General features: G+C 36.5%; 2 protein-coding genes and 1 pseudogene across 2 annotated transcripts; all 3 read left to right on the plus strand.

Moving 5' to 3' along the window:
- The first annotated feature begins 423 nt into the window (after positions 1-423).
- Positions 424-27170, plus strand: LOC148762364 (protein NUCLEAR FUSION DEFECTIVE 4-like; annotated as a pseudogene).
- A 10873-nt stretch (positions 27171-38043) lies between these two features.
- Positions 38044-40272, plus strand: LOC18598049 (protein NUCLEAR FUSION DEFECTIVE 4-like). Its single transcript, XM_018122405.2, has one exon. The coding sequence runs from the start codon at positions 38184-38186 to the stop codon at positions 40017-40019; it is 1836 nt and encodes a 611-aa protein (XP_017977894.2). The 5' UTR covers positions 38044-38183; the 3' UTR covers positions 40020-40272.
- A 5770-nt stretch (positions 40273-46042) lies between these two features.
- LOC18598051 (Protein phosphatase 2A regulatory B subunit family protein) lies at positions 46043-49630 on the plus strand. The gene is made up of 2 exons (XM_018122044.2): positions 46043-47657; positions 48993-49630. Exons 1-2 carry the CDS (start codon positions 46491-46493, stop codon positions 49314-49316), a joined length of 1491 nt encoding a protein of 496 aa, XP_017977533.1. The 5' UTR covers positions 46043-46490; the 3' UTR covers positions 49317-49630.
- The last annotated feature ends 7533 nt before the right edge of the window (positions 49631-57163 follow it).

Consider the following 57163-nt stretch of genomic DNA (forward strand, 5'->3'; position numbering starts at 1 on the left):
CCACTAGACTAAGTGGAGTTGAAAGCTAAATGCCATTGCAAATCCACTAATGGCCTCAATGATGGATTTCCGGGTGCCATGAACTTTCTGAGGCCCGAGTCATTGTTGGCTTTAGTCGGCACTAACTATCAATCGACACACCAGAGTGGGGCTCCAAAGGGGCCAAAATATAATCATAACTCTGACGGTGAAAGTGACTTGGTAAGAAATGGTAAATCCTGAACATGAGTCAATAAAAGTTGGCTCATTCTTGGGTAAAAAGAGTGTCAACAAATAGTAATAATACTGTCATGGTAGTTGGAGATACATAAAAATTTGTGTGGCCTATGGTTTCCCCGCGTTATATAATTGAAGTATACTGGGTCTTCATCTGATTATTGTACTGATATTGTATATTGTATCCCCTTATCTTTTCCTTCTTAGAAACGGCACCCTCCATTCTTAGCCACAGTATTGTTAGTCAACTCTGCTATCCTACGTGAAATTTATTATCCTCTAAAGTTTAAATCGCCTTAACCTCATAAAAAAGCCATAAATATGTGCTTTTCTAATCTTCCAAACTAGTAGCTACCCTGCCTAAACTGTGTTTTAGCAGTGCGAAATCGTTAGCAAAACGTGAAAACAAGACAAAAAAAAAAAGATGATGGTGGCAGATCATGTCAGTGGCGGTGGTTGTGGCTGGAGAGAGATGCAGCGCTACGGGTTGAACCTGATTATTGGACGTTGGTTCATGGTCTTTGCTTCACTGCTTATCATGTCCGTGTCTGGTGCAGCATATATGTTTGGTCTATATTCAAATGTTATTAAAACATCTATGGGAATGATCAAACTACTCTCAATCTGCTAAGCTTTTCCAAGGACTTGGGTGCAAACGTTGGGGTCCTATCAGGGCCCATCAACGTGGTAAGGGGCAGAGGGTAATGTAACTAGGAGGGGGGGACGGGAAGTGGGGGTGGTGGGGCGCTAATTTTTTAAATTTTTATTATATATATATATATATATATATATTAATGGTCTCTTTAAAATTTTTAGAAGTTTTTATTTATTATATTTTTTTAATGGACCCTTTTAAAATTTATGAAATTATTTATTTACTATATATTTTTCATGGTTTTCTCAAAATAATATTTTATTTTAATATTAATATAAATTAAAAATAATAAAATGACTTCATAAACCTTATTTAACTTTACCTTAATTTAAGTTTATTTACGTCTCTTTCTCCCTCTTTCTTTTTCTCTTTTTATTTTTCTTTGATCTTTTCTCTATAACTCACAATTAAAATACATTTTATTTCTTAAAAGACATTTATGAGCTTATGAGATTGGATAAAAAATGATAGAAACCACTCACTATCATTGTGTAAAATTAAGAGAAGGTAAATGTTTCTTTTATCTTCTTCTTTTTATTTATATTATTTAACTATTTATATATTTAACCATTATATAAAATTGTATATATCGTATTTAATTATTTATGTTTTATACATTATAATTTTATATTTAATATTTTAAATTTAAATAAAAATAAAATAAGAATATTGGATGTTGTTTACACATTGACTAGGATCTATTCTTAGGTTTTTTTATATTAGTAGTTTGATGTGCTTGTCCTTTTTTTTGTTGTTGGGTGTTTTTGTTCTCTTTGAGCAGCCATTATAAGTTTTCGAGTGGTTTAGAAGTCTTTGGTCAATTAGAGGTTGAATAAAAACACTTTGAAAAAAAAAAAAATAGTTTGATTAAAGTATGAGTAAGTTCTGAATAATTTTCCTACACATGAACAGTCAAACCTCAATAATTCAAATAATGAAAAAGAGTAATATGAATTAAGACGTCCTAAACTCAATTTTGAAGAAATGGATGCTTTTCAAGTAAAATCTGATACTTATAAAACTACAATAAATATTTTTTTTCTTATTTCTTTTGATTTACATGTTATATAAAAGTATTGTATATTATGAATCTTTTGATTATTTCTTAAGTTCAACATATTAGATTTAAAATATTTTAATCTTTATACCTTTTTCATCTTTGGCCTCCCCAATAAAAATTGGCTAGCTCCGCCTGGTAACACCGCCGTCGATGGTTCTTTTGATTGGGTCAATCATCAATTTCTTTGGCTATTTATTATATGGCTTGCTATCACCGGTCGCACTGCCAAACCCCATGTGTGGTAAATGTGCGTATACATCTGCTCAGGTGCAAATTCACATGCCTTTGCCAACACCAAGGCTCTTGTCACTTGTGTCAAAAACTTCCCTGAAAGCAAGGGAAGTGTTTTAGGCTTGCTGAAGTCTTATGTTGGTATGAGTGGCGTAATCCTGACACAATTATACCATGCTTTCTATGGAGACAACTCAATATTTTTTATCTTGTTGATTGCATGGCTTCCTGCTGCTGTTTCCTTTGTCTTTCTTCCGACGATTCAGATTATAAAGATTGCTCGCCACAAGAACGAACTCAGAGTTTTCTATAATATCCTTTTTATTTCTCTTGCCCTTGCTGGTTTCCTTATGGTCTTAATTATCATACAAAATAGGCTAAGTTTTAATAGCATTGAGTATGTAGGAAGTGCTTCTGTTGTTACTATATTACTGTTTTTCCCACTAACTGTCGTTATCAGAGAGGACTTCAAAATTTGGAGAAGAAAGAAACAAGCCTTAGATGATGTTTCTTAAATGAAAGTAGTAACAGAAAATCCAGCAGTTGTTGAATTAGCACCACAAACAGTGACAGTAAAGTCACTGTAGCCATAACTTGTTGGAGATCCAAAAGTTCCTGATTAGAATCATGTTGCTTGCATGGAAAATATTAGACTACATAACATTGAATAAGCTTGAAACAATGGTGAAGAACCCTATGGTACATTGAAGAAGACTCAAGCAGAAAAAAGAAATAGGGAATTTGGGAATGAAAGAACAGAGCTGTATGCACCGTTTTTGAAGAAAGCAAGAAGAAAACCTTGAAATAAAATGAAACGTTGCGTTTTAGCTAATAAGTTTTAAATTTCTGTTATGTTAGTTAATCGTTGTAATTAGTAGATGCTTTTTTTTTGTTTTAACTTTTTTTTTTTGAAAAGCATAGTTGAACTTTCATAACTACCAAGAATGAAACATTCCTAACAGGGGTATAAACAGCAACAAAATCGAAACCCAAGAGTAGTGGAAGCAAACCCAAACTGGAAACTCCACTACTCCCTCACAAGACTTCCCCACACTTACAACAAAAATCAAAAGAAAAAACCCCCAACTCAATGCACATTCTTTGAGCCTCAACCAGTATTCCTTAACATCTTAATCTCAAAATTCTATACATTTGAAAATCCATTCAAAACCTTCTTGAACCAAATCAACAAAGCGCAAAATTGAAGACACATTAAACTAAATAAAGGGGACAATAATATGGAACTTTCCACACCTATAACATTACTTCTTACTGCAAGTTCTCATCCGGAATCCACAAAAATCAACACTAACTAGAACCAAACAAATTAAAATATTTGAATAATATCAGACTGAAGTTGCACACCTTGCTTAGCCAGATTATCAACTCTTTCATTCGTTTCTCGCATGATGTGTCTAATCGTCCAGCCATTTAATTCCTCTTTCATCCTTTCCATTTGGATCAACCACTTCCTCATTTTCCACGGAGCTGTGTCTGGTTGCTTAGTCCATTTAACCGCATTGCTTGAATCACTTTCAATGCATAATGAATAGTCATTTTTCCACCTAGAAGTAGAGAATATCACAAACGCTTCTCTTACAGCTAAGATCTCCACAAGGTTAGCGTCAGCTAATCTTATTGGCTTAGAGAATGTCACTTTCACCACACCATTCGAATATTTGAGAATGCCTCCAATTCCAATTGGACCCGAGCTTCCTCTCGCTGCTCCATCCATGTTGAATTTCATTTGGCTTGGTTTCGGCATTTCCCACTTAATTTGTTTCCTCCCCAGCATTGATTTTCCATGCAAACTTTGAATTGGAGGCTGTCTGTAGATATCTAACATAAACGAAAAGTCCCTTGGCCATTTGGCATAGGCTCAAGCTGCCACCCTAACCTTGACCAATTCGAGAAATTGTTCAGCGTCCCATTCTTTACCATTAAACTTGCATTCATTCCTAAATTTCCAAATCGACCAAACTATAACAAAGTAAGCCATCTTCCATATTCTGTTATCAAAGTCCCCAAGATGGAACCTATTCCATGCTTCAAAAAAGTCTTTATTCGTTCTTGGAGAGGTCCACATAACACCCCAACTCTTACATCAACCCATCCATATTTTCCACGTCTCCATACATTCAACAAAAAAATGGTTACACGTTTCTCGACCCAAATTACATAAGACACAAAGCAAAATACTATTCAATTGAATCCCTCTTTTGACTAACTCTTCCTTCACCCCTATCTTACCCAAAAACATTTGCCACACAAAAACCTCTACTCTCAAGGGGGCTAATTTCGCCCACACAGATTTCCAAATCCCCTCCATAATCTCCATGGAAGATAAAGCATACTTACAAAAAGATTTATATGTGTATTTTCCACTAGGCTCCCTTTTCCAAATCAACTCATCTTTGAAATCCTTGCTAACCTGCTGTTCTTGGAGCATACCTTGCAGTTGCGCCGGCTGATCAATCTCTAAGTCAAATAATTGTATCTTAGTCTCCACTTTCCACTCCCAAAACCCATCCACCCAATTTCAAAATTTAGCAACCTTACCATACGTATTCTCGGCTAATGCAAATAACCTTGGGAAGGAAATTGCAAGAGTGACTCCTTCAAGCCAATCATCCTGCCAAAATCGTAAATTCTCACCGTTGCCTGTAATGAAACTGAAATTTGACTGGACCTGCAAAAAATACTTGTTAGAAGGGGAAAAAGGACTAATAATTCTTTTCCACAAAGTAGACACTTTTCTATTAACACTCGTGTTTGGCATGAGATCCGAAGGATCGTTTCTAGTTTTCTCAACTGGAACCTCTCTCCATAAACCGTTATTCTCTCTCTCATACCTCCATAACCATTTATTAAGTAGAGCTTGATTTTTCACTTCCTAATCGATCATACCAATTCCTCCACACTCCTTGCAATTGCACACTTGATCCCATCGAACATAATGAATTTGCTTTTTACCCTCCTTACCCTCCCATAGAAATCTCTTTTGTACTATTTCCAGTTCATTCTTCACTTGAACGGGAATTTGGAACATCAACATATAAAAAATAGGAAGATTGGCTAAAACAAATCTCAATAAGGTGACTCTCTCCCCTGAAGAAAGCATCTTAGCTTTCCATCCAGCCAGTTTTGCCTTCACTCTATCCAACACTGGCCCCTAAAGTTTAGAAGAGTTGTGATTCGCCCCCAAAGGTAACCCAAGGTAAGTAACAAGGATTTTCCCAACTTGACAGATAATTCTCCTTGCCCATCTTGCAACCCTTTCTTGCTCTACCCCAATTTCGATCAATTGACTTTTATGAAAATTAATTTTCAATCCCGACTCACCTTGAAAGCATCTCAACATTCTCCTTAGTTCTCTGAGATTCTCTAAGTTAGGATCACAAAAGAAAATAGTATCATCTGCATATTGTAAATGAGAAATTATGAACCCATTATTTCCTATCTCAACTCCTTTGCACAATCTCAAAATTTCTGCTTTCTTTATCATTCTACTCATAGCTTCAACCACAATGTTAAACAAGAATGGAAACAAAGGACATCCTTGTCTTAGCCCCTTTTCCATACCAAATTGTCCCGTAGGTGATCCATTAACTAAAACAGATACTCTAGCCGTGATGCTACACTCCCTCACCCATTCAATCCATTTTTCCATAAATCCCATTTTTCGCATAATCAACTCCATAAACTCCCAACATACATTGTCGTACACTTTTTCAAAGTCTATTTTGAGAATCACCCCACCTACACTCCTTTTCCTTATCCAATCAACTACCTCATTTGCAATTAAAGCACAATATATCAACTGTCTCCCTCTAATGAAGGCACACTGATTTTTTCCTACCACTTCCCCAATAACATTCCTCAATCGATTTGTCAAAATCTTTAAAGCAATTTTATACAGGCTACCCACCAAACTAATAAGTCTGAATTCTCCAAGAGTGGATGGATTCTGAACTTTAGGAACCAAAGTAATAAATGAGGTATTAACCCCCTCCCTAAAATTTCTTTGTCGTGAAACTCCCTCATAAAGGACATAATGTCATCTTTAACCACATTCCAATGAAGCTTAAAAAATCAAAATTAAAACCGTTCGGACTCGACGCTTTATTCACGTCACACCCTTGTATTGTTGTCCATACTTCTTCCTCCTCAAATTGTTTTTTCAACGCTATAATCGAATCTTTTTCCAGTCTACTAAACTGCCAATCAACATCCCTTAACCTAAGATCCAGTTTTTCTTGATATAAATTTTGGAAGTGAGCCATCACCTTATTTCTTATACTTTTTTTTTCATCCTGCTCTTAGTTTGAATTTTCTCAATGTAATTGATCCTTCTTCTAGCCGAAGCCATCGCATGGAAGTTTCTAGTATTCCGATCTCCATCGTTTACCCATTTCACTCTTGATTTTTGCAACCATTCCATCTATTCTTTTAGATAATTTGCCCATAATTTAGTTTTTTTTTTCCACCAACACTTCACACAACTTCTGGTCACCCACATTTTCTTGCCCTTGAGTTTGAATCATTCTTATCTCTTCTTCTAACCTCTAAATATACTGCTGTGTATTTTCTAACTCGTTAAATCTCCACTGCTTGATATGACCCTTTAATTCTCTTAGTTTGTCCCAAATTCCTTCAAACCCTCTCAAACCTTGCTGATTCCTTCCTCATACATTGACGACTAAATCCTTGAAACCCTTCTCCTCCATCCAATAGTTGAAAATCTTGAATGGTTTGGCCCTCATTCCACCCTACTAGTTTTCAATACCACAGGGTTATGATCCGAGAGGGAATTGGAGAGACATTCCTGAACAAAACCTTGCACATGATCCAGCCATTCAACATCCAGTAAAAATTGATCCAATCGACTGAACACCCACCCTTCTCGAAACCCACACTAAATGTACTTGTCTCCATGCAAAGGCAAATCAACAAGAGCTAAATTATCAATGAATTCCTTGAATACCAAAGTTGATATTCTCATATCCCCCCTACTTGTTTTTTCAAACTCATTCTTGACCGTATTAAAGTCTTCACCTAAGCACCAAATGACATCTTTCCCATTAATAAACTCTGTTAGTTCATCCCACAATCTTTTTCTAGCTTGTTCATCATTTGGTGCATACACATTCATAAAACCACATGCTCTGTCCAACCTTCTAACTTTACCAATAAGTGCAATATAATTTTTATTGCATTGAGCCTCTACAACCTCAAAGAACTCCTCTCGCCAAATACAAATCAGACCCCCTAATCTACCTTCAGCAAGAGCAGACTTCCCACAGATTTTATCTTTTCCCCATAATCGCTCATAAATGTCTCTACTTTCTTCTTTTAACTTAGTTTCTTGAATAAAAAGCATATCCGGTCTATTTTTACTCACTAGTCTCCTCATTGCCCTTTTCTTCTCATTTTTCCCCAATCTTCTAACATTCTAAGAGATAAATAACATGACAAAGCAAAAACACACTTACTTGGCTCTTGCCTTGCAATTCAACATCTATCATTCCACTTCCTATTTTCCATTGCCTCTATCTCTGTGAAGGCCTTGATCACTTTTTCTCTACTCTTTTTAAATTGCATTCCCAATATTTTACTATCATCCCAAGTTCTTCGAATCTCTTTGCTTATTTTATTACTATCATTATTAGTGTCACTATCCGAGCCCTCTTCCTCATCATCTCTTTCCATTTAATCATTCTTGTTAACCATGATATTTCTATCCATTTTTATGGTTCGTTGTCTTCTTCTGATCAACCCTTGTCCTGTGTAATTTTTTGCTTCTTCTTCACTTTGCTCACAATTAATTGACTATCCCATACCTTCGTCTAAATTTCTATTCTCACTTTCCTTTCTAAGATTTTTCCTTTGACTCTATCTTTTGGTCGTTTTCTCTTGACCGTTTTTTTGTTTTCTTCCTCGATGACACCCCTTACCTAACTCTGAAACAGTTACCTCAGACTCATCTATTTCATTTCCTACTCCATCCCCACTATTGTCAACTTCTCTTTCACTATCCATACTTTTTCTTTCTGGCACACAGTATAACCCAGCCTATGCTTTTACCTTGCCTTTACCTTATCCACCTACCTGGTATGACATGCTCTATGTAGCACTATTGTCACTTGGAATTCTTCCACTTTGCTTCCTTTTACTGTTGACCTTTTGACTCTTCACCTTCCTGAGTCTTCCTTCAACCTCATCAATCTCCGTTGAGCTTCTTCTTGGTTTCTATCTTAGACCTATCGTAACGTGAGGGTCCGGGAACCCGTCCGCCAGACGCGGGCAAAAAATTAAAAATCTCAAGGTGTGGGAGTCGCCACCAATCTTTTTTATCTAGGTGTGATTGGTCACCTATTAACCCGGTTCTTAATCGACGAAGTCCTAAATTAATTTTAGGTCCGTCGAAAGAACGAGAACTGGTTCACGTTTTTTAAAGACGGGTTCGGGAGTGCGGTTACGCACGGAGAAGGATTAGCACCTCCGCGACGCCCGTTCTACGAACGGTACCATTTAATCTTAAGTTATCTTAATATAGCCTTTTCTTAGTTTAATCCCTATTTTATTAATTAAAAATTTTTGAATTGTCAGACTGAGTTTTTCACTTGGTCTTACGTGTGCATATGATGCAAGCGTAGAATGATGTCGTGACTTGTTTATTTTAAATGATGGAGTCGGTAATCTTTTATCGGAAAATTATTCGAAGACTATCCCAACGCTTTGGTGAAGTCTCGAAATTCTCCTCACCTAGAGATATCCCCGGAAGAACTCGTCTCTACGAGCTCCTCGGGGAAATCCCATCATCGGGGTTCCCGCGCCATTTGCAAAATATGAGTGGCATGCAATGACAGTATAAAATGATGGTATCTATATGCACGCGTTTATTGATTGTTAAAAAAAATTTTGGTTATTATTTTATTATTTATTATTTTATATATACTTTATTTTTTGGTTATTTAAATCCATGTTTGTTGTTGGTCAATTTTTTTACTTGTTTACAAAGCTTATCTAAATAATTAATTAATTAACTTTTAAATGATTAATTTAACTTTGTTTAGTAATATTTATTTGAATTAACAAAATCTTTCTACATATATTATTTTCTAATAATGACTATTTGACTTAATGGGTTTTGGAGTTTAGAGTTCGGATTTATCCCGACGCTTCGGTGAAAATCCGCCTCGAACTTCGTACCCGAAAAACATCCACCCGAAAGAGGCAACTCTTTGCCCCTTTTTGGTGGTAATACTCAAATATTTATTATATTATTTTTTTATTTTTATTTTTATTTCATTTTATTATCATTATATTTTATTTTATTTTATTTTATATATTTTTTTATTTTTATTTTTTTATTTTTTTATCTAAAAATATAATATAATATATATATGTATATTGAATTATTATTATTATTATTTATTTTATTTTATTTTTATTTTTTAATATTAAATATAAATATTTGTTCTTAAAAAATAATAAATGCATTTAAATTAAAATGGGCTAGACCCAAGTAAAAAAAGTTATACCTTGTTGGGCTGCAATCGGCCCAACCCGGCGGTCCGTGGGAGCCCAAATCCACTATGCCAGGCCTGCTTCTGGAAGCCCGCAAGGTGAGATTCAAAACGCACCGTTTTGACGCCTGCGAAGCCGCTCAAAACGACGCCGTTTGGCCGGGTCCTTTCAGCTTCTGCTTGCCTCTCCGAAACGACGCCGTTTTGCCCCCCTAAACCTAGGTATTTAACCCCCTTTTCTCTCTTTCTCTCCTCACTTTCAACCCTCACTTTCTCTCTCTAGCGGCGGCACCCTCTCCCTTCTCTCTAAAAATCTCTTCTCTCTTCCGGCGCCGGCGTCTTCCCCTCTCTTCTCGCCGACCTCTCTCTCTCTCTCTCCCTACTTGCCGGCAGATCTCTCTTTTCTCTCTTTCGAACGACAGATCGGGCACCCCCTTTCTTCGGTCGGCGGCGACCCAAACGGGCCTGAGTTTTCTCCCGGATCTCACCCTTTTCTCCCTGTTTTCCTTTGTGTTGTTTCTCTCCCCTTTTTGTGGCTAACCGCTCTTGATGATTTTTTGGTTTTTTTCGTGTTGTGGCTAACCGTTGTTTGTTTTTTTTTGCAGGGTTTTAAAGAGCCGGGTTGTCCAATTTTTTGGACAACCCGGTGAGGGGGGGGTTCTGGCACCCCTGGGGTTGGTGGCCAGAACCCCCATCCCGCGTAGTGGGTGGGGGATGGGACGGCGACGGGATGGCTGGGCGTACGCCCAGCCATCCCGATTTTTTTATTATTATTATTTTTATTATTTTATTTATTTTATTTTTAAAATTCATGTGTCTACAGTTGCCCCTCTTTGCGCATTCTTGAGAATCAAGGATAGTGCAAAGACGTAGACACCACATTTGGCTTATCTTGAAGCCAGTTGGTTTAATCAAATCGATCTAGAATCGACTTATCTCAAAATAAGTTCGATTTTAAACAAAAACGAAATTTCTAGACTTGATCTGGGCTTGACCCATGTTAGGACAAATTCAATTTAAAATTCTTAGACTTAATCTTGGCTCGACCTATCTCACAACAGGTTCGATTTGAACAAAATTAAAATTCCTAGACTTAATCTAGGCTCGACCCATCTCACAGCAGGTTCGATTTAACAAAATTAAAATTCTTAGACTTAATCTAGGCTCGACCTATCTCACAACAGGTTCGATTTAAACAAAATTAAAATTTCTAGACTTAATCTAGGCTTGACCCATCTCACAACAGGTTTGATTTAAACAATTGAAGTTCCTAGACTTAATCTAGGCTCGACCTATCTCGCAACAGGTTCGATTTAAAGAAAATTAAAATTTCTAGACTTAATCTAGGCTCGACCTATCTCACAACAGGTTCGATTTAAACAAAATTAAAAATTTCTAGACTTAATCTAGGCTCGACCTATCTCACAACAGGTTCGATCTAAAAATTGAAATTCCTTTAATGCTAACTTAATTGGAATAACATGAAATGAAAAGACTCAAATCTTTCCATTGAAGTTTTACAATCTCAACCCTTTAGGTCGAGTGACTTTCTACTTTCGACGCTTGGGACATGAATTAATTTTGATTCTTGTCGAGTGCATGGCTAGGCATGTATGCATGATTGACATGATAGAATGTTTTTTCATGTTTATGATTAAGGTTCCAAGACCTTCTTGCTTCGTTCGATTTTTCACTGCAACTTTCGATCTTATTTGCCTGTTTTCTTTCCTTCTGTAGAATTCAGGTAACTCCAGACTTTCCCTTAAGTACCCTCTCCTTTGACATTTGACTTTGCCTTAGGTTCAGGGCTCTACCATTCTTTTTTCATCCTTAAGTCTTTTGCTGAACAGTGAGTGTAATTTCTTGCTTAATTAGTTTATTTCTTTTACCAATCATCATTCATTTCCATGACAATCATTATGTGAATCATGGGATGGTAAATAACGAAAGAGTTGAAATAAAGAGGTGAAGAAAAACTTCATATATGAGGAATCAAATAGTTCAAGGTAAACAGAATTTACAAGGCAGACATTAGATCTTTTAAATAATGAACACCCAGACCACTAAGAGAAAACAATCTGATATTCGATTTCAAGAATTGTCCTTGATTGATGCTTTGATCAAATCTGTAGGTTGCAGATTCCTTAGCTTCCCCTTCTTTGTGAAATTGCGGAGCTCCATCCATGGTGTATTTAGGCCGACATCCTCAAATTCCCTTCTATCTTCTTGTTTTTCGGCCTCAAGCCGCCCTTTTTCGGGTTTTCGACATGAGCCTCCTCCCTTAGGTACGAGCTGCCCTTTTCGGGTTTTCAGCACGAACCCCCTCCTTTAGGTACGAGCCGCCCTTTTCGGGTTTTCAGCACGAACCCCTTCCGTTTTTTTTTTTTTTTTTTTTTTTTTTTTTTCTTAGGCATAGTACTTCTTCACCGCATCCGCATTTATTGGATTAGGCAGATCTCCCCCATCCATGTCAGCCAAAATCAAAGCTCCTCCTGAAAAAGCCTTCTTTACCACGCATGGCCTTTCCCAATTCGGCATCCATTTTCCCCGAAAATCAGTTTGATTAGGGAGTATTCTCTTGAGAACCAACTCTCCTTCTCGGAACTGCCTGGGATGAACTTTTTTCTCGTATGCTCGTATCATCCTTCGTTGGTACATCTGACCGTGACAAAGAGCCGCCAGCCTTTTCTCCTCAATCAGATTCAACTGTTCGTAGCGGGAGCGGACCCACTCAGCATCTTCCAATTCCGCTTCCATCAACACCCTCAATGATGGGATTTCTACTTCAACAGGTAGGACTGCTTCTGCACCGTATACTAATGAGTACGGAGTTGCCCCGGTTGAGGTACGCACAGAAGTTCGATATGCATGTAGGGCAAACGGAAGTTTCTCATGCCAGTCTTTATAAACTTCAGTCATCTTTTCGACAATCTTCTTGATGTTTTTGTTGGCTGCCTCTACCGCTCCGTTCATCTTCGGACGGTAAGTTGTCGAGTTATGATGCTTGATCTTGAATTTAGTGCAAACATCCTTCACCATCGCACCATTCAAATTGCTTGCATTATCCGTAATGATCCTTTCTGGAAGCCCATACCGACATATGATCTCCTTTTGGATGAACTTGCACACCACCTTTTGTGTCACATTGGCATAGGAAGCTGCTTCTACCCATTTCGTGAAATAATCGATGGCCACCAATATGAATCGATGTCCATTAGAGGCTTTTGGCGTAATAAGTCTAATCACATCCATTCCCTACATTGAAAATGGCCAAGGTGCTGTGAAAACATGCAATGGGGCTGGTGGAGCATGGATCCTATCAGCGTATACTTGACACTTGTGGCATTTTCGAGAAAAGTTTATGCAGTCTGATTCCAATGTCAACCAATAATAACCAGCTCTCATAATTTGTCTAGCCAACATATGTCCATTAGCATGAGCTCCACAAGTTCCTTCATGGACTTCTTTCATTATTTTGTTGGCTTCCGCAACATCCACACATCTCAAGAGTACTTGGTCTCGACTCCTTTTGTAGAGCACTTCTCCGTTAAGGAAGAAACCCATTGCTAATCTTCGAAGAGTTCGCTTGTCATTATCGGTGACATTCTCAGGATATGCCTGGTACTTGATGTATTGCCTGATATCATGATACCACGGCCTACCATCAACCTCTTCTTCAACATTTAGGCAGTGTGCGGAGACTTCACGAACTTCTAAATCAAAAGGGCGTACATCGGCCGCCTCTTTTATTTTGAACATCGCTGCGAGGGTGGCCAAAGCATCAGCAATCTGATTCTCTTCTCGAGGTAAATGGTTGAAGCTGATTTCTTTGAATTGTTTGCTTAATTCTGTAACCAGCTTTTTATATGGAACTAGTTTAGGGTCTCTAGTTTCCCATTCACCTTTCATTTGACATATCACTAAAGCCGAATCTCCGTAAACATCTATCGCGTCAACCTTCATCTCAATTGCTGCTTGTAATCCCATTACCAACGCCTCATACTCCGCCATATTGTTGGTACAATTGAAATTCAATCTCGTCGTGGCTGGATAGTACTTTCCGTTTGGAGAAATCAACACTGCCCCAATTCCGTGCCCCAAAGCATTGGATGCTCCATCAAAATACACCTTCCATGGATTAAGTTCATTGGGACTAACCTCTTCTATATGCAAGACGGCCATCAAATCTTCATCTGGAAAATCGAAACTTACAGATTCATAATCCTTATTAGCTCGATCTGCAAGGAAATCGGCGATGGCGCTCCCTTTGATTGATTTTTGGGACACATACACAATGTCATACTCAGACAATAGCACTTGCCATCGAGCTATTCTTCCGGACAGGCAGGGTTTTTCAAAAATGTACTTGATGGGATCTAATTTCGCCACCAACCATGTTGTGTGATACAACATATACTGCCGGAGCCTCTGAGCGGTCCATGCTAGTGCACAACACATCTTTTCGAGCGCAGAATATTTGGACTCATACTCCATGAATTTCTTGCTCAAGTAATATACGGCTCGTTCTTTCATCCCAGTTTCATCATGTTGTCCCAATACACATCCCATAGAATTCCTGTTCACAGTCAAATACAGAATGAGAGGTTTTTCGACCGTCGGTGGCATCAACACCGGTGGATTTGTGAGATATTCTTTGATTTTATCAAAGGCTATTTGACATTCTTCATTCCATTCTCCTGGGTCTCGTTTCCGAAGCAGCTTGAAGATTGGATCACATTTGCAGGTGAGCTGGGATATAAATCGAGCAATGTAATTCAGCCTCCCTAAAAATCCTCTCACTTCTTTTTGCGTTTTGGGAGGTGGTAGCTCTTGAATAGCTCGTATTTTATCCGGGTCCACTTCAATTCCTTTTTCACTGACTATGAACCCCAACAATTTCCCAGAGGTTACACCGAAAGTGCATTTTGCCGGATTCAACTTGAGCTGGAACTTCCGCAATCTCTCGAACAGTTTCTTGAGATTGACAGTATGATCCCTTTCTGTATGAGATTTTGCAATCATGTCATCCACGTATACCTCTATCTCTTTATGCATCATATCGTGGAACAAAGCTACCATTGCCCTTTGGTAAGTGGCGCCTGCATTCTTCAATCCAAATGGCATTACTTTGTAACAAAATGTTCCCCACATGGTCACGAACGTTGTTTTTTCCATATCTTCGGGTGCCATCTTAATCTGATTGTAACCAGAAAAGCCATCCATGAAAGAGAACAAAGCATGTTTTGCCGTGTTGTCCACAAGAGTATCAATATGTGGCAAAGGGAAGCTATCCTTCGGACTCGCTCTGTTCAAATCCCTATAGTCGACGCACATTCGAACTTTTCCATCCTTCTTAGGAACTGGAACTATATTAGCTACCCATTCAGGGTACTTAGCCACCTCCAAAAATCCAGCATCGAATTGCCTTTTTACTTCCTCTTTAATCTTCAGCAACATCTCTGGCTTCATCCTTCTCAACTTCTGCTTAATAGGTTTGCAATCTGGTTTCAAAGGTAACTTGTGAACAACCATGTCAGTATTAAGACCTGGCATGTCCTGATATGACCAAGCAAACACGTCCACATATTCATGGAGCAATTCTTCCAGCTTTTGCCGTTCATCGGATGACAGCGAGGTGCCAACCTTAACCTCTTTCTTATCTTCCCCATTTCCGAGGTTAATCATTTCCGTGAGTTCCTGATGAGGTAAAATCTCCTTTTCTTCCTGTTCCAACATTCTCGACAAATCAGGGGGTAAGTTGTAGTCATCCACCTCCTCTTCATTTTTCAATTCATCAATGTTCGGAATTATCTCAAAATCGATATTCAAATCGTTGTCTAGATTGTCTTCGTGTTCATTATTTAAAGACCTGCAAACAGGTAAAGTGGGAGGGGTGTATGGGCAAGTATTTATTGGCTAAAAGAATAGATGAAATGAAATATGCAAAAAGATTGATGAATTATGAAACACATTATGCATTGTCATTTATTCAAATGATGAAGGTAACAGAAAGCCCTACTTAAACAGGAAATTAATCTTAGCACCCTTGGGCATAGGCATTTAGATAAATTGTTCATTACATTTTGGAAGACTTAAAGATGATGGGCAGTTCCGTGGCTGTCCAATTGCTTAGCTCCTCTCCTGGTAGTACTGGATACACCATAGGGATCTTCCCATCAGGTTCTTCATCTCTGATCATATGGATTGATAGCTCATCAAATATCCGTAGAACCTGATTGACCTTTGGTGGCGCTTCGGGATGAATGAAACCTGCAGAGCGAAAAGTCTCGTATAGGTGTGGGATTGTCCGTTCCCCGAATTCTTCTTCTTTTCCCTCAAGTTGAGCCATCCTTTTAATCTTCTTTTGAGCTGTCAGTTTCCTTCTCTCTTCTTTGGTAGGCTTGTACCCCAAACCAAACCTTTCTTCGTTCTTCATTGGAGCCAGAGGACGGTTAATTCCTTGTAAATTCTTTCCTAACCCCAAACCAGCACGGCATCCTTTACCCACAGTCTGCTTAACTCCCATTTTAGTGGCTACTGATAAACGAGGGGTTGGTATCACTTTCCTTTCCCCCACATAAGTAGCATTAACAAATTCAAAAGATCTGAAAGAGCATTCTGGGACTTCTTCTGTTGCCTCTACATAGGGAGCAGATGATGGTTGAATAGCCAGTATGTCTTCCTCCGCACATACACTTATCAGTTGGCCTTCAGCTATGAATTTAACCTTTTGATGAAGGGAAGATGGTATGGCTCCAGCCATATGAATCCATGGACGCCATAACAAGCAATTGTATGACGGGGCAATGTCCATGACTTGAAATTGGACCTCAAAAATGCAAGGGCCAATTTTTATTGGTAGTTCAATGTCTCCTACCACCTCCCTTGTGGTCCCGTCGAAAGCCCTTACAACCATTCGACTGGTTCTCATATACGACACATCTACTGGCAACTTGGTTAAAGTAGAGCGAGGCATGACATTTAAAGCGGAACCATTATCGACCAAAACCCTAGGTACGGCATGGTCCTTGCATTTGATGGTGATGTGCAGCGCTTTGTTACCACCTCGACCACCCGATGGTATTTCTTCATCATTAAAGGCAATGAAGTTTCCCACTGTAATGTTCCCCACGATGTGGTCTAACTTTTCTACTGATATATCTTGTGCCACATAAGCTTGGTTCAAGACTTTGAGCAGTGCGTTCCTGTGTGCTTCCGAATTCAACAGTAAAGACAACAACGAGATGCGAGCGGGCATCTTGGTTAATTGTTCTACCACACTGTATTCACTGTGTTTGATAAACTTGAGAAATTCTCCCGCTTCTTTCTCGGTGACAAGATTTTTGACCTCATTGTTCGGGGCAATTACGGATTCGTCAACTTGGTCCTTGGCAAAGGTATCTGCTTTCTTTAGGCCTCCCTCTCCCTGTGATGGTTTCCCTTTTCCAACTCTTTCTGCTACCTCAGGGGAATAACATCGCCCGCTTCGCGTTATACCCCCCACACCAGTTAGGTCTTCAAAAGATGCTTGGGGGGTGGATGAAGCTGTGCCCAAAATATTGCACTCATAATTCCATGGGACAGCCTTATCGCTCTTGTAAGGGAATGGGCTGGGGACTTCGATGGTGATACCATTTCGGATCATAGTTGGGGACGTATCATTCATCGGGCTTCTGTTTTCTTCATAGAAGATGGTGAGAGGTTTAGGTTTGTTTGCCCCGAATGAACTTGATGCCACTTCAGCTGGGGTGTCTCCATTTATGGTTCCGACCAAATTCTCTTCAGCTCCTTCATAAAACTCAATTATCGATGAGTCCATCAATTCTTGCAACTTACGGCGAAAGCCATCACAATTTTGAATGGAATGCCCAATTGCCCCCATATGAAATTTGCAAGAATAAGCGAGATCATGCCCCAATTCCTTTGTGTCGATGGGTTCTGGAGTGATGACATTTATCTTGGACAACGCCTCAAACACTTTATCCATCGGCGTTTGAATCTCATCAATACCCTTTTTTACCCTTCGAATCATCCCTTCATGTATGGCATTCACAGTCGGTCTTCCATGATTAGGTAACGGGTTCCCATCAACACTCGAACTGTCTTTTTTGGCAAAATTTAAAAGCCCTGCCTTAATGAGCGCTTGGACCTTATGTTTTAAAACAGTGCAATTCTCGGTTGAGTGCCCTTGAATTCCAAAATGGTAATCACAATGGGCATTCGGGTCATACCATTTCGGGAAGGGTGGTCGAAGTGGTTCTAAAGGGGTTCGAGCAAGGAGTCGATTTTCTATGAGTTGTGGCAGTAATGTAGTGTAAGGGACTGGAATAGGATCAAACTTTGGTCTTTCTGGGGTGGTTTTAGGTCCTCTTTGACCATGGCCAGGATTATTGGTTGAAGCTACCGGTCTTGGTGGTGGAGTTTGTGGAAGGACATTGGTTTGAAATGTTGGTTGCGGGACGGGTTGGTACACATATGGATTTTGTGTGATATTGCCTATGTGCGGATAAAAGGGTTGGTATGGAGGGTACGGGTAATATGGGTTAAAGTTGTGGGCTTGTTGGCTGTCGTGAGCGACTGCTTGCACATCCCCTTCTTTCTTCTTGGGCGTACTCCCTTTCTTTGAGCTGGCAACTTCATGCCCTTCAATTTTTTCGCTTTTTATAGCTCCTTCTATTATTTCTCCCGATAAGACCAAATCTGTAAAGTTTTTCGTGGCATTGCCGATCAAGCGCTCATAGAATGGAGCTCGGAGGGTATTTATGAATAAAACAGTCATCTCCTTATCAGTGAGAGGTGGCTGAACTTGCGCTGCTGTATCTCTCCACCTTTGGGCATATTCCTTGAAGTTCTCGCTTTGCTTCTTCTCCATAGTTTGTAATGACAAACGATCAGGGGCTAATTCAGCCACATGCTTGTATTGGGCTATGAAGGCTCTTGCTAAGTCTTTCCAAGTCTTAATACGGTTTCGATCTAGCTGTACGTACCACCGAGCAGCTAACCCAGTCAAGCTGTCTTGGAAAAAATGGATCAGTAATTTATCATCGTGAGACTGTGCCGCCATCTTCCGACAATACATAGTAATATGTGCCATGGGACATTTTGTTCCGTCGTATTTCTCAAATTCCGGAACCTTGAACTTGGCAGGGATCAATACATCCGGCACTAAGCATAGCTCGGTTGCGTCCATGGTACCAAACCTATCAACTCCCTCGATAGCACGAAGACGTTCTTCCAACAGCTCATACTTTTTCTGGTCTTTTTCATTTTCCCCTATTTGTGACGAGTCCTTTCGTAGTTTTTCTTGCTCCTTCGGATCGTCTAAATCTGGGACATTTATTGGTTCAGCAGGATTTATCCCAGAATATGGCCCAAATTGCCCCTGAATCGGTTGATGGCCTAGCGGGGGTGGTGCATTGTAATAGACTGGTGGGATCACTTGAGGGTGGACCCTTTGAAAGGTTTGAGCATGTGGTGGAGTGAACCCTGGGGGATAGGGTGGATCTTCCCTTTGGTTTCCACTGTCTTGTGCTGGTGGGTTTTCTGACGGAGCTGGCTCTTCGATCGCTCTTTTTCCTTTACTGAGACTCATCATTAATTCCATCATCTTTGCTAACTGTTCTCTCATTTCTTCCTGAGCTCTTTCCATTCTGTCCATTCGCTCTCTTTGTTCTTCTTCCATGATCCTTGCTCGTTGACGCGTATTATGAACACGTTGATCACTTGGCTTAGGTGGTCGAGCTATTTTGGAACCTTATTATTGATCATAAACATGAATTAGATGCATATTTGATGCATGAGTGAACCCATTATTTTTAAATGAAAATATTTATTGCCATGAAATGATGATTTATGCATGTATGAATGATTATGTACTAAAAGTATTCATCACATGACACCCAACAACAAAAGTCATCCATTGCATAAGATATTTGTCTTAGATTACAACTCAAAGGCCATCTAGAAATATTCGCCAATCTTATTATAATGGCTATACACCTCATCTAAATACTTGATCAACTGTTGCTCTTGTTTTCCAACTGGAAATATCTGGCTTCTTAATATATCCGTCTTCCAAGCCATGCTTTTCGCCTTGTAAGCCACCTCCCTCATTTGCCAAACCAAGTAATCCATCTGGTTGTACTTCTCTGTATAAGCTTGTCTGTACGATTCACCCCATTCTTGGATTCTGGTGCTCTGTTGCTTGAGGCGCTCATATTCCTGTTGATAAGTCGTCATGACCCCTTCGAGCTCTTCATACTCCTGTCTTAGTAATTGGATGGACTCTTGTTGGAATCGCACTTGTCTTCTTAACCCATCATTGTGCGTTTGAAGTTCATTGCCTCGATTTTCTCTCACCTGTATTTCCCTTTGAAGTTCGCTGGTTGTGGCAGAAAACTTATCATTCAGGCCTTCATACTTCCCTTCCATTTTCCGGACTTTCTTTCTTTGCTCACTTACTTCTCTTTTCATTTTCTCACACTCTTTTTGGAGGTCTTCATACCGTTGCTTCCAACTGGCATTTTCAGCTTCGGACTTCTTTCGAGCCAACTCACTTTCGAGCAAAGCGTCTCGTGGTTCTGGATCAACTGGGCCACGTAGTGCATCTTCTTTCGGATATACCACGTCCTTAACTCGTTGGTCATGCCATATCTGATATCCGGTAGTCACTTCATCGGTGTACCTCCCTTGATCAACTCGGCTAGTTTTCTTCCAAGCTTGCGTAATTTCCTCGATCCTTTTCAGAAAACCCGGCTCTCCATAAGCAAACTCTAAAGTATTAAGTCGGTGTGTCATCGGTACAAACTGTTCTGACCCAAATTGTCTTCTCACCATAATTGGGGCGTAACTGATGGCTCCCCATGGCCCCATTAACGGTACCCAAGGTTCGTTTCCACATTTGTACAAGACCGGGTGATGCGGCATCCACGGAGCTCTCCATGTCACTTCCACACTCATGAGTTCCCGAAATCTAGAGATCCATTGCTCCTTAGTCCTATTTTCTGGCCATTCACTCTCACAAAATTCTCTGATAGGGGCGGTTTGCGGATGAAATGGCTTTCTGAACTTATCGACCTTGCATTCAAAGTGACTCACTATCCAGATGGAAAGAAGCTGTGCACATCCCACAAATCGTCCCTCACCTTTTCTTCGACAGTAATTCAGTGATCTGAGAGTTTCCGCTAGAATAGAAGGCGAAGGATTGGCCTTGTTGACGACTTGCTCGAAGAAGTCTATAATTTCGACTTCTATATGTCCCAAAACTTTGGGGAAGATCACTAGCCCATAAATTGCCAAGGCCATCACAAGCTGTCCTTGCTCGGTGTCTCGTTGCTTCATGATATAACCACGTAGAAAACTCCACGGGATACATTCATTGTCCCCTTTTTTCCTTAGGTTCTGATCAACTTCCGCCGAAGTAATACCCATCATCTTGGCTAACTTTCGCCTGTGTCCGGTCTTCTGCCCTCTCCAATATATCTTGTCCGGATTATCGAGATCGATTTGCAGGAGAGCCGAGTATTCTTCGATCGTGGGGACCATATCCACCTTATTGAACACAAAGCATCTATACGACGGATCCCAAAATTGCACAATGGCCTTCAACAACTGTTCATCTACCTGGACCTTAAGGAGTCGAGCAATGTGACCATATTTCCTATCGAAATTTGCTCGAGTGGTAGCCCCCCACTTATCCCATATGTTGAGCAAATCGGTGAAGTCGTTCTGTTTGAGATCAAGGTGGACCCTATCAGGTAGTGATGAGAAGTGATCCTTTGACAAGCAATCTCCTTCACTTTGTTGGGTACTCGCCATATGCTGAGTCACTTGATAAATTCCATCGTAACTGGAGGATGGCCATGACGACTCCATGTATGCAATTGGATCTACTCTGTTAATGGTTGTCAGGTGACAAATACTTTTCCTATTATGATGCAAATATGCATATGACAAAGAAAATCAAGTTAGCACTATAAACAAAAATTTTAAAAGATGAATGAGAGTAATTAGTAACCTGATACCTTTATTATTCGCGGAGAAGGATTTTGAACTAGGGGATTATGAAAATTCCTTCATGTGTACCTAGTCAAAAGGTATATTCTCACGGGTGAAGCTCTACCTAAGCAAAGGCGACTCTCGGCATTCTACATGCTGAGTTTGGGTTGAAAATGGAGCTAAAGGTTCCCAAATCGTTCCTCACTGTCGTCCACACGGACTAGTAAGGCACCCCGGTCCTCACCCATTACAGGCTTCAAACGGACTAGGTTCGATTTGAGTGGGAGTCTTCACTAGCCCATGCGAAGGTTATCACCTCACGAGAGCGTAGCTACTTAACTCCCTCCTAATTAAAGATAAAGCCCGGGTGGAAGGCTTATGCATGAATGCAAGATGTGTAGTGTGTGAGAAGGAATATACCGACCTTGGATCAATAATTTCACATTCCCCTTATCCTAAATTTCTCGCAATTATTAAAATAGTGAAGTAATAATAACAAACAAATAAATAAATGCACTAAACAAAAATATGCAAAATTAATGCTAGGGAAAACAACAAATTATTTAAGGCTTAAGATAACTTATGATTAATTAATGGCTTGACTCTCGAAATCCCCAGTGGAGTCGCCATCTATCGTAACGTGCGGGTCCGGGAACCCGTCCGCCAGACGCGGGCAAAAAATTAAAAATCTCAAGGTGTGGGAGTCGCCACCAATCTTTTTTATCTAGGTGTGATTGGTCACCTATTAACCCGATTCTTAATCGACGAAGTCCTAAATTAATTTTAGATCCGTCGAAAGAACGAGAACTGGTCCACGTTTTTTAAAGACGGGTTCGGGAGTGCGGTTACGCACGGAGAAGGATTAGCACCTCCGCGACGCCCGTTCTACGAACGGTACCATTTAATCTTAAGTTATCTTAATATAGCCTTTTCTTAGTTTAATCCCTATTTTATTAATTAAAAATTTTTGAATTGTCAGACTGAGTTTTTCACTTGGTCTTACGTGTGCATATGATGCAAGCGTAGAATGATGTCGTGACTTGTTTATTTTAAATGATGGAGTCGGTAATCTTTTATCGGAAAATTATTCGAAGACTATCCCAACGCTTTGGTGAAGTCTCGAAATTCTCCTCACCTAGAGATATCCCCGGAAGAACTCGTCTCTACGAGCTCCTCAGGGAAATCCCATCATCGGGGTTCCCGCGCCATTTGCAAAATATGAGTGGCATGCAATGACAGTATAAAATGATGGTATCTATATGCACGCGTTTATTGATTGTTAAAAAAAATTTTGGTTATTATTTTATTATTTATTATTTTATATATACTTTATTTTTTGGTTATTTAAATCCATGTTTGTTGTTGGTCAATTTTTTTACTTGTTTACAAAGCTTATCTAAATAATTAATTAATTAACTTTTAAATGATTAATTTAACTTTGTTTAGTAATATTTATTTGAATTAACAAAATCTTTCTACATATATTATTTTCTAATAATGACTATTTGACTTAATGGGTTTTGGAGTTTAGAGTTCGGATTTATCCCGACGCTTCGGTGAAAATCCGCCTCGAACTTCGTACCCGAAAAACATCCACCCGAAAGAGGCAACTCTTTGCCCCTTTTTGGTGGTAATACTCAAATATTTATTATATTATTTTTTTATTTTTATTTTTATTTCATTTTATTATCATTATATTTTATTTTATTTTATTTTATATATTTTTTTATTTTTATTTTTTTATTTTTTTATCTAAAAATATAATATAATATATATATGTATATTGAATTATTATTATTATTATTTATTTTATTTTATTTTTATTTTTTAATATTAAATATAAATATTTGTTCCTAAAAAATAATAAATGCATTTAAATTAAAATGGGCTAGACCCAAGTAAAAAAAGTTATACCTTGTTGGGCTGCAATCGGCCCAACCCGGCGGTCCGTGGGAGCCCAAATCCACTATGCCAGGCCTGCTTCTGGAAGCCCGCAAGGTGAGATTCAAAACGCACCGTTTTGACGCCTGCGAAGCCGCTCAAAACGACGCCGTTTGGCCGGGTCCTTTCAGCTTCTGCTTGCCTCTCCGAAACGATGCCGTTTTGCCCCCCTAAACCTAGGTATTTAACCCCCTTTTCTCTCTTTCTCTCCTCACTTTCAACCCTCACTTTCTCTCTCTAGCGGCGGCACCCTCTCCCTTCTCTCTAAAAATCTCTTCTCTCTTCCGGCGCCGGCGTCTTCCCCTCTCTTCTCGCCGACCTCTCTCTCTCTCTCTCCCTACTTGCCGGCAGATCTCTCTTTTCTCTCTTCCGAACGACAGATCGGGCACCCCCTTTCTTCGGTCGGCGGCGACCCAAACGGGCCTGAGTTTTCTCCCGGATCTCACCCTTTTCTCCCTGTTTTCCTTTGTGTTGTTTCTCTCCCCTTTTTGTGGCTAACCGCTCTTGATGATTTTTTGGTTTTTTTCGTGTTGTGGCTAACCGTTGTTTGTTTTTTTTTGCAGGGTTTTAAAGAGCCGGGTTGTCCAATTTTTTGGACAACCCGGTGAGGGGGGGGTTCTGGCACCCCTGGGGTTGGTGGCCAAAACCCCCATCCCGCGTAGTGGGTGGGGGATGGGACGGCGACGGGATGGCTGGGCGTACGCCCAGCCATCCCGATTTTTTTTTATTATTTTTTTTATTTTTTTTATTATTTTATTTATTTTATTTTTAAAATTCATGTGTCTACAAGACCGACATGGATATTCACCTCTACTTTAGATGTAACCTCACTTAATTTCTAGGTCTCTGTCATCTTGGTTTTCCTTTTCTTCTTCAGATCCTAAACTCCAGCCCTTAACACTTTGAACTTGTTGGAAAGATCCAACTCCTGAACTAGGTTTTTTGATCCTCGACCCATTCTCCCTTCACTTCTTTATTCCTACTCACTGTTTTTTTTTTGGGCTAAATCCATCTCTGGGCCTATCCCCGTATCCCATAATACTAAGCCCATAATTTTTTAGACTTGGCTCTTATTTAGAAAAGTCACTTGTAAATCTGTTCCTTGAGCCCCTTGAGTATCCATCTTTGCTCGAGTTTGAAAATTGGTTTCCCTCCCACTCTATATTGTCCTTTCCTCTCTCTTTTAGCCTTTTTTCCATAGACCTTTGCTTGTCAGAACTATATTCACTATGCTACACCCAATCACTTAATTTTTCTGACCTGCTCTGAGATCTCACATCAGCTTTTTCCCATATAGCTAATCTTTTAAAATTTTCCTCGAGAATCCCACCTTCATCTTTATCTTCCCATCCGACTTGATCACCTTCTTCTAACCACTTTTCACTCATTTTCGACTCGGACACCCCCTCCGTTATATTTCCAACTCTGCATCTGGGATCACATCTTTCAACATCAACAATGGATGTTTTCATAAAATAATCCATTTCATTCACTGTCACATGGATAGAAGCCATAATGTTCCTTAGGGACTTAACTTCAACAAGGATCATGGCTTGATTAAGGTGCCATTTCTCTTCCGTGTCCCTGTCTGACTTTATATATGTCCCTCAAGCATCTCCAATTGCCTTGAAGCTTTCTTCGTGCCAAGCATTCAGGGGGATTTCCTTTAATTTAACCCAAACCTTAAGTTTTCTTCATCCCATCCCACATAGTAGGGGACCAAGGAGAGGAACCACAGATCAAAAAGGTGCATACACCCGTCCAACAGTTCTAGCATCTCTTCCTTATCACCAAAGGTCACCAGAACAAATAATCCTCCCATTGGTCTCACTTGAGCAACGATGCCTTCTTGGAATAAAGACCTCTTAATAAATCCATAATTAAATGATTTACTTAATTGCCATACTGCACTTCTACCTAACCATTCAAGATCGTCCTCTTTATTGACAACCTTGTTACCTTTGTTCTTTCCTGACTCTACACTCATCTATCCTTTACTTTGACTTTGCATAAGAGTTTCTTTAAATGTTTTACCACTACCACCCTTTTCCTGTGTCTTCTCAATCTTTGTTTTTAAGCCTTTTCTATGTTCCTTCCCGTTTTTCGATTTGTCTGCCTCCACTACTGTTATCCTACAGCCATTGATTTTCTTACCATGACCTAGAAAGATCGCTTTTGTCAATTATCTCTTTTCCCTGAATCTTACAAAAATGTACTTTCTAGTTGTTTCCCTTCTTGTTCTTGGCAATAATATGTCCACAACAACTCCAAATTCATCAAACACGATTTTCAATTGTCTCCACTCAACATCCTTGTGAAGATTTCCAATAAAGACAGTGAAAAATGTTTTCCTCCATTTCTCCACTCTCCAAGGATATTTCTTCTCTTTGCCATTTATATCCTTCTAGTCAAACCCCGAGAGGTCCTTCGTTGGTCTTTCATCCACAATCCTTCACCCATGCCAAACTTTTCTACCTAACTCTCTTTTTCTCTCTCTTACCCATTCTCTTTCTATTTTTTTAGTGTTACAAGATTTCCATTAAGTTAGAACCCTTGGTTTGTATGAGCTTTTGTTTTAACTCTTTAAGCACTGTATATAAACAACCTCTTTAGGTATTCTTCAATGAAAAAAATCCTTGGACAATTTTCTTCCCAAAAATAATGAGCCGTCTATTGCTTTCTTCCTTCTTGCTATTTCCTGATAGAAAACATTTTCAAACCTCCAGAAAGAGGTGAAAACTACACTATATTGCAAACACTTTTCAGCATTGACATGTTGATACTCTTCATTGCAACGACATGCGGTGTTTGAGGAGCATTGACAGTTATCGACAACTTGGGGTAGCTTGGAAACTCATTGGGCTACCCAGGACGTAGTATAGCCACTTTCATATCTCTCGTGAGCATATGGAATTACCTTGGATGAGTAGTGGCTGGTTTTGCTTTTGAATACTTATTGACAAAATACAATATGCTTAAGACATTGCTGTTCACTTTCGTGATTCTCTGTTCTTGTGTTGGCCATCTTTTGATTGCCTTTGCAGTCCCAAATTCCCTCTACTTTGCCTTAGTTATAATCAGATTCTGCCTTGGAGCAGAATGGCCATTAATATATGCCATCATCTCTGAAATTTTTAGCCTTAAATACTACTCCACATTGTACAATTTTAGTTTTGTGGCTAGTCTAGTCAGAACTTACATTTTAAATGTTAAAGTTGCAGGTCATTTATATGATAAAGAGGCTTTGAAGCAAATGAAAGCTTTGGGTCGTACAAGGAAACCATGGGAAGCCTTGACTTGCACTAGAGGGCAGTGTTACAGGATTACTTCTATTATGATCGCAGCCACCACATTCTTTGGATTCCTTGTTTTTTGTATTTTGGTTCTTAGGACCAAAAAGTTTTACAAAAGTGACATCTGCAAGAAATTCAGGGAAGAAACAGAGGCTGCCTAAACAGACATGGCTTCAACCTTAAAACAAGTTCAACCTAAAGCTACCACAGATGCTGAAACCACCACAAGAACCACCTCAGCCAACTAGCCAGAAGTTACTAACAACTAATTTGAGAAAAAAATGAGCTACAGCTACAATAAGACTCATCTTACGTAAGGTCAAATAATAATAAAAAGCCTTTCAAAAAAAAAAAGGCCTGTTAATTTGTGTGTAATATATAACTTTATCTATTTTATACTAAATGTTTATTATTTTTTATATTTAATTTCACTATTTTATGTTAATATATATTTTTTTAATGTTAGCGTTAATATATATAAAAATGTTGTATATTATCTATGACCTTACCATGAATCGAGCTGATACTATAATCATATATTGTAACCAAATGAAACGGAAAAGAAAAACCAAGTAAAAATGAAGACTTAGGAAACCGTAGTGCCGGTCTTATTTCTTCAGTTGCTTTTGACCATCATCGGAATCCTTTCCATCTCTCACATCTCGAAGATGTGTCATTGCCTGATTGGGGGATTTCTGTGGGTCCTTAATGGATGTTCCTTATTTATCAATATATATTATTCGTAATTAATAATCTTATTTATAAATATATGTTATTATTAAATGTTAGTTACGTTAATGTTAATATGTAAAGTTACATACATTATATATTATATTAACATTAACATTTAAATATAATGTTATATAATATTAAAATTTTAAGTTAAACTCGTTATATTAACAATATTAATATTATATGTTGTTAAATGTTACGTGTTAGAATTTTAATTGAAAGTGTCATCCATGCATAAATGTTATATTTAGACAAGTAAAGTATAGATTTTATCATTATTATTATTATTATTATTATTATTATTATTATTATTATTATACATGAATGTTAAGATTTTAAGAAAATTTATTTAAATTAAATTTTAATATTTTACATTTATTAGATATGCTTAGTCTATTTTTCTTCTCCGCTTGGAAGTATGGGGTGGAGGTTGTAAAACGAAGGATGTGGTAGAGAAAATAGAAGAACAAGAGGATTATCTTCCAAAAGGTTAGGGTATAATCAAAATTAGAACTTGGAAGCAGACACTAGCTAGGGTGATATCATTTTGTAATTTGGACCCAGCTCCCACTACACTTCGTTTTCAAAGTTTATCCCCACAAAAGATTAATTCTTCCATCTCTGTCATTTGATGAGCTTAATCAGTTCAGGCCCAGAAGGCAGCTGTAAATTGGGATTTGTAATTGTTTAAAGAAACTTGTATAAAAGAAATTTGAGTATATGGAACACCTTGTATACATCTTTGTCAAACTGGATGGCTTGAAATAAATCAGCTTCCACGTCCCCAATGATGAACATTTCCACTAGGCCATCTCATCCAATCTTTTTGTTGCTCATTGACATTACCATTTTGGTTGCATATCTCTGTCATTTGTCCAAGCACATGCAATGAATGTGATGTCCAATTTGCAGTTGAAGAAGAAGAAGAAGAAGAGGGAGACATTAATCAAATTAGAGGATGTCAATTATCATTTTCCATCTCCTCAGTTATTGATGGGATTGCCCAATTACCAATTACCAAAATTTATCATTGGCAAATGAAACCAAGAAAACTGTTCAAACTTCAAAAGATTCTTATTCATATTGATTCTCCTCTTTTCATCTATTAGTTTTATAAGTTAATAAGTGAATCTGTTATCTTTGTATTAAAGAAAAAAGGAAAGGAAAGAAGAAGAAGAAGAAGCCAAGTGGCAATACATGGGCCACAGCTTGGAAGTCCAATAGAAATAGTGCCCAATATGTAAAGGCAACAGGAAACAAAGGTTGCATTGCCATTCGTGGGAAAGGAGAGTACCCGTTATATTGATAATGAACGTAAACTTTAATTAGAGCTATCCATTGCCCAGTGACCACCAAGCTACCGTCTATATCAACTCGGGCTTCCTCGTGATTTCTTATTCGATTAGGTTATTCTATTATTGTCTATTATTAAATGTTAGGATTTAATGACAAATTTAAGCCCACTTAAGCTCAGCAGGTGGACACTTTTGAATTTGATCTAACTTTGAAAATCAACCCATAAGCCTAGAGAGACAAATGAACTAACTGGGTTAAGCTCCTCTCGTTACATTTTAACATGTTCATCCTCTCAATTCTTCATTTATGCAGTCAGTACTTCGTGCTTAGATCTAAAACATGTTAACAATGGATTATAAATTTTAGATAAAAAAATTGGAGACTAAGGCCACTAGACATATTTTTAGCTTTTTTGGACAATAAACCTGTAATTATTTTAAATTGATTTGATTGACAATTTTATTATTCATTTGTTTTTTACGAAAATTAAAAAAAAATAGTAAAAAGGTTAATCAAACAAAATGTTAAGTTAAGAAGGAGCTTATTCAAGCAAGGACATTCCATTTCTAGCGAGGCTGTTAATTACTAGTTACTACATTATTCTAGAAAGCTTATCGTATATCGTATCGGTCACAAGCAGTGGCATATACTTCCAAATATGGGCATCCATTGACTTCGAAAAGAGACAAATTATAGAATAATGAAGCATTGGTATTAGTCTTTGTTCATTCCTCAATGAAAAAAATCCTAGGACAATTTTCTTCCCAAAAATAATGAGCCGTCTGTTGCTTTCTTCCTTCTTGCTATTTCCTGATAGAAAACATTTTCAAACCTCGAGAAAGAGGTGAAGACTACACTATATTGCAAGCACTTTTCAGCATTGACATGTTGATACTCTTCATTGCAACGACATGCGGTGTTTGAGGAGCATTGACAGTTATCGACAACTTGGGGTAGCTTGGAAACTCATTGGGCTACCCAGGACGTAGTATAGCCACTTTAGTATCTCTCGTGAGCATATGGAATTACCTCGGATGAGTAGTGGCTGGTTTTGCTTTTGAATACTTATTGACAAAATACAATATGCTTAGGACATTGCTGTTCACTTTCGTGATTCTCTGTTCTTGTGTTGGCCATCTTTTGATTGCCTTTGCAGTCCCAAATTCCCTCTACTTTGCCTCAGTTATAATCAGATTCTGCCTTGGAGCAGAATGGCCATTAATATATGCCATCATCTCTGAAATTTTTAGCCTTAAATACTACTCCACATTGTACAATTTTAGTTTTGTGGCTAGTCTAGTCAGAACTTACATTTTAAATGTTAAAGTTGCAGGTCATTTATATGATAAAGAGGCTTTGAAGCAAATGAAAGCTTTGGGTCGTACAAGGAAACCATGGGAAGCCTTGACTTGCACTAGAGGGCAGTGTTACAGGATTACTTCTATTATGATCGCAGCCACCACATTATTTGGATTCCTTGTTTTTTGTATTTTGGTTCTTAAGACCAGAAAGTTTTACAAAAGTGACATCTGCAAGAAATTTAGGGAAGAAACAAAGGTTGCCTAAACAGACATGGCTTCAACCTTAAAACAAGTTCAACCTAAAGCTACCACAGATGCTGAAACCACCACAAGAACCACCTCAGCCAACTAGCCAGAAGTTACTAACAACTAATTTGAGAAAAAAATGAGCTACGGCTACAATAAGACTCATCTTACGTAAGGTCAAATAATAATAAAAAGCCTTTCAAAAAAAAAAGGCCTGTTAATTTGTGTGTAATATATAACTTTATCTATTTTATACTAAATGTTTATTATTTTTTATATTTAATTTCACTATTTTATGTTAATATATATTTTTTTAATGTTAGCGTTAATATATATAAAAATGTTGTATATTATCTATGACCTTACCATGAATCGAGCTGATACTATAATCATATATTGTAACCAAATGAAACGGAAAAGAAAAACCAAGTAAAAATGAAGACTTAGGAAACCGTAGTGCCAGTCTTATTTCTTCAGTTGCTTTTGACCATCATCGGAATCCTTTCCATCTCTCACATCTCGAAGATGTGTTATTGCCTAATTGGGGGATTTCTGTGGGTCCTTAATGGATGTTCCTTATTTATCAATATATATTATTCGTAATTAATAATCTTATTTATAAATATATGTTATTGTTAAATGTTAGTTACGTTAATGTTAATATGTAAAGTTACATACATTATATATTATATTAACATTAACATTTAAATATAATGTTATATGATATTAAAATTTTAAGTTAAACTCGTTATATTAACAATATTAATATTATATGTAGTTGAATGTTACGTGTTAGAATTTTAATTGAAAGTGTCATCCATGCATAAATGTTATATTTAGACAAGTAAAGTATAGATTTTATCATTATTATTATTATTATTATTATTATTATTATTATTATTATTATACATGTATGTTAAGATTTTAAGAAAAATTATTTAAATTAAATTTTAATATTTTACCTTTATTAGATATGCTTAGTCTATTTTTCTTCTCCGCTTGGAAGTATGGGGTGGAGGTTGTAAAACGAAGGATGTGGTAGAGAAAATAGAAGAACAAGAGGATTATCTTCCAAAAGGTTAGGGTATAATCAAAATTAGAACTTGGAAGTAGACACTAGCTAGGGTGATATCATTTTGTAATTTGGACCCAGCTCCCACTACACTTCGTTTTCAAAGTTTATCCCCACAAAAGATTAATTCTTCCATCTCTGTCATTTGATGAGCTTAATCAGTTCAGGCCCAGAAGGCAGCTGTAAATTGGGATTTGTGATTGTTTAAAGAAACTTGTATAAAAGAAATTTGAGTATATGGAACACCTTGTATACATCTTTGTCAAACTGGATGGCTTGAAATAAATCAGCTTCCACGTCCCAAATGATGAACATTTCCATTAGGCCATCTCATCCAATCTTTTTGTTGCTCATTGACATTACCATTTTGGCTGCATATCTCTGTCATTTGTCCAAGCACATGCAATGAATGTGATGTCCAATTTGCAGTTGAAGAAGAAGAAGAAGAAGAGGGAGACATTAATCAAATTAGAGGATGTCAATTATCATTTTCCATCTCCTCAGTTATTGATGGGATTGCCCAATTACCAATTACCAAAATTTATCATTGGCAAATGAAGCCAAGAAAACTGTTCAAACTTCAAAAGATTCTTATTCATATTGATTCTCCTCTTTTCATCTATTAGTTTTATAAGTTAATAAGTGAATATGTTATCTTTGTATTAAAGAAAAAAGGAAAGGAAAGAAGAAGAAGAAGAAGCCAAGTGGCAATACATGGGCCACAGCTTGGAAGTCCAATAGAAATAGTGCCCAATATGTAAAGGCAACAGGAAACAAAGGTTGCATTGCCATTCGTGGGAAAGGAGAGTACCCATTATATTGATAATGAACGTAAACTTTAATTAGAGCTATCCATTGCCCAGTGACCACCAAGCTACCGTCTATATCAACTCGGGCTTCCTCGTGATTTCTTATTCGATTAGGTTATTCTATTATTGTCTATTATTAAATGTTAGGATTTAATGACAAATTTAAGCCCACTTAAGCTCAGCAGGTGGACACTTTTGAATTTGATCTAACTTTGAAAATCAACCCAATAGCCTAGAGAGACAAATGAACTAACTGGGTTAAGCTCCTCTCGTTACATTTTAACATGTTCATCCTCTCAATTCTTCATTTATGCAGTCAGTACTTCGTGCTTAGATCTAAAACATGTTAACAATGGATTATAAATTTTAGATAAAAAAATTGGAGACTAAGGCCACTAGACATATTTTTAGCTTTTTTGGACAATAAACCTGTAATTATTTTAAATTGATTTGATTGACAATTTTATTATTCATTTGTTTTTTACGAAAATTAAAAAAATAAATAGTAAAAAGGTTAATCAAACAAAATGTTAAGTTGAGAAGGAGCTTATTCAAGCAAGGACATTCCATTTCTAGCGAGGCTGTTAATTACTAGTTACTACATTATTCTAGAAAGCTTATCGTATATCGTATCGGTCACAAGCAGTGGCATATACTTCCAAATATGGGCATCCATTGACTTCGAAAAGAGACAAATTATAGAATAATGAAGCATTGGTATTAGTCTTTGTTCATTCCTGCATAATTTTCTTTGATAGAAACTTTTGGTGGCATTTTGCTGCATATCATATGGGATGGGGAAATGGGGAATCTCCAAGTTGGAGAGAATGACTAAACCATTCATTCATGATACGTTGTTGGCTTTAGTCTGCAGAAGTATCAAACCAGAGAGACCCAAGTGGGCCTCTGAAGGGGCCAAAATATAATCATAACTCTTTAAGAGTGAATATACGAATGTCAATGCGACTTGTATATTACATGGTTAAAGATGGATAGTCAGACTATATAGGCAGACAATCCCCACAAATGTGAGCTGGTTTCTTCCAGTCTTGAAGATAGCCAGATATGGCAGGACATGGTTGACCTTGAACACTGGTTCACATGTAAATTTGTTCTCAAAGCAGTGATTATATTAGTACCGATTTCACTTGGGCTACTCGCTTTTAATTATGTTCGAGGTGTTCTTGGTGTTGGAGAAACAAGGGTGGTTTTCTCATGGTTTTAGGTCTCTTACACACAAAAAAAAAAAAAAAAACAGAAAGAAACACTCTTATAATGAGATTCCCCTCGAGGATTGGTGCTTGTGCCATTAGTAATGCAAACCTTGGGGGGTTGTTGAGAGTGTCTACTTTGGCAATTGGGCATAGGATATTGGATAATATCATCAGGAGTCGGATTCCTCAGTTTGCTGTTAACGTTTCAGATGTTTTACTTGATAACATCCTAAACCTTATGGGACATGAATTTTGAGCTGCTAAATACTTCTGGGTCAAGTTAGACCACATCGATCAATCGTGAGTCAACATAATTTTATGCTTGACTGATATTTCAAAAAGTATATTTTTCATTTTAATATCTTGTTTGATGTTTATATATAGAAGTAGTTCAATTCAATCCAAACCTTACTAGTTTTACTACTAGCAGTCAATTATCCATTTGAATGATCGGTTGGTCGGCCGATAAAGATAGTTCAAACTTCAAATTGAAGACAACCATTGCATGTTTAACAGGACTTTTCTAGAGGAAAACTAAGACAATCAACCCGACCTCTCCCTGTTGACAAGGAAAGTTGGAAACATATGCAATAAGCTAGAATATCTTCGGGATAACACGTCGTTTTATTTGGATAAGATTATCCAAGATAATGCATTACCCTTTTATCTTTAAAAATTAAAATTATCAAGAATACAAGATATTAAGATTGTTTAATAAAAAGTTTTTAGAATAATATTGATAAGTTATAAATAGGTTTAGGTGTTCCATCAACAAATTCACAAGAGTATACTGAAAATATAATAGCAAAAAACTCTCCTGTCTAGGGAAAAATCCCCTCCTCCCTGTGAGCTGATTTCAGAATCACGTAAGTCTTAAAAAAATAAAAAATTAATAAAGGAATCACGTAAGTCTTGAAAAGATAAAAGATTAGTAAAGGGATAGGATTAGTAGTGAGAAAATTGATGGATTGAGTGATTTAATCCGTCATACTTAAAGATTAAATAGATCAAATATTTTTAAAAAATTAATCAAATATAAAAAAAGACCACATCAATCAAACATAGAATTTGTTCGGCCGTTTGGTTTTGAACTAATAAACCAAAATTTTGTCATTTTTTTAATAAATTATAATATTAAAACTTATAAACTTCATTTATAATTATAAAATATACAAATTCTATATAAATTAAATATATGTACATATAATATATTGCTTTATTATATATGAAATTAATTACACAATTTATACGTTATAATATTTTAATTTTTATATCACAATTTGTATAAATAATAACTAATTATAAACAATATGTTACAAAAAATAAGGTGATACTTAATAAAATTATTAAGTGTAATTATATAAATAAAGTTTATTATAAGTTATAGTAATATTTTTATATAAATTAAATATATGTATATATTATATTATTTTATTATGTATATATGAAATTAATGACACAACTTATATGTTATAATGTTTTATATCAAAGTTTGTATAAATAATAACTAATTATAAACAATATGTTATAAAAACTAAGATAATAATTAATAAGATTATTAAGTGTAATCATATAAATAAAGTTTATTATTAGTTATAGTAATACTTACACAAAACATTATTAAGGTATAATAATTATAACATATTAATATACATGATATTTACTAATATATATTACAATATTAACATATAAATTATATCATTTAAAATATATAACTTGTAATTTCATACTAATACAGATTTATAAATAAATATATATATATAAATAAAATTAAATTACTATAATTATAATTTGTATACGTATATATAATAAATTAATATATTTTAAATATATTATTAATTAAGTTTACAATCAATTTTTCTTAATAAATATAAAAAAATTATATATATTAATATATAATATAATATAAAAAATTAGTTAAATTTTTTGGATAAATTAGTTTAAAATTTTTAAAATTAAAAACCGACTAAAAAATCCAATTGAATCAAATTATATTTAATTTAAATAAATTATTAATTTAGTTTAATTTTGTTCACCTTGTCCAGGATTAGAGAAAAATATTATGTTGTAACTGGTCAAGCTTGCATTGGGTGATGATCCAAGCTATTAAAAGGGTGTTGACGTTTGATTCATGGTCGCCACGTCGCCATGTCGTTTTCCCAAAAGTGTCTATCCGCAAAGAGAGATCACTTCATTATTTGGGCACTGACGCAGCCAATGACCTCACTAGTCCATCAATGGTTAAGAACCCTCCTCGAGCCGGGATGTCACTTTTGGGTGCCCCACCCGGGCCAGCCGACCTGCGTTCTACTTCTGCCTTTCTCAGCCCCAATTTCCCTGCAAAATTACTGTTAAAAGGTACTAAATTTTTCTCGTACCTTTGAAATTTATGATTGGAACAAGACAATTAAGTTCGGCTTTGGTAGACTTCCATGTCCCAGTAGCCATAGGATTGGAGCATAAATTGGAATTTTAAAAATTGAAATCATGTGCAGACATTCACAAAATTTTTCCGTCATGTTTCAACTTTTTTGTTTATCGTTTTCTCTATAAATTTTAAAAAATTTATAATATGAAACTAGATATTAATGTGATACTTATGAGTTAAGTATCAAAATATCTATTTTAATTTATCAAGAAAATTTATAAACTCATAATAAAAAATATGAATGAAAGGGTATTTTGGATGAAAATTATAAAGTTTCAAGATAAAATTATCATATTTTTTAAAAATTTTGATTTGATATTCAAAAATTATCTACTCAATTTTTGAGTGAAATGTTCATTTTTTAATTAGTCTAAGAACTTCAAGAAGGTAGTTAGGATGAAGATTTGAGGCTACTGGGATAAAGGAAGTGGAGGATGATCTTGCGGTGCACATAGAGTAAACAAAATATGGTCCTTAAATTACTTAAGAGAATTCATAATAAATAAAATTAAATCTGTCAATTTTATTTTGATTTTAAAAGTTTTGAAAAGACATAATACTTTAATAAAAATTTTAAAATATTAAAAAAATTAAAATAAATTTTTATTACTTTATTACATTTAATCAAATTTTAATATTTTTCTTTTCAATCAAGATTAATAATTAATTAATTATTATTAGTTAACATTGAATTGTCATTTCATGTTATATAATATTTTCACTTTTCACATTAGTTCCACATGACAAAAAAAAAAGACAAATGACTTTTTAAATAATGACAATTATTCAACTGTTAATCATAATAATTTATTTGATTTAAAATAATATAAAATTTTAATTAAATGTAATTAAAAATAAAAATTTATTTAAATTTTCTTAAATAATTGAGGAGTTTTTGAAAGCATGAAGTGTTTTGAAAAATAAAAAATGCTTATATAAATGGTATGGTTGAGAAAAAGGATTGGCTAAACCATTAAACTCCAAAAAGTTTCGATCTGTACAAACAATTGAGTTTTTAAATACTATATTTATTTCTTCAAAATCCTGACCAAACCAGCACTTAATTAGCTTTGAATCAATGCTGTTAGCAGAGGCGAAGACTTGTGCCTTTAAAATTTTAAAAAAAATTTATATATTTTTATTTTTTAAATATATTTTTTTAATAATCTTCTTAAAAAACTTCTATTTTTTATTTCTGTCTTTAACTCTCAATAAAAGTTTGTTAGCTCTGTCCTTATTTACTAGATTGGTCCCTACGAGGGTTGATTACAGTTTGGGGAACCCCAGCACTCATAAGCTGACGAATACCAATATTCCAATTTTATGGCTGTGATGAAATTATTTATTCAGATTTTTGTTGATATGTACCATAATGAATACTTCTTTCAAGTGTCTTTATGACCCACCAGGAATTTCTTGTTTCCATTAACTTAGCTTTGACATTTCAACCTTTTGTTGATGTGCCAGAGATAACTGCTTTAATTTAGACTTCTTTACGGAACACACACTTCACTTATTTTACATAAACGGACGACTACACATTCTAATCCTAAAGAACTCAATAGTTTGAGCCTTTGAGGAGAAGAAACATATACTAATCATTGAGAGGTTTCAGTTACTATTTCAATCATTTGAACTGACAGCTTTCGACCATGTGATGTGATGATGTGAATGGTTAATTTTTTACAAACTTTGCTTGCTCATATACATAACAAATTACTTACGGGGCATTTGCATGGTAAGAAATGGTAAATCCTGAACATGAATCAAGAAATTTTGGCTCCTTCTCGGGCAAAAGAGTGCCAACAAACGGTAATAATGCAATTATAGTAGTGGGGGATGCATAAAAGTTTGTGTGGTCTGTCGTTTTCCGGCGTCATATAATTGAAGTATACTATGGCTTCATCTGATTATTGTAGTATTGTGTCCGCATGTCTTGTCCATCTCGGAAACCACACCATCCATTCTAAGCCTCAATATTGATAGTCAACTCTCCTATCCAACGTGAAATTTGTTATGCTTTAAAGTTTAAACCGCCTTAACCTCATAAAATAAGCTATATATATGTGCTTTTCTAATCTTCCTACTTGGTTTCTAACCTGCCTAAACTTTGTGTTTTAGCATTGCTAGATTGCCAGCAAAAAGAGAGAACAAAAAAAAGGGATGGCGGCGGATCATTTCAGTGGTGTTGGTTGTGCCTGGAGAGAGATGCAGAGCTTCGGGTTGAACCTGATTATTGGACGTTGGTTCATGGTCTTTGCTTCACTGCTTATCATGTCCGTGTCAGGTGCAACATATATGTTTGGTCTATATTCAACTGTTATTAAATCATCTTTGGGGTATGATCAAACTACTCTCAATCTGCTAAGCTTTTCCAAGGACTTGGGTGGCAACGTTGGGGTCCTATCAGGGCTCATCAACGAGGTAACACCTCCGTGGGTGGTTCTCTTGATTGGGTCAGTCATGAATTTCTTTGGGTATTTCATGATATGGCTTGCTGTCACCGGCCGCACTGCCAAACCCCATGTGTGGCAAATGTGTGTATACATCTGCTTAGGTGCAAATTCACAAGCCTTTGCCAACACCGGAGCTCTTGTCACTTGTGTCAAAAACTTCCCTGAAAGCAGGGGAAGTGTTTTAGGCCTGCTGAAATCTTATGTTGGTCTGAGTGGTGCAATCCTGACACAGCTATACCATGCTTTCTATGGAGAAAACTCAAAGTCTCTTATCTTGCTGATCGCTTGGCTTCCTGCTGCTGTTTCCTTCGTCTTTCTTCGAACGATTCGGATTATAAAGATTGTTCGCCAGACAAACGAGCTCAGAGTTTTCTATAATATGTTTTATATTTCTCTTGCCCTTGCTGGTTTCCTTATGGTTTTAATTGTCATACAAAACAGACTAAGTTTTAATAGAATTGAGTATGTTGGAAGTGCTTCTCTTGTTACTTTATTACTGCTCTTTCCACTCACTGTTGTTGTCAGAGAGGACTTCAAAATTTGGAGAAGAAAGAAACAAGCCTTGAATGATGTTTCTCAGATGAAAGTAGTAACAGAAAATCCACCAACTGTTGAATTAGCACCACAAACAATGGCAGTAGAGTCACTGCAGCCGCAACCAGCCGGAGATCCAAAAAGTCCAGATCAGAAACATGTTGCTTGCATGGAAAACATCTTCAAGCCACCAGACAGAGGTGAAGACTACACTATATTGCAAGCACTTTTTAGCATTGACATGTTGATTCTCTTCATTGCAACAACATGCGGTGTTGGAGGAACATTGACAGCTATCGACAACTTGGGGCAGATTGGTAACTCACTGGGCTACCCAAGTCGTAGTATAACCACTTTTGTATCACTTGTGAGCATATGGAATTACCTTGGACGAGCAGTGGCTGGTTTTTTTTCTGAGTACTTATTGACAAAATACAAGATACCGAGGCCATTGCTGTTCACTTCCGTGATTCTCTTTTCTTGTGTTGGCCATCTTTTGATCGCCTTTGCAGTCCCAAATTCCCTCTACTTTGCCTCAGTTATAATCGGATTCTGCTTTGGAGCACAATGGCCATTAATGTATGCCATCATCTCTGAAATTTTTGGCCTTAAATACTACTCCACATTGTACAATTTTGGTGCTGTGGCTAGTCCAGTTGGATCTTACATTCTAAATGTTAGAGTTGCGGGTCATTTATATGATAAAGAGGCTTTGAAGCAAATGAAAGCTTTGGGTCGTACAAGGAAACCAGGGGAGGACTTGACTTGCACTGGAGGGCAGTGTTACAGGATGGCTTTTATTATAATCATAGCCACCACATTGTTTGGATTCCTTGTTTCTTGTATTTTGGTTCTTCGGACGCGAAAGTTTTACAAAAGTGACATCTACAAAAAATTCAGGGAGGAAGCGGAGGCTGCCGAAACAGACATGGCTTCGACTTCAAAACAAGTTGAACCCAAAGCTCCTACAGATGCTGGAACCACCACAGCAACTACCTCAGCCAACTAGCCAGAATTTACTAACAATTTACGTGAGAAAATGGGGACTGAATACACTCAACTCAGCTTGTATTATTGTATTTTCCTCTTTTTTTTCCCTGTAATTATGGGAAGCATACCCTTTGCAAGATCCAAGGTTCAAGCTGGCACTTGCAAGAAGTCCTTCCCCAAAAAGCAGCCTTTGTGCAGTAAGTCTTAAGACTTGTGGCCACTTGCAATGATTCATAAATATGACATGATATGATATGATGTATTTTAGTTTTTTTTTTTCTTATTTCTCATTTATTGCAGTCTCCTCACACAATAAGACAGAAGGTAGACGATATATGGCTCCAAATCCCCTCACTCTCCTCCTCAATATACGGTAAAAGAAATAATTTCTGAATGTATTGATTTAAGTCATTGGTTTGGCAGCTTTCTTTGCTCTTCTTTGTAGGGTTTCTTTCTAGTTCTCCTTGAGAGCAACCCATTAAGGTGGGGGAGACTACCTAATCCATAAGATTGAAACTTTAACCAACATCGTTCGGTAACTTCCAAATTGAAATCCTTCATCCTGTTTGTCTTATTATACTTCAATCTCTTTTGGCCTAAGGGCCAAATAGTTTTTGACAGCCTAAATACCCTGAAATTCAAATGCTTTGAATGCAAGCAAGACAGGAGAATAACCAGCTGTAAACAAAACAAAAGACAAAGACAGGACACCGCACGCAAGATTTTTGCCCTCGTGGGTAGGGCCTTGTTTTCCTCTCAGAAAAGGAAGATAAAAGAAACTTTTTGCATTTGTTTTGGTTCACTTATCAAGCACTGTGTTTCTGATAGATACCAAAACCCAGAAGGCCGGAAACCTGCCTACCTCTTCTACAATAACTGAATCATGTATCAAAGTTAGACCTTGGAAGCAGACACTACGGTGGTATCATTTTCTTTTGGACCTCCCACTATCTAGGCCTTGTTTTCAAAGTCTACTCCCACCAGCCACCATACCACCAAAGATTCTTCAATCTCTGTCATTTCATTTATATGGTTAATCATTTCAGGCCCACGAGGCAACTGGAAACTTGGATTGTTTTATAAAAGGTAGCCGAAAGTTAATCTACTTTTTCCCACGCTTATGAAACTTATATGAAAGGGATTTCAATATCAAACATCATCTCTTGTTCGACAACTGAAATTGCCTGTAACATTTTCAAACCGCGAAAACCACGTTCTATACATCTTTGTCGAACTGGCAGGCTTGACATACATGAGTTTCCACACCCACATGATGCACATTTCCACATTAGGCCATGATCTGATCCAATCGCTTATAGCTTGCCAAACTTTCTTGCCATGCCATGCTTTTTTGTTGGTCCACTGCCGTTGCTCATTGGCATTACCATATTGGCTAAATATCTCTCATACTTGTCCAAGGATGATCTTTATTTTATTCCCAACTCTTTTAGACTCTTAATAGTCAGTGCACCACCGCATTTGTTATACGCAAGCAAAGAATGTGATGTTCAATTTGCAGTTGAAGATAGAAGATGAAGAAGAAGAGGGAGAGATTGATCAAATTAGACGATGTAAATTATCATCTTTATTTAATTTGATTGAAACATTCAACGATTATATTTAGAATTAAATTTGTCAAATTTATCGTGTTTATTGAAAAATAAATTTGATTACTGTTTTAAGCTAATTAATGATTACTAGATTATCATAAAATTATGAATCTCCTAAATCCCAAGAGTGAAAATTGTCTCCTTCTAGGCATAATACTTTAAAAAAATCTTTAAACTATTCAATAAAATTCAAATAAACTTTTATTATTTTTATTGCATTGAATTGAGCATCTCTACTTTTATTTTGAACTAAATATACCCCTATACTTTTATTTTAAGTCAAACAAACTTTTATTACTAATAATTCAATTAAAATGTCATTTGTCAATTTTATATCATGTAGAGTTAATATGGTTTGTCGACATATTATAATTGATTATAACGTGATATATTGACAAATTATAATTGATGATAATATGATCATGTGATATTTTCACAATTCATATCAATACCATGTGAGCATAAAATAATAAATAATATTTTAATTAATGATAAATGGTCAATTATCAATCATAATGCTTATTTGACTCAAAATAAAAATATAAAAATTTGATTGAATTTAATAAAAATTTATTTAAAATTTTTAAAATAATTTAAGAGCTTTTTCAAATATTATGCATTCCTTTGCTAGTTTTATTAGCCAACAAGTGAATTTATTATTTTGTATAAAAAAAAATGCCGAAGTACATGCGCCACAGCTCTTTGTTCCAACTTTGAAGTCCAAAGGTAACGGTTACCTTGGTGGTAGGCCGTTTCTAAGTTTTGAATGAGCTAAATGGGCCGATACGGTTCATGAACAGAACAAATTAATGGGGTGAACATATTGAGGCCAGGCCTATAAGGAATTCTTATAAAATGAAATAAGTGCCCAACATGTTGGCCCATGCTGTTCTTTTCCATCTTTCCTTCTTGCATCAAGCCCAACCAACACAACACTATTATTGATTGATGATGAACGTCAAGGTCTTGGTCTAGGTTAGACTTTAGAGCTATCCGTGGTCCATTGACTACCAGCTTGGGCTTTCGATTAGGTTATTCTAATTATTAAATGTTAGGAATTTGATGACAAATTTACGCCCAATTTGAAATTGAACCTGTAAGCAGGTCGACATCTTTTATCTAACTTTGAAATTCAACCAACAAGGGTAGAGATCATTCATTGGGTTAAGCTCCTCTCTTTACTTTTTATCATGTTCATCCTCTCAATATTTCATTTATGTAATCAATAATTATAAATCTATTAAAAAAAATGTTAGATTAAAAAATTGGAGAAGAATATTTTTAGCTTTTTTTGACAATAAACCTGTAATTATTTAAATTTGATTTGGTTAATAGTTTTATTATTTGTTTCTTTACAATAACAAATAAAAAAACAGTAAATAATGAAAAAGAAATTAGTAAAAAAATTAATCAAACAAAATGCTAAATTGAAAAGGAGCTTTATCCAAGTAAGACGTTCCATTTCGAGCGAGGAGCTCAATTACTACTTACTACTTTATTCTAGAAAGCTTATCGTATCGGCCACAAACAGTGGCGTATATTTTCCAAACATGGTTGTGGCTTCGAATGCATATAAAACCATCCTTTTCCAAACAGACAAATCATAGAATAATGAAGCTTTCGTATTAGCCTTTGTTGATTCCTGCATAATTTTCTTTGACAGAAACTCTGGGTGGCATTTTGCTGCATATCATATGATATGGAAATGGGAAACTCTTATGCGAAAATCATAGAATTTAAAATTTATCCATAAACACATTTAAATAAATTTTTATATTTTTATTTTAAATTAAATAAATTTTTATAATTAATAATTAATTAAATATGACATATGTTATTTTCATATAATTTGATAATAAATGATCAGAGCTAACAATTAAAACTTAAATCAACGGTTACGATCAATTTTCTTTCAAAAAGAATAAAAAAAATTGAAAGTCAAATTTTCCCTTTAATCTCTTGATAATAGAGTGGCCACATTTTATGGCATGGAATTTCGGGTGAGTTACACATCACAGGGTGATGCAACAAACTTGAAGAGAGTAAACACTTGCGTAAAGGTCAGTTGTTGAAGGGTTCAATAATGAATACTGAATAATGAATAATGAATTATGAATCTCTAGCGTCATATGTTGGGGCACAGCTCCTTCCCAACGTCTGTTAAATAAATTTTCTTTACCAAAAATGATTGATTTTGACCACTCCTATGAACCCCTTCAAAATCTCAAACTAATGGCTAATGGCAGTGTAGTGCGTCTTCTTCACTATTTCTTCCACCAAACCCAACATGCAAGCATTAAAAAAAATATTATGTTGAGGCTGCTTCTTTATTTCCTTCATTATTATTATTGACCATGACCTCTTCCACTTAACCCTACCCCACTACACACAACGCTATAAACGGAGAAAGATTCTACCATTTATTATTACTATTCTAAACTTTCTAAAACTCCACAAACAAAATTAACATTATTAACTTTATAAATATAGCCTATTAAATCACTTGTAAATGAAACCTAATAATTTTATCCTCAATGCATAAAATAATTTTTTAAAATTAGCATCATATAATAAAAATTTTAAATAATTTTTATTAATTTTAATCAAATTTTTATATTTTTATTTTAAATTAAATAAATGTTTGATTGACTGGCTAATTGTTTTTAATCAAAATATCACTTCTCATTTTATGTCACTCAATGCTAGTGTGACGTATTAATGTAATCATATAAGATTTCTCAGTTACTACGTCAATGTCACATTAATATCAAATGGATATAAAATGATAAGTGATATTTCTATTAATAAAAATTAATCAATCATTAATTATAAGACTTAATTTAATAAAAAAAATAACATGCCTTTAAAATTTTATAAAAATAAAATATTTGATTTGGCACTAACAAGTAGTGATAATTTTAGTCAATTTTCAATAAATGACACGGGATAAATATACCAAGTCAATGCAATTGGATCTTTTTCTGTAACCAATAAGATAGCGATATGTAGCAAGAATTTGGTGGGGGGTTTGATGTCGTTTTTAAATATGGAATAGGATTTGTTTTTGGACCTCATCTTATCTCTTTGCACCAAGATTGACATTTCAAAATCCTATCTATTATTATTACACCTGCTCATTTTTCATTTGGTGCAAACCAAACTGGCTTTTCAGCTCCAATTTACTTATTTTTCTACCAAGCACGCCTCACATCTTGCAACTCTCTCAAAAAATTTTGCTCCTTAAAGACGATATAAACTTTCTTTTTTAATAGATTCGGACAAATAAATAATTTTAATTATTAAGTTAATTAGATCGTCGATGTGTAATTTTCATACTCACGGTGACGTGACATTACATTCCAAATAATATCAAAAGAGACCCCAGATGATCAAACTCATCAAGTGGGCTCCTAGTGTACAAGTAGAGTTAACTAACAACATTTATAATGTGATGATAAATATTTAGGTGATACTAGTCTTACTAGACCGACCCAAATTGGAGGTTTGACTGAGCTGTGAAAGACTAACCAAGTCTACAAGCAGGATCAAGTCTCTGGACTTGAGCAACACAAGCTTAGTTGACCCGATCGTATGCTGTGCTCTGTCCTCCTGTCTGTTGGTCTGTCTTCATGAGAATGTTCAATGATTCTCAGGAAGCCAATTTTGGTTGACATGATTGGATTGGAAAGCTAATGAACATGTAATTAGCACAAGGCCATCTTCACTTTCTTTTGTTTTGGTTTATTCCCATCTGATTTACTCCATTTTAGTTATGCAGAAAGATGGGATGAAATCATATAATAATTTTGATGTATTTGGATTTTGGTTAGATTGGATAATTAGAATTAGAATTAGAAAGTAATTAAAAAGCATGCGGCAACCCAAAGTTGAAGCTCATTAATTGATAACAACATAAGTACAAAATTAAGAAAATCTAATCAAAAAGATTCAAAAATTTGACATTGCATTCGCCAATTTGGACAAATTAGGAATCTTACAAACCGAATAAAAACATCATTTTTTTTATAAATTTCTTAATTATGCATTAATGAAGAGAAAAAAAAATATATCAAATTATCTAATAGGATCCAAAATTCTCTCAGATGCTTAAAATTCGGATTACCCGAAACGGAAGAAGAATTCGGAAGGGCAATCCGAGTTCTCAAACATGGTTGCAAAAGAGAACAAATCCAATCTTTTTTTCCACGTAGATTTTCGATGTGGGCCCAGGTATTGCCGAATCTTCACTCATAAGCCACGTGTATAACAAACAGCTTCAAAAAATAATAGTATTATATAAAAAATCCTATTTGTTTAAAATTAAAAAAAGAAGAAGACAGATTAATCTACAAAATTAATAACTTTATTTTAGAAAATTGTTTTTTTAAATTATTGATTTAAGAAAACTGTTTATAAAGGCGTTTGTTGCAATCATTTCTTTTCAGTTTTTTTGAAGCTTTCCTTCCCTTAATTACCCCCCACTTTCGTCACTCCTCTCTCTCTCTGTTTCTTGGTTTTTCTTTCCTTAAATCGGTCCGTCCGATTGATCGCCGGAACACCACCACCGTTGGATCAATTGACTACATTCCGGCGATCTGCCTTCTCAGATGACTCTTTCCAAATTTCCGATCAATCAACGGTGAGAAAATCCAATCATTTCAGAAAAAAAAAAAAAGGAAACACCGATGGTAATCCTCGTTCTCCTTCTCTAATCTTAAACTGCTTCCTCTTTCAGATCCATTTTTTTCTTCTTTCCTTGGGGCAATTATTCCATGCATGCTGATCCATTGAATCCTCAAAATCACCGCCGTCGAATCCCTAATCCCTAGCTCGATTAGTGAGCCTAATCCTTATTAGGTTTTTATTCTCGTTTGTCCAAAATGTTGAAGAAAATTATGAAAGGAGGGCATCGGAAGCCTTCCAAATCGGATTCAACGGATCCATCTTTATACGGGTTCGGTCCTCCAGGTTCCCGCAATCCCGGGTCGGCTCCAACGCCCAATGTGGTCGTCAACCACGCTTCTCGGGCCGGGCCGTACACACCAGGTCCAAATTCCGCCGTTCCTGTGGTCCCACCCCCGATGGGCACCGTGGAACCCTTGCCGTTATTCCGAGACGTCCCCGTTTCGGAGAGACAAAATTTATTCATGCGAAAATTACAGATTTGTTGCTTCCAATTCGATTTTTCCGACACTCTAAAATCGGTCCGAGAAAAAGAAATCAAGCGGCAAACGTTGCTGGAACTCGTTGATTTTATTCAATCCGGCTCGGGCAAAATCACGGAGATGTGTCAGGAAGAGATGATTAAAATGGTAGCAATCAACATTTTCCGATGCCTCCCTCCGGCGTCTCACGAGAACACGGGGCAAGAAGCTACTGATCCTGAAGAAGAGGAACCCTATTTGGAACCCTCGTGGCCGCATTTACAACTTGTTTACGAGCTTCTTTTGAGATATGTTGTGTCTTCCGATACGGACACTAAGGTTGCCAAGAGATATATTGATCATTCGTTTGTTTTGAAGTTACTTGATTTGTTTGATTCGGAGGATCCCAGGGAAAGAGAGTATTTGAAAACAATTCTTCATAGGATTTATGGTAAATTCATGGTGCATCGTCCGTTTATTAGGAAGGCGATTAATAATATTTTCTATAGGTTTATATATGAAACGGAGAGGCATAGCGGGATTGGGGAGCTTTTGGAGATTCTAGGAAGTATTATTAACGGTTTTGCCTTGCCTATGAAGGAGGAACATAAGTTGTTCCTGGTCAGAGCGTTGATTCCTTTGCATAAGCCGAAACCAATTGCTGTGTATCACCAGCAGTTATCTTATTGTATTACTCAGTTTGTTGAGAAGGATTATAAGCTGGCTGACACGGTTATTAGAGGGTTGTTGAAGTATTGGCCTTTGACTAATTGTCAGAAGGAAGTTCTCTTCCTTGGAGAACTTGAGGAAGTACTTGAAGCAACGCAGTCTGCAGAGTTCCAACGATGTATGGTTCCTCTTTTCAGACAGATTGCACGTTGCCTCAATAGCTCTCATTTTCAGGTAACTTTTAAGGGCTTTTGGCTTTTGATACTTCGATTATGAGTTCAAAGTTCTAATAGTTTGAGTAGGCAATCACCTTTAGGAACCATTGCAATTTAGAATTATGGAATGTGCAATTGTTGCTAGGATATGAGATTATATTATTGGATTAACAACCATCATGATAATGATCCATTTTGATGCCAATCGTTGTCACCTTATGATATTTCTCTTGTAACCTTTTGGTACTTCTGTGTTATTTCTTGTGATTCTGAATGTTGAGCGGGATAATGATTCATGACACACAACCATTGGCACTTTGATGTAAGAGCTGCAATCTGTCGCATACATTGTGTTTTCTCATTTCTGATCTGTTTTTTGAAATTTGTGCCGAGTATTGCCTACTATTGACCATTATACTTGCCATTTCGTTTGCTTCATTCTTTCTGCATATATTAAAAGGACTGTGGAGTTACTTAGTGTCCTATTGCGGAAGCTAGTAGTCTCAGTTTTCTCCCATGGTGTAGTTTATCAAATGCTTATTCAAGTGAGATCATGTGTCCTGGTTTTGTGTTGGCTAAGATTTGGTCAAAAAGAAAAACAATAATTTGCTTTTGTTTTTAGTAATGTCATTCATCATTGATTTTAGATTGTTTTTCTTTTTGTCTGTAGTTAATTTTTTATTGCCATGCATTGTGACTTTTGAATTACACTCTTGATCAGTTAGTTTTAGAGTTTTTTGACAGATATATGATGAAGCAAATATATAAATCTTATTAAAAAATATTTTCTTTTTCTTGTAATCCCTTCTTTTTCTTTCATTAGCTGAACAGCATGACAAAATTTCACCAAAAATGGAATAACAATTTCTTCTGCACAAATGTTTGTTACAAGTACATTTTCTGTTTTTGAGATATACTACTTACTGCTTGGTTCCATATATTGTTTTACAACTCTTCTTGCCTTTACATTCTAGTCTTTGTAGCCTCTTCATGACTTCCTTAATTATAAACATTTACTCTGATGATTATACCAACATTCTCCTTTATCTTTTTGTTTCTTTTCATTTTTCATTTGGTTTTTTAGATGGCATTTTGCCTTAAATACAATATGGTTTGAGCTAGGTTTTACATGTGATAGATTACCTTTTGTAAAGAAGGATAAAATGGAATTTTTTGGAGTTGTTGTGTATTTAACTTTTACAAGTATGGTTTCTACTTGCTTATCACAATTTAGAATTGTTGGAGGGAGTGGCTTGCTACAAAATATTGTTGGCTTCTTTTAAAGGTTTTTTTTGGATCTTAGCGATAACCTGGAAATTTTCATAGCTCTTTCTAAGACCATTATGTATTGCAGGTTGCAGAAAGAGCCCTCTTCTTGTGGAATAATGAGCACATTGTGAGCTTAATTGCCCAGAATCGGCAGGTGGTATTACCAATCATCTTTGAGGCAATGGAGAGGAATATCCAAAGTCACTGGAATCAGGCAGTTCATGGGTTGACTGTGAATGTGCGGAAAATGTTCATGGAAATGGATGCTGAGTTATTTGATGAGTGTCAGAGACAGTTTGCAGAGAAAGAGGCCAGAGCCAGAGAGGTGGAAGAGCAACGAGAAATGACATGGAAAAAATTGGCAGATGTGGCAGCGCAGAGAGGGGGAGACGATATGGTTACAGCCTAACTGATTAGTCAGAGTTTGTCCAGCACTAGAAATAGTTGGGTTGGGGATGATGGCTTTGCGGCTCTGCCCTTCTCCATTTTGGTGGTATTATTTTTTCTTTTTCTAATTTTTCTTCTTTCTTTTCAAATCTTTATTTTTGATCTCAGTCTGATCATTGAAGATACCCCAGAAAGAGCAGCGATAAATGTAATTTAAAATGTATGGAATTTATTAGTAAGATGCTGCAGATTAAGAATGATCTGTGAGGAACCACTTGTATTTTTGTCACGCTATTTGTTCTCCCAACACAAAAAGTATCAGATTTTTTTAGTTTGTATTGATAGTACTAGTTGAAAATTTTCACTCTTTTGAGATGAAATTTAGGATTATATTTATTCTAATTGAGGCAGCTGGATATTAGCATGCCTTGCTTTGGGTATTGTCTAAAAACAAGCAGACAAGCATTTCCATTGCAAGTGTATAACTGTTAGAAATGTTTGTTTGACAGTGCAGTGCTAGGATATGGGAGACAGGGTAGATAGAAGTTGAGATATTATTGTTCTTGACTTATTGTTATGTTATCGGATATTCAGATTAGATCAGTTTCTTTTGCTTGTGAAAATAATTGAGAAAGCTGTCAAGCCGACAAGCCATGCAATCGAAACCAATTATGGAACTGCAAATATTCGCACATCTTTGAATTTGTACCATAAACATGTTCCTTACTCTGTTGTTGATGTCATCTTTTGGATTGGCCTTGCTGCCTGCCCGACCTGCTCCGCTTACCTCTTTTTTTTTTTCTTTTTTTAATTCATTGGTTTTCCCTTTGAATTGTTCTAATATTAATTTCAATTTTCTGAAAAAAAAAAACATAACAAAAACTATTTAAGAAAAAGAAAAGAAAAAAAATTGGAAAATGCTCTTAGCTTTCAAGACTTTCCCTTACTTCCTCACCCTCATGGTATGGGGGTTGGCTGGCCGTCGGACCCTTATGCCACCATCTTTATGAGACCTCAACCTCTATAGGCTTATCATTAAGCATAGATATGATAACACGGATCAGGAGTAGTTTCGTCATTTTTTCTAATAAAGTCGCAGAAGAAAGTTTTATAATATTTTAAGGTCTAAATAGGCATAATAAGGTATTTTGGGTGTCAATGAGACAAGAGGAGGCAAGAGGAAAATTTTAGAATAAAATATTATTTTATTAAAATAATAATATTAAAATATTATTATTTTATTCAATGTCAAAAATTTTCATGAAGAATGAGTATATAGTCAATCTAAGTGGGGGAGAAGAAGAATGAAAGAATTTTGGAGAAAAATGACATTAATGGGGTCGCAAATCTTTATTAAGTAAAGATAACGCGCGTAAGTAAATATTTTAATATTATGGGGATACCGCGTTGGAGTACAAACTTCATACCTTATTTGTACATGTGTAGAAGAAGGTAATAGAAGGAAATTGAAGTTAAATGAGTGATGGGAGGACTAAGTTAAAATGGAAGGAAACAAAAAGGGTAAAATGGTCATTTTGCATCTCGAGTCAAAATTTTAAGTTTTTGTAAACCCGAGTAGTTTCGATCATTGTGGACCTTGTCCCAGTGTCAAAAGAATAAAAAGATTGCACAAAGGATGGGAGAAAAACAAGTTAACTTGCAAAAGGGCATTTTCATAATTTCTAAGGTAATTGGATAAGCTTGGGCTATAAGCATCTTACTTCCAGCAGCTTCTCACATTTTTTCCAGCAGCTTTTCTCCTTCTTCTTCTTCTTCTTCTCCTTTTCACGTTGCTTCCATCCTCTATGGAAGCTTGATATCAAGCTTTATAACTTCTCTCAAATTAGCTTAAATTTTCATGCTTTAAGCGCACCCTTTCATAAATCTTTATGCTCTTCCACTCTCTCTCTTTAAAACCCTTGAAAAATCTTGTTTTCATACTTTCTCTCACTAGCTAGGTGTTTAGAGAGAGAAAGAGAGAAAAAGCCCTATAATAGCTTGGGAATTGTTGGAAAGAAATTCAAAGTTACTAAACTATCAAGGTGAATAGTAAATTAGCATTGGGTTTTAAGTGTTGATAATGTTTAGTGATTGAATTGTGGGTTTATTGTTGAGATCGTGTATTGACTCTATTGTGACTAGGATAGTGGGAATAGATAGCCATTTAAAATGGCAATTGAAAGCTCGCTAAGGGGTAGCTTTTAGGATTTATAAGTATGAATTGACATTATGGTGATGTTAATTTGATGGTAGGTTCCAATGCAGCCCCATTATCCCAATTGGACCATTAGGGAGGTTAGAGTTGGCTAAAGGCTCAACTACTACGGGTGAGTGAACTGCATCTCAAAACTTGTTTTGGGAATGTGAATGAAATTGCACAAAGCATTTGAATGATTTTATACAACTTTATCTTAAAACAAGTCATCGGGAACAAGCTTTTGCTAAATGGTTTTATGTTGTGATATGTGGTAGTTATTGATTTATGCACCATTTCATTATGATGATATATATATTGTGCATGATAGTTGATATTGTGTATGATGACTATAACCGTGTGTGTGCACGATGTGGGGGGATGCACATGCCGGTGATGATGGCGGTGTGGGAGATGGATAATGATAGTGCCCGTGTGCACGATGTGGGGGGATGCACATGATGACTCCAGCTATGTGCACGATGTGGGGGGATGTACATGAGTCTGGTGTGATTATACTGATATTGGTGTTTATCTATGCATTTATATATATACATCTATGTTTATGAAATCAAAGTTCATGAGTATGATATATGGTTTCGCATATGTGAATCTTGCATGTTGAACATTGAAAGTTGCTAAGTATTGTCAAATTGGTGTTCATTGCAACAAGGAATTTGGCTACAACGAAATGGATTCTCGCTACAGCCAGAAATTCTAGATGGTGGTAAAGTACTGTCACTTTGAAAGCGATTTTGACCACCTTTCAATTATAACTGGGCAAAGTGGTAAACAGTAAAGTCGTAGCCCTGTCTCTTAGCTTTCTAATGACCCAACAAGCATGTCAATTGGACCTATGTAGTGGAAGATATGCTTGAAAAACCGAACCATATGCAAACCGAGAATGTCTTTTTCTGCAGTGGGAAACGTGCTATCACGTTGCTACCTTGCTCGGGTTCTGATATAATTTCTTCCACTCCCTTATCTTCATGATTGAGCATGGGTCTTTGCAATACTAAGAGTCCACTGATCAATGTCCAAAACAAGGGGGTTTAGGAAAGAAATTATACCAAATTGCATTGTTTTCAAAACAAATGCATCACGATTTCCAAATTCTTCCTTATCAATTGCTTGTTCCCTTCCTTGTTCACTCACTAGGTTTATACTCATCGTTTTCAACTTCATGTTTTCAGATTACGAGGTAGTTGGTAACTAGGTCGAGGTGCCTTTGCAGACTCGATTATTGGTAGGTGTCTCAGTATTCAGTAGCTGTATGTTCGTCGAGTTTTTTTGCTGGACATCGAGTCTCCTTTTGATATGTATAGACAAACTTAATGTAAACTATTAGAATACATGATGTAGATAATGTATGTATATTTTAAATGAGTAGCGCTAGTACATGTTGGCAATGTCCATCACCATTTTGATTCAAAGTTATAAAATGTGATTTAGCAATATTTGATGGAGTAATGAGCAGGATAAATAATAGGCTTGCTTGGGCTTAATGGACTACGTCCATTGGGCCCATGCGTCGGTCATGGCCCGAAATTTGGGTCGTGACAATCTTGTTGGTTGTTACTTCATTCCCCAAGCAACTAGAGGCCTGCCCAAACCACACAGTAGAAGAAACTAGGGCGTCGTCACTTTCCCATGTCTAGCCGCAAGATGTGCAAGGTAAAACTCAGCCCCCAGTATCACCACGTACTCAAAGGAAATCCTTTTTGACAATGGCGGCTGGAGAGAAACCACCCATAATCCCCTCCATTCGTGAACCTTTTTGGTACAAAGATCGGTCGGTTGTGTCTTTCTTTGAAGATGAGATAATTGCCCTAACACAACCGTTCAAGCACTCCATGGTTGGAAAATTTTCCCGTATGCCTCGGTTGAATGAGATCCGGATTGTTTTCAAAGGTATTGGACTGGTTGGTGCTTACGAGATCCATTGGCTGGACTATAAACATATTCTGATCCATTTCTCCAAAGATCATGATCTGAACCGACTGTGGATGCGACAGGCTTGGTTTATCGCAAATAAAAAAATGAGAGTCTTTAAGTGGACTCTGGAGTTTTAACTAGAGAAGGAGTCCTCTTTGGTCCCAGTTTGGATATCGTTCCTTAATCTCTGTGCCCATTTGTATGAAAAATCAACGTTGCTGATGATTGCAAACTCGGTGGGTAGGCCATTGTTCGTGGATGAAGCCACCGCGAATGGCACAAGGCCAAGTGCGGCTAAGGTTTATGTTGAATAGGACTGCTAGCAGCCGCCGCTTGACCAAGTTTGGATTGTGACGAGGGACAGATTAATAAGGAACATTAGTGGTGGGTTCCTACAAAAAGTGGAGTTTGCAAAACTATTAGAGTACTGCACTCATTGCTGTCATGTAGGGCACAGTGTTTTAACATGCTTGGTGATGGTACACAAGATGGAGAAATCGGGCTTAACAAAACTGAAATCCCTAGGGAGTAAAAGCCTTTGCTTGATGATGAAAAAGGGATGGAGAGTAAAGAAAAAGGTGATATGGTGATAAAGGAGGAAAAAGAATAGATTCAATTCGAATGAAGCCCTCAAAATAGAGTATGAATGGTTAGTGATAGGAAAGGCTGGTAAGAGTGGTGCGAAGGATTCACAAGGAGTGGAAATTGTTTCGAAAGAAGGTGGTAATGATCTGATGAAGCTTTCTAATAGATTTGGGACATTTGGAGCGTTTGAGGTAGATGAGCAGATTGATCACGCAAAACAGGCTAGAATAGAAAGGGTGAACAATACCATGTTAATTCCAGAAAAAAAATTCCAGATCAAGAAAAACTCAGCCAGGGTTTGTGGTGACAGAATCTAAGAAGCAAGTTAATGATGGGGTCCTTACAAATGTTCAGCAGGTTATGAGGGAGAAGGAAACAACAACACTTGCTAACTAGAAGTGTGAAACAGTTGGAAGTCTCCGGGCGTCACCAACTAGTCATGGGAAACGTGGAGTAATTGGAACGCAGGTAGTAAGAAGGAACGAAGGGCTTCCAACGACTGTAATTGATGAGGAGTTTCCAACAGTAGTGAATTTTGATAAGGGGTCCACCCATGCAAGGGCCTGGGATAACGCGAAGAATGACTATGGGTCGTTTGTGAGCATGAAAATACTGGGGACCGTGACTACGTCCAATGGGCAGTGGAGAATGCTTGTAATGTCATAGTTCGAAAAAAAAATGCATAAATAGTCAATGGATCGATTGTCGAAATCAATAATAAATAGTGGTTGTTGACTGCCGGAGGATAGAACTCAGTCGAATGGAAATGAACCATTCTCGGCACAAGTGTATCAGAGTGTTGAAAGGGTTGAGGGCAGTGGTGAACATATCCCTGAGTTGGGTGCTGAACTGAGTCAAGATGGCTTTTGCAAACTTGGTACTGTTCATTTCCATGCAAGCAACAAACATGCAGACCATGACATGCCGAAGAATGGAAAATAATCGATGGGAAATGTCCTAGCCGCCTCAACAGCTGCATGCACACATGGAATGATGGAAAAAACTAACCATGCAGAATTGGAAGTACATCCGATGGTGCTGTGTAGGAGAAAATCTAATAGTGCAATTTCAGTTGGACACACTATAAGTTCTTCCTTCAATGAAGCAGTGGGAGAGGAGGGGAAAGATGGAATGCAAGACAATGATTCCATCTCTGTATGCTTCTCTATTAGAACTTACCCATGATTAATGCATTAATATGGAATGTGAAAGGCATCTCAGGTAAGGTATTATAAAGAAGAATTAAAAAATTGCAACTTTTGCATAGAGTAAAAATTTTGGTTATTTTGGAGCCTATGGTTGATGTTAAGAAAGCAAAATTGTTTAGAAGGAAACTGGGCTATGAGAAGGTTATCTCCAACTGCTCCTAAAAAATCTGGCTTTTCTATTCTTATGATATTAGCTGTGAAGTCTTATTAAACCACCACCAATGCTTGCATGCTAGTCTTTCTTTTCCATGGCTAGAGTCTCCTATTCTTCCTACTTTTGTCTATGCCAAATGCACCAGGACAGAAAGAACGCCGCTTTGGGAATGTTTGAGAAATTTGTCTACAAATATTCATGCTCCGTGGCTAATAAGGGGTGGATTTTAATATCATCTTAAAGAGGGAGGAAAGGTTATATGGTGCCATCCCTTATGAAGGTTCAATGGAAGATTTTGTAGCGGCTTTACTGGACTGTGGCTTGGTAGATAGAGGTTTTGAAAGTAATCCTTACACATGGACAAACTCCCATATGTTCCAGAGACTAGATAGAGTAGTTTATAATCACCAATGGCTAGAGTATTTAACTATCACTAGAGTGCAGCATTTGAATAGGGATGGATCGGATCACTGTCTCTTGTTAGTCTCATGTTCAAAGTCCCTTGAAAAATCACCATCATCTTTTCGCTTTTTGCATGCCTGGGTACAACACCATGACTTTAAAAAATTTGTGGAAGCAAACTGGAAGCTTCCTATACATGATAAAGGTATGAAGGCATTCTGGAGGAAACAACTTAGATTGAAACATAACCTTAAATGGTGGAATAAAGCAGTTTTTGGTGATATCTTCCACAATCTTAAAGAAGTAGAAAAAGGAGCTGAAGTCAATGAGCTCATGTTTCAACAAGAGTAGTCTTTAGCAAACAGAATAACCTTAAACAAGTCTTATGTTCATCTTAACCATTATCTCAACGTTAAAGAGGCTTTCTGGCAGCAAAAATTTAGGTTAAAATGGTTAGTTAAAGGTGAAAGGAATACCAAATTTTTCCATATGAGAGTGTAAAAAAAAAGAAAATTAAAAGCCATATCTTCAGAATGAAAAATCCGAATTGAGGATGGATAGATGAATCGGAGTTAATACAAAACTCTGCAGTGGATTTCTTTTCTTCTCTCATGAGGACGGAACAATGTGACATATCCAGGTTCAATGATTCTCTAATCCATTCCGTTGTCTCAAAATTCGATAATGCTACTTTATATGCAGTGCCCTCATTGTAAGAGATCAAAGAAGCCATTTTTTACATTGACAAGGATAATGTTGCTGGTCTTGATGGTTTTTCTTCATATTTTTACCAACAAATGTTAGGATATTATAGCTAAAGATCTTCATTAAGCAATGGTGGATTTTTTTCAAGGAGCGATTCTGTTAAGGATTGTTACTTCGACCACACTTGTTTTGCTTCCTAAGACAAATAATGCATCAAAGTGGAGTGACTTCAGGCCAATTAGTCTTTTTACTGTGTTGAATAAAATTGTTACAAAGATTTTGGCAAATCGGTTAGCTAAAATCCTACCTTCCATTATCATAGAAAATCAGAGTGGATTTGTGGGTGGCAGATTAATAAGTGACAATATTCTGTTAGCACAAGAATTAATAAGGAGAATTGATAAAAAGGTGAAAGGTGGCAGCATAGCAATTAAACTGGACATAATGAAAGCTTATGACTACTTGGATTGGAGTTTTCTTTGCGGAATACTGCAACAATTTGGGTTTAGTTCACAATGGATTGATATGAGACAAAGGTGCATCTCCAACTGTTGGTTTTCTGTGCTTGTTAATGGTAAGGCAGTGGGCTATTTTAAATCAGAAAAGGGGTTACACCAAGGCGATTCCATCCTTCCACAGCTTTTTATTTTGGCAACAAAATATCTATCTAGAGGCTTAAATGCTCT

This window comes from Theobroma cacao, chromosome 5 (assembly GCF_053813885.1).
Source record: "Theobroma cacao isolate CCN51 chromosome 5, ASM5381388v1, whole genome shotgun sequence".
Lineage (NCBI taxonomy): Eukaryota > Viridiplantae > Streptophyta > Magnoliopsida > Malvales > Malvaceae > Theobroma > Theobroma cacao.

Excerpts from the sequence above, each read along its gene's own strand:
- LOC18598049 (XM_018122405.2), top strand. The coding sequence starts at position 38,184 with ATGGCGGCGGATCATTTCAGTGGTGTTGGTTGTGCCTGGAGAGAGATG.
- LOC18598051 (XM_018122044.2), top strand. The coding sequence starts at position 46,491 with ATGTTGAAGAAAATTATGAAAGGAGGGCATCGGAAGCCTTCCAAATCG. Across the intron at positions 47,658-48,992 it reads TCAATAGCTCTCATTTTCAG|GTTGCAGAAAGAGCCCTCTT; the intron begins GTAACTTTTAAG and ends TATGTATTGCAG.